This window comes from Sitodiplosis mosellana, unplaced genomic scaffold (genome assembly GCF_009176505.1).
Source record: "Sitodiplosis mosellana isolate CC-2019 unplaced genomic scaffold, AAFC_SMos_1.0 Smas_scaffold_6226, whole genome shotgun sequence".
Classification (NCBI taxonomy): Eukaryota; Metazoa; Arthropoda; class Insecta; order Diptera; family Cecidomyiidae; genus Sitodiplosis; species Sitodiplosis mosellana.
In genome coordinates, this window is record NW_022601467.1 from 8,948,272 (window position 1) to 9,018,917 (window position 70,646).

The 70,646-nt window shown below is 36.6% G+C and overlaps 8 protein-coding genes across 11 annotated transcripts in view; 3 read left to right on the forward strand and 5 right to left on the reverse strand.

The window, feature by feature from the left end:
* The first annotated feature begins 8,180 nt into the window (after positions 1-8,180).
* Positions 8,181-10,521, forward strand: LOC129579147 (uncharacterized). Its single transcript, XM_055468825.1, has 3 exons — positions 8,181-8,629; positions 8,696-8,768; positions 8,857-10,521. The coding sequence occupies exons 1-3, from the start codon at positions 8,232-8,234 to the stop codon at positions 9,019-9,021; spliced, it is 636 nt and encodes a 211-aa protein (XP_055324800.1). The 5' UTR covers positions 8,181-8,231; the 3' UTR covers positions 9,022-10,521.
* Positions 9,087-11,380, reverse strand: LOC129579144 (uncharacterized). The gene is made up of 7 exons (XM_055468822.1): positions 10,810-11,380; positions 10,591-10,721; positions 10,360-10,486; positions 9,953-10,240; positions 9,691-9,858; positions 9,277-9,614; positions 9,087-9,203 (listed from the first exon to the last, which is right to left on the reverse strand). Exons 1-7 carry the CDS (start codon positions 10,960-10,962, stop codon positions 9,137-9,139), a joined length of 1,272 nt encoding a protein of 423 aa, XP_055324797.1. The 5' UTR covers positions 10,963-11,380; the 3' UTR covers positions 9,087-9,136.
* Positions 11,381-13,059: 1,679 nt separating this feature from the next.
* On the forward strand, positions 13,060-19,517 carry LOC129579145 (uncharacterized). Its single transcript, XM_055468823.1, has 8 exons — positions 13,060-13,200; positions 13,287-13,936; positions 14,013-14,108; positions 14,184-14,218; positions 14,403-14,526; positions 14,595-14,858; positions 14,949-15,448; positions 15,549-19,517. The coding sequence occupies exons 2-8, from the start codon at positions 13,778-13,780 to the stop codon at positions 15,604-15,606; spliced, it is 1,236 nt and encodes a 411-aa protein (XP_055324798.1). The 5' UTR covers positions 13,060-13,200; positions 13,287-13,777; the 3' UTR covers positions 15,607-19,517.
* On the reverse strand, positions 15,512-20,043 carry LOC129579143 (heat shock 70 kDa protein cognate 2-like). Of its 2 annotated transcripts, none has more exons than XM_055468821.1 (4): positions 19,922-20,043; positions 19,331-19,517; positions 16,691-17,623; positions 15,512-16,607 (listed from the first exon to the last, which is right to left on the reverse strand). In XM_055468821.1, the coding sequence occupies exons 2-4, from the start codon at positions 19,496-19,498 to the stop codon at positions 15,786-15,788; spliced, it is 1,923 nt and encodes a 640-aa protein (XP_055324796.1). In that variant the 5' UTR covers positions 19,499-19,517; positions 19,922-20,043; the 3' UTR covers positions 15,512-15,785. The 2 variants fall into 2 exon arrangements, with proteins under 2 accessions (XP_055324796.1, XP_055324794.1); XM_055468819.1 differs by having other exon boundaries at positions 19,853-20,013.
* On the reverse strand, positions 19,853-20,936 carry LOC129579148 (small lysine-rich protein 1). The gene is made up of 3 exons (XM_055468826.1): positions 20,594-20,936; positions 20,450-20,490; positions 19,853-20,348 (listed from the first exon to the last, which is right to left on the reverse strand). The coding sequence occupies exons 1-3, from the start codon at positions 20,742-20,744 to the stop codon at positions 20,283-20,285; spliced, it is 258 nt and encodes an 85-aa protein (XP_055324801.1). The 5' UTR covers positions 20,745-20,936; the 3' UTR covers positions 19,853-20,282.
* Positions 20,937-20,951: 15 nt separating this feature from the next.
* LOC129579146 (carbonic anhydrase 1) lies at positions 20,952-32,450 on the reverse strand. Its single transcript, XM_055468824.1, has 6 exons — positions 30,995-32,450; positions 26,915-26,980; positions 25,626-25,784; positions 22,584-22,704; positions 22,320-22,437; positions 20,952-22,259 (listed from the first exon to the last, which is right to left on the reverse strand). Exons 1-6 carry the CDS (start codon positions 31,032-31,034, stop codon positions 21,834-21,836), a joined length of 930 nt encoding a protein of 309 aa, XP_055324799.1. The 5' UTR covers positions 31,035-32,450; the 3' UTR covers positions 20,952-21,833.
* Positions 32,451-32,569: 119 nt separating this feature from the next.
* On the forward strand, positions 32,570-41,785 carry LOC129579142 (fragile X messenger ribonucleoprotein 1 homolog). Of its 3 annotated transcripts, none has more exons than XM_055468817.1 (13): positions 32,973-33,168; positions 34,250-34,302; positions 34,596-34,746; positions 34,846-35,009; positions 35,112-35,277; positions 35,408-35,481; positions 36,129-36,185; positions 36,811-37,108; positions 37,191-37,233; positions 37,313-37,401; positions 37,490-37,754; positions 40,239-40,568; positions 40,668-41,785. In XM_055468817.1, the coding sequence occupies exons 1-13, from the start codon at positions 33,118-33,120 to the stop codon at positions 41,081-41,083; spliced, it is 2,157 nt and encodes a 718-aa protein (XP_055324792.1). In that variant the 5' UTR covers positions 32,973-33,117; the 3' UTR covers positions 41,084-41,785. The 3 variants fall into 3 exon arrangements, with proteins under 3 accessions (XP_055324793.1, XP_055324792.1, XP_055324791.1); XM_055468816.1 differs by having other exon boundaries at positions 33,035-33,168; positions 34,593-34,746; XM_055468818.1 differs by lacking the exon at positions 36,129-36,185 and having other exon boundaries at positions 32,570-33,168; positions 34,593-34,746.
* Positions 41,786-49,499: 7,714 nt separating this feature from the next.
* LOC129577809 (uncharacterized) overlaps positions 49,500-70,646 on the reverse strand; it is a 24,448-nt gene continuing 3,301 nt past the window's right edge. Inside the window, exons 2-5 of the mRNA XM_055465404.1 lie at positions 52,170-52,316; positions 51,572-51,855; positions 51,227-51,376; positions 49,500-50,948 (exon numbers count right to left, since the gene is read on the reverse strand). Of these exons, the coding sequence (XP_055321379.1) occupies positions 50,473-50,948; positions 51,227-51,376; positions 51,572-51,855; positions 52,170-52,316 (1,057 nt within the window). The 3' untranslated portion in view covers positions 49,500-50,472. The remainder of the gene's footprint in view (positions 50,949-51,226; positions 51,377-51,571; positions 51,856-52,169; positions 52,317-70,646) is intronic.

Here is a 70,646-nt window from a genome sequence, read left to right on the forward strand (position 1 = left end):
AAAAAACCACCCATCTTCTTATGTATGCGCATCATAATGGCAAACCATTCTTCTTTCTATCATACCTTTTTTATGCATTTTAAACTCTTTTGACTGCAAAGCCGTTGTTCGAGTGGAATGGCTGATGCCATTGAATGAAATGTTTCTTCAAATTGCAATTTAAAAAAAAATAGAACTAACGGAGAAAAACTAACTATACGGTAATGCTGTTCGTACGAACGTCGGTTATTTTTTCCTTGACTTGTTATGCTATGAATGTCTTTTTCATGTTCTGATGCCAAACGAATGGATATTCGTAATATTTCATGAGCCGTGTTTTTCGTCTTTTATCTACTATCCATTCTATTTTTTTTTCTCTTCTTTATCACTCACAGAATTTCCATCGAAAAATATTCGAGAATTTTTTAATATAAAAACATTTATTATTCTTATTAGTAAATTTATGGCATAACTTATACATTCATTTGTATGTCAGTCAAGGTTTTGGTTGTAGTCTAAAGCGCACGAAAAAAATAGTCCAATTAGGAGCTGTACATTCAAAAACCAACGTTTTACAGAAGAAGAAAAATAACTCGGCAACACAGAAAAATGCTTAAGTGCAGAAGAAGATTTGCGTTTGCAAACAACATTTTAAACATTTCATTTCTTGTTCCTTCACTTTGTTCTCTCTCATTCTTTTGCTTGATTTCACTCACTCTCTCCCTTTTACGCTCGCTTTCACACACGCTCGCCTTCCATTTTCACTCGGTCGCCGCCGGTTTGATTTGTTTTTGTTGATCGAAAAACACTCGAAGACATCCACTATCATCTGCAGTCACTCATTCCCCCGCGTGAAATGAAACGCATCTTATGTACATTGTACAAGCAATATTGTTTTTACGCGATGGTGAAAAGTAGAAGAAAGGCGGTGCAAAAGCAATAAAAACAATAGAGAACTTAAAATTAAAACAAATTTGCATGAATCCGGTATTTTACTTAAGAATCTTTTGCCGCGACCATCACCACCACCATGGCCACCGCTATACATTTTTCTATCTCGAGACACCGGGAGAGGGGGAGGGAGGTATGCAGATAGAGAAAGAGAAAAACATTAAAGACCACTTCCGTTACAAAGTGAGTTTCAAGTGTACTTATTATGTGTTTGATTCACAACACATAGCATTTCGTTCGGAATTTCGTTTATTCGCCATTTGTCTATGGAATATATTATTCGGAAATGTTATAAATTGCGTTAAGTTTGTATATATTTTGCATTTTATACCGAAGCAAATGTAACCAATGGTAAAATCTCTGATTTTAATTGCAAATAAATACAATTTTCGCCGTAATGAATTGTTTGCTCGAGGTTAGAAAACGGACGAATACATAAATAGGTGACGCTGAGAGAAAAGGAGACGACACACGGGAAGCGAGAAAGGAAAAGAGAGTGGGAGAAAGAGAGAGAGAGAGAGAGAGAGAGAGAGAGAAAAAAGAAAGAGCGGGCTGTGTGTTCAGTGCGTGGATTGTGTCGTGATTGTGCCGCTTAAGTAAATACGGTTACGGTGTGGTATAAAATATGCATATTTTGAACGCGCTCAAGAAATGACATCCACACACATACACCCAACGTGAACGGTAACAATGGAAAGCATTTAATTTTTATCGCTATCGAATGGGGCGGGTCATGTTATAACACCGGAGCTGAGTTGAGTCGAGTTGAGCCAAGCCGAGTCGCGTTGAGTCGAACAAATAAATTCAGCATGAATTATGTCCCGTTTAAAAAAGCATTCTACTTTGTCTCTATGGATCCGGTTAGCATACCGTCATTTACCACTTTGCTCAATGATTTATTGGATGGAAATCTTTACTTGAAATTAGGGCGATACGCTTTCAACGCAATTTGTTTATTTGCTTGGAGTCTTGCTGCATTTGTTTGTTTTCACTTCATTTACTTATGCGTTGCTTTCATTTGATTCTAAATCATCATTTTTTAGCTAGCTTATTCATTTTCAAATGCAAACATTCATAAGTCTTGTTGAATTTCAAGAAGATCCCATCTCGCCATCACTCCACTCAAAAGCATCTCTGACTGTTATTACCATATCGATTTATTTGCGTTTAATTAGTAAATTGGGCATTATTTTCCCCATCCATACACAAATACAATAATATGAATAAATGATAGAAATGATTGGCTTGAATTTTTAGAAATGACTTGGAGTGAAAAACTTCTTATGCACACGATCTTTTCATCAGAACTGAATTCTCACTCATTTCGATTATATTATACGTACACGTTTTAGTATATATGGGTATATGCTTGAAGCGAATCCAACATGTTATTTAAAGCGACACGTGATCAAAGCGTTGCATTTAATCTCTTTACTCAAAAGCAGTTCGGATATGAAAAACCTATTACAGCAACCATATTGAAGATGGATGAAAGAGCATTGAGTTCGACACGCACATAAGATTTTAGTATGATTTTGATTGCAAGGCAGAATTCCAGAATACCATACGGTTTCCATTATGAAATTGTGCTACACATATGAGCAGTGAGTATTCACTGGCACACATACACACGCGCTCGCCAAAAGCAACACTGTTGAAAACATAACCATTTTTAAAGAGCGATAGAGAGTGAGAGAATGATGAAATTCACTTGAAATTGCCTCATATAAATCGAATAGTGGTGAAAATGCACACCACTTACGACCAAACAAGAGAATTATAATACAAAATTTCTTTTACATGTAATGTGTGATTTTATTTTGTTGCACTTCTGAAATTGTATGCACATTGTACGGAAGGGAGCTTGAGAGCGTGTGTGTGAGAGAGAGAGAGACCAAATGTAGAGTGGTGCAGAAAGCTCGAAACGATGTTGCATCCGATGCAGTTTGCAATTTAATTTGAAGACGCGTGCAACGGCTTTCTTTCATCAAAGTTAATTAATAATAAAGTTTACAGATCGTAATCCATGTGTTGGTGCGGTTTGGATATGCATGCAATGCCGTCGTTTGATACAACGAGCACTGCAATTTTCGATGCACAAACGAAACCTTTTCCGATCTTTTTGAGGGATGCGAACGAGATAGAGATTCATTCTAGTACTTTTGGGATTGGTGTCACTTAAAGCGCGCACACACACACACCCATACAAACACTCAGTTTTACACATTGTACAACGAAAATGGCGAACAAAGGAACAAAGTAAATGACGATAATGCCATGCATTTGTGAATAAATGGGAACGAATATACATACATTGATGGTAAGAAGTTTAAATTGCTGCTTCAGCGTGTTTTGAGGCGGGCGATGATGATTTTGCACTTTACATATGTGCAAATTGATTGTTCTCAATGCATCTCATTGTGATTTGAATTTAATTTTCTTGCAAAACCGTCAACTTTTCAAACTATTCATTCGAGCCATGATCCCAAGATTTGGTTAGCCGCCAGGGGACATATTGCGACCTAATCAGACGTTGATGAATTGATTCAATTTCATTTTTTTTTAACAAAACAAAAATGTTGAATAGAATTTTAAATTCGAAATAACAATATCTTCGCACACTGAACGGGTTGGATTGGGTTGAGTAAATATGGATTCCATTCTTCAATTTCATAAAGACTATAGATAGATATACAATTTCACAATGTTCGACACATTCGCTGTATGAATGAATGCCATATCCAGTGTATATTTTTGAATGAACAAATGATTATATTCCCCTGGGTTGACACATTGTGGCATCATAATCATGCTTGAATTTGCAATCGAATCGTTGACATAAAATGTGAATCAAAGTGAGCACATTCAACCAAAAATAAAACTGAAATCGCCTCACTGATGGATATTTGATGTTGATGAAGAGTTTACCAACGATATTCATAAATAAGAAATTATCGCATAAAAATAACGCATCAAATGTGCTCTCGCCGATGCATTTATAATGGTGGTACTTAGTCCAAACAACGAAGCCCAAAACTTTTTCATTACAATATGCATTGTATGGCATTTGCATCCACTCAATTGTGACTATTATTTTTGTTATTCTACAAATCATGTGGGTCTTTCTCTCTCTCTCTCTCTCTCTCTCTCTCTCTCCCTCTCTCTCTCTATCTTTCTGACTTGAATATGTCTTTTTCTGTTTAACTCAGAGAACACCACACTGTGCGCTAGCTAGTCGACTAGTCTATGTATACCATACACCCATAAAATGGGAAAATGAATTTAAATGTTTATTTATTGTGAAATTCCAACATACAATTGACTTTATAATACAAAAGTCATTCGACTATGCTATCAGCAACCAAAGCTCTAGCAACACAACGAAATGGCAAATACAATTGAAAGTCTTCATATATTTGCTGCACGAATCCATGTATTTGCCCTTTGATTTGAGTGTGTGTGTGTGTGTGTGTGTGTGTGTGTGTGTGTGTCTGAGACATCCATTGGAACTGCGGCGTAAGAGTGAGAGAAAGGAATAAAGGAAGAAAAGAAGAGAGTGTCTAATAGGTGAGCTTTGAAAATCGAATAAGGCACCAAGGAATACGATATGGTCGTGTGTCGAAATACACACATACAATGCCATTTAGCAGGCAAATCGCATCGACTGAACATTCTATGCAATTTTTGCTGAACAAACGTCGCTTTGGCACACATCCGATGGTGTTTGCACTAGACGTCAACCGACAGCATTGAAGTGGTGTGAAGTGCTTACTGAAGAATGGCTCTGAATTGTGTACGCTCAGCACAATTACATGTATATCGGATTCATTTAAGTGAAAAATAAAGGATAAAGGCAGTTCTGTGTGTTATGTAAATGGATGTTTGTTTCACTTTCAACAACAATAACAATAACACCTCTGAATATGTATATATTCATGTATGCATTTAAAAAGCCAAGCAATATTATGTCAAAGGCCACCAACACACACAAATTACTCAGCATGAATCAAAATCACAAACAAAATGAGAACAGCATGTCTTTCATTTTGATGAAGGGAATCTGAGTATTAAATGAAAAAAAAAAACCAAAAAATGACAATTTCTCCAAACATTTCAAACACACCCTTCTTTGAAGAAAAAAATCCAACTAAAAATGCACAAAGTTGAACTAAATCTATAATTATGAACTCCAACTGGAATCGCAATTAAATGGCACATTATAATTAGTGCGGTAGTGTCATGGAAAAACGGGAACAAACCGAACTTTGAAGCCATCATTTAAAATTGTTTGTGGGATGGAGTGCCATTTTGCTGAGGTTTTTGGTTGCACCATTGATTTTCATGTATGGCATAAATGAAACGTGGACACTGGAAACGGGGGGAAGAGAGAGAGAGGGAAACACATGAAAACAAACACCTTAGCTATCATGTGGCAACGCATTCGCACATAGCAACTACACTCTGCAAAAGTCAATTATGAAGTGTATCGATGTATTCTATTTGTTTCGAGTTGGTTCACTTCGAATGTTTGGCACATCGAATCGATTCCCATAATATGGGTTAGCAAAATGGAGTCAACGGAAAAGTTTTCCGTTCAATGAATGAATTGTTGTAGGTGTAGGTGTGACACCAGTTCTTCGATTATTTGTCCATATACATAAACGTTTGTTGAGGATTTGCGATAAAAGGCTTTTCGATTATCGTATAATCGAGCACAATTTGAGAGTGAGATAGAGAGTGAACGAGGTGGCTCAACGCAAAAGAAGCGACATTCGAAGCGTAAGCGAGACAGGACATCCGTACGACCGAATTTCAAATCAGGTACAAAAAATGGTAACTTTCGTCCAAGCAATGGCGATGTGCAGAAACTGATATGGAAAAAGGAGATTAAGTCAATAAAATTGCTGTTTTATTCAAATTTTTCTCCGGCCGTATTTTGCATTTGGTATTGTGTATTGCAGATCCCATCGAAGTCTATCTCGATGTGAGTCGCTTCCCGAAAGGTGCACACACACACACACACCCTTACACATACACACATACAATGAATCCAATACAATTCCGGCGCAATGAACAAACGTTATTTAAATGCAAATTAACATCGGCTTACGGAGAAAGCAAATAATAATAATAATATAACAACAAAGTCTCGCATTAATTACAACTCATCCCATAATGCGTTGGAGAGACACTGCTTTTTTTCTACTTTCGATTGAGCTTGGTTGAGGTTGGTTGGTTGGTTGGTTGGGGGCTGTGTTGCGAGCACCGTCGCAAACTGCATTAATTCCGATGTGAAAATCGATTGCGAATTTCCAATCAATTCATCGATGATTCGCATCTCAAAATGCCAAAATGTCTACTTATCCGGCAAAGTAGAATGAAGACGCGCGCGCAAACACACAAGCATAGGATCAATAAAATGGTATTTGCACAATATTCCCAGAGTTGATGGGTAAGACAAGGATTTTCAATTAAACTCACTGGGTGAATCACAGGGCGCACCTCGACGCAATCCAATTTCTTTCATGTTGACGATATTCATTCTCGATATCAAATGGATAGGAACCGTTATAACCGTTCGCTGAATATGAGGTGAAGAGGTGGATAGTCGCAAAACATCAAATAACGGATCAGATTGGATTGGATCGGATCGAATCGACAATACAACGCACACAGGAAATCACATTTTAATAAATAATTCAGATGGGATTCTTCATTTATGTATTATTTATAAGAGTTCTTAAATGCGTGTGCATATGAGCATGTACTGGTTACTGGTGCTGGTGCTTGCATCGAAATCCGAAAAGAAATTGCGACAAATCTCGACAACAAATATTCGATGTGAAATAAAGAGCAAGAACAAAAAAGAGTCCATTTGTACAGCGACCCTCTTCTCATTTTCGCCAGGTACATCGAAATCCATTTCGGAAAATTTATGGCAAACTTACTTAGCAACACGGGCGTAACAACAAATAAATAAAGATTGCGTGAAGAAGTCATTCATGATGGGAAAAAAAAACACACACGCAGTCAAAATCACGGAAATGAAGAAAAATGTCACGCATTCCGGATCTAAATATATGTATGTGACTGGCAATTTGTTTGAATAGTTTTCTTTGCGCTTGACTCTGTATAAGACCGGCTTATCACCAAAATCCTTCGCATTACCTTGCCCTATTTGCCCATGAATCCAACCAAGTCGCTCAAGATGCTACAATGTTAAACAACCGGTGTTCGGCACGTGATCGTGATATATGGTAAATGTCCGAAGAGATTTTTCACCGTTCACAATGGATTTATGGGAAGGAGGTGCTAAAGATTGAACATTGCAACAAGATTGAAATCAACTTTTTGTACAATTGACATTGAAATATGTCGAATTTACATACACGTCCATCATAATGCAACTCATTTCATCATCTTACACACAGAATTATTATGGTTTCATCATGAAAAATTGTAGATAAGCAGAAACTGTTTGTCCAAAAGTTATGATAAAAGGTGGGATGGAAATGATACATTCAAAAATTAAATGGGTATAGTATTGATTTACATTCTAACGAGGAATGAAAAATGCGTTTACAAAAACATGTATACCATGCGTTGGATGTTACAAAAATATCCAACAGATTGATACATTGTTGGAATTATAAATAAAAAATGTAACCTAATTTCTGGTCAATTCACAAGGATAATAACAAATGGAACCAAAAAAAGCGATCGAATATCAAATACTGATTCCCGAATAAAAAAACGAATTCAATAATTGTTGCCTGCAGGAAATATGCTATTTGTCGTTTGAATTTCATGAAATCGTGATACGTATCAATATCAGTGTCATATATTCCACTTTCTCTCATGTTAGCAGTACCAATATTTGCGCTTTTATTTTCCATTCAATAAAAAGGATTGCTTTTATTTCGATTTAAACCAAATGCATGTATCTAATGCCATCTTATGCCCTCAATCGAAAGCTAATTTTCGAAAAATTTTGCCATGAGCTTGAAATCCATATGTAAAAATTAATTCTTGAGCATTGGCTAAAATGTTTTTGACGAAAATAAACGGAATTTTCCCATTTCCCATAGAAAATGTGTTACAAGTGTTATTTACCGCATACAATCGGTACAAAACGGTTGTGCCATCGAATATTTTCCACGAAATCGGTTTGTGACTTTGCTATAGCTTTCGGTTTATAAGTCGACGAGATGACGTTTAAAATGTCAAAACACAATTCCAATTGTCAGAATCGTCTCGGTTTCGAGGTTACGTATTGTAAAATCAAAATAAAGAGAAAAAAAATGATGACTTCGTTAACTGGGCGAATTTTTGTCAATAGTGCCAGCATTTTAAATGGTTTATACAAATCACAGTCATTTACAAAATGCATTCGACAAATGCATTTATTAACAAATCAACCGCCTATGGTTATATCACGCGTAGCAACACTTACATCAATACAAAATCCATGTTCTGCACTGAGTCCAATTGTTTACAATCCCGTACGATTTAAAAAGAACAAACGCAGCAGCAATCGAGATGAGGAGGAAAAAGATGAGGACAGTGATGCAGAAGACGGTGATGGGGATCTTAGCGAATTTAAAGAGGGTGACAAATCAGATAGACATCTTGCTCAAGTCAAAGTACAAACGTTACGACTAGACACTGTGGTCAAAGCCGGTCTTGGACTACCCAAAAGGTAAGACGACCAATGTTGTTAATTAAATGGCCAAACCTTAGCTAAAAGCACTCTCTTCTTTTCCAGGAAAATTGAGAAATTATTCTACGAGAGCAAAATTCGAATCAATGGCAAAAAAGTTGCCAAAAAATCGATGGATGTATTATGCATCGTTTCATTTTAATTATTTGTTTCCTTGAACATGAATGAAATATTCTATAAATTTTCCCTGTTTTATTTTCATTCAGATTCTAAAAGAGTGTGAAATTGACGTAATCAAAGGACCCAGCCCCGAAAATCCGGACTTTTTGTTAGTTAGTCGCATCGAAATTCTTCAAGTGAAAGCGGAGGGATTAAACTTCGTCCTAACGATTCGTCGTAACAAAAACCTCACAATCGAAAACTATGAATAGTCATTAATTTAAAGAAAAATGTGTACAATTTAAACATTGATTTGAAATTCGATATCGAAATAAATGCGTGATATTTTTTTATTGGCGCAAATTTTTGGTTAAAAAAAAACCATACCTATAGTATGAATTGCGGTGTTAAACCAAACAAAAGCTCATGATACTTGGTGACAATGGCAGCGTCTCTGTTGAAAATAGACGAAAAGAAAATTATGACTTGAATCAATTGTTAAGAAATGATAATAATTGTATCAGTACTTATAATTTGTTGACAAATGCATTAGCTTCTTGAGAATTGGTGGTGCCAGCCATGGATTGAACGCACGAATGTGTGTAACATACCCGAAAACGATCGGAAATACAATATGAATAATTTTGATTTTGTCCAATGGGATCCATGTCACAAATGATTTGATTTGTTCGTAGTAGAGCTTCCAATAAATTTCAATGATGGTAATGGCCGTATGAGAGAAAATCGATTGATCGGGATACAAATAGAAAACAAGACCGCACAGCAATGAAGCCAGCTTATTATCTTTCTTCGAAACCTCTTCACTCAAATAGATGTTACGACGACTCAACCAACAATTTAAAAACTGAAATCGATATTGATTAGATAGAAATTGAAAATAATGATAAAAATTTTCTTTCCGATAGTAATCTAGAGCATACTCTGTAAATTCCCACGTAACCAACTAAAAACAGCACCAAATTCCAGTTTAACCGTTTAAAAAAGACTTCGAAAAATTTTAACGGATTCTTCAATATTAAGCTATAGTTGTAAATGATATTCCGGGCAATCTCCAAACCAAGACCAAACTTGAAGAACTTTTTTATACCCTTGGACAATGACAATGGCAATTGAATTGAAATGTTAACGAATATTGATTGAGATATTTTTGTTTTGTTTTTTAAGAATTAGTATGAAACTCACTTCATAAATGTAAGAGTCACAATTCATTTCATGTGCACAGCATTTGATTTGTGAGCGAACAATGGGCGATAGTTTATCCATGTATTGACTCTCTTCGTAGAATTCATGATAGTCGGTCTTTGGTTTTAGCGGTTGGGTCAACCAATAAAATCGACCGCTTCGATTCTCTCTCAATCCATGCATCAGCGTTGCATTCAACAGCATGAATGCAATTGTAATTGCCCAACGGGAATTACGCAAAATTCGAAAAATATAAAAATCACCACGCAAAAGTGAAACTTGGAACGCCTAGATTTAATGAAATTCAGTGGATGAAAACCGATCATAAGATGCTTGTTGAAAATTAAATCGAAAAATGTAAGAAAATAAATAAATATGACAAGAAAGGAGAGTAAGATATCACTTACAACTGTTGACAGACCATGAGCATAATGGTAATTGGCGCGTTCAGCTAATACCCAACTGCTAATAAATGCACCCAAACCAGATGGAACGGCCAAAACAGTCGGATAGTAGAAGCATCCAAATAATTTTCTTCAAAAAATAAAACACAACGGTTTTTTATCTGATTTTTGATCGTTTTTTTTCTATTTTTCAGCAAATAAAAGCGAATTTTTAAAATTTTCAGTTCAAATTACCTGAATAAGCAAATGTTTGATAAACCCAAACCACTCACCAGCCAAGCACCCAAAAAAAAGTCGACAAACATACGGAAACTTTGCCGAAACACATCCTTATTTAGATGACGGATTTTCATAATAATTGGAATCTGATTCGATGAGAATAATTTTGGTTAATTTTTTTTATGATTGCAACTTGATTGAATTTGATATGTGTGTTTGTGTATGTGAATTTACCAGGGCCAATGGCAGCACAAACTTTGTACAACTTGCAATGGTTCCTGTGAAATTCCAGACGGTTGATTGCCAGCACGTTTCTCCCACATGAATCACTTCATCACAAGCAAGTTGTCTCGCGGCTTGTTGAAAATATTTAGAAAAAGTTGTCATTTTTTTGGGTTGAAACTTGTTTTCTCACACTCAACTCCAAAACAGTTCTATGTCATTTCGGGGAAAATTTTACCAATGCATTGCAACACATTCAATTGAATTGCAAATTTGGTGCTGAGACAAAGATGAAAATATGTTTTATGCAACACGAGTCGATTGTATTGTTTCCCCGTATGCAATATTGCTTCAAATTGAATGCATTTCCAATGAAAGTGAATTTAATTATCGTGCATAACTGATTGCAACGTATTCTCTTTGTTGGCTCAGCTTAAATATGCAAAATCAGTTGTTTTTTTCCCCTTTGTTGTTTATACGCTGCATTGCACTGACGCTCTGTTTTTTTTTGTGAATTTTAATTTTAAAATTTCTGTTATTCCATGAATCGACCTTTTTTTAACAATGCTATCGTGTATTTGCACTGCACGCAATGTTTTTTGTCGCCGAGACTTTTGGAACCGACTGTCTGATTTATAATTCATATATTTCGTCGGTTCGATTGATCAAGGGTCAAGTTTGTGTGTTTTGTATCGCGAACCAATTTAGACGTTGGCGAGAGAAGAGTGAATACAGTACCGGACCGTGTGTGTGACATAAAGATCTTTCGTACAAAATGAGTGTTTTTAGTAAATTTTTCAACGAGGCATTGGCACCTGCAACATGCCGAGATATTGTGCACCCACATACAGATAGCTGCTTCAAAGCGGCACTCGGATACTTTTTTAAGCCCATCTTTACAACGACACAATTTTTCATACCACTCTTCATGGTAAGCATTCATTATCTCACTTCTGAAGTGCTTGGATTTACTTTGTATAATCAAAAATCTTTCGCGACACACAAGATTTCGATAGCAGCACGAAAAAATAAGATCGATCAAGAAGCATTTGCTGAAATGCTGAGAAGTTTTGTGGGTGCCGTTTCAGCCAGCTTACTGACCGGCTCCATCGGAACATGTTTCATGTGCATTCTTTAGTAAGCGCATTTTTTCATCCGGATTTTTGAATAAATGAAAAGAAAAAAATTGAATTGTATCTTTTTCTGTAGTAAAATTTTTGGCCGGTTCTTTTGCTATACAATTGTTGGATTTCCTGGGTTTTTAGGTGCATTAAGTATTTTTACTGTTCCCAATAAAATCGCAATCATGTTCACTCACAGTGCTCTTGTTATGGTGAGTTGGGAAATTTTGGTAAAGACATCTTAGTCATTACTAATCTGAAATATCGTTGATAGGTGACTGAAACATTGATCAGACGACGCGGCAGCATATTCTTCAAATTATTGGATCGTGTGATTTGGTTCCGTACTTTGGTCTTTATGCTATTGAGTGCGATTACTTTGGATAGTTTACGAAAAGTGAAGCCGGATATTTCTTGGTAAATATGGCTAGAGCTACTTAAATGAGTCGATCTAATGTAATTAGCAAATTTTTTTCAGGTTTATTCAGCCAGTAAGAAGACGATCAAAACGTCGGTATGAAAACTATGATGAGAGTCCGTTATTTGATTCAATCTTCCCAGTCACTGGGAATGTCTGCAGCCATAAACTGGGATGTGACGAGTTTATATTAAATGTAGGCATCATTCTTAGAATTACACTTGTATCGCATGAATTGTAAACGAATATTTTCTTTTCGTAGGAACTCAAAAAATACTCCGAAATCGGTGTTGCCATCGCATTGCTTCAGAGCATCTTTAGGAACTTTGGTCATTTGAAACGTAACATATTCGGAGGCATTTGGACTATAATCAAGGGATTCAATCTAAAATTCATTGTGTTTGCTATTGGCTACCCGAGCGTATATCGAGTAAGACTTATTTTGAATTTCGTACAAGAAAAAAACGATTCTTCTAATTTGAAGCTTAACTTCAAATTTCCTAGAAAACATCCATTTCCTAATTCATATGATCACTTTCAGATTCTCACCTGTTTTTTCAACCGATACAATGGGTATGAGTCGAAGTTTGCCAATTACACTGCTGCATTTTTGGCCGGTGGTTTTTTCTATTTTTATCCGCAGCTGTCATTTTTAGCGTATGGCATTGCATGCACAATTGAAATATTGTGGCAACGTCTTCGTCGACATCGAAAATTCGCCATCATATGCAATGTGGATGAATTGCCATTGGCACGAATTTTCTATCCAATTTTGATGGGATTTTTATTTCATATGCGTTCATTTTTTCCATGGCAAACTCCAACACTCATCCATAAAGCGATGAAATTTGTGAAATGCCGACAGTAAGTTGATTAACAGTTGAACAAATCAATTCATTTTAAATCAACAATTTGATTGAATTTCGTTTCATTTTCCATTCAAAACGTAGCGATGAACAAATGTTGATGAATTGCTATTCATTCTTAATTCCATCACATGCTTAATTGGAAAATATCGGGTACTGTATGTTGTGACGTTGAAACTACGCTGGACTTTATTTCGTTAAAAACAAAGTAAAATGAAACTAGAACCGAATATTTAGTTATTTTGTTATTTGTTTGTCGATTTATTCTAATTTCATATATATATATGTGTATGTGCGTGTGTACGAATGCGTGCGCGCGCCATTTGAGTAACCAATGTTCATATTGAGTTCTTTGAATAAATATACTTGTTTATTGAATTTGCATATAAAATGTAGACATTTGTTAATTTCCTTACTTTGTTTCATTACGTTGGCTGTACGGCCATATGGGTAGTGCGGCTTAAATAGCAAGTAACAGCACTTAGTGTGTCAGTGCTCTTTGTACTGAAACCGAAGAGATTTGTTTGTCGTCGTGTGTTTACACTGGAAAAGTGAGTTGAAAAAAGACGAGCGCAATGGCGGCCTTGAGTAAATATTATAGTGAAATTATGCGAAATCATAATGTAACGTGTGCATATGTGCTGCATCCCAACGAGTCATGCTCGTGGTTTTTAATCAAAACTCTGCCCATCACTATATTTCGAGTGTCTCAGTTTTTTGTTCCATTATATTTTGTGAGTGCTATTTGGTTTAGAGGAGGAAAAATCGTTGATTAAAAATGGGTCAAATTTGATTTGATTGAATTTTCAGTTGCCGTTGCTTGCTAATTCAAAAAAACTCAACAAGGAAAAAGTGTACGAAGTTCTTGAGGTGTTTGTGAGCTCAGTAGTCGGCGGGAGTTTCACGGTGAGAGGAGAATTTTCGAAAGAACAAGTGAAAAAAAAACTGAATCTGAACAACAAAAAAACATCTTTTTTATAGGTCTATATAGCTTTTTTGACCATTTGCCTTTTATCGTGAGTCAATTTGAAATTCAATTTAATGAACTGCGATAGATAATTGAATCGTACGTTTTTTGGTCGCAATTTATTTTTCTTTGAATCGCCTTCATTTAACAAAACAAATTATTCGACACAATTTTGTTCAAGGACAATTTTACTAATCTATTCAAAAATCACTGATAATTTGCATGTAATTAAGGAACATCTTCGGCCGCTCATCGTTTTGGACTCTGATACCAATCCCAGCAATGACTGGTGGTCTGGCCATCTTCTTTATCAACGATAAGATCCGGAGTTTCTTCAGTCATGCCTGCTCGATTGTCGTATGTTAAAGTTTTAAGCATACGTAGGAATGTGCTACGTTTTGACGTTTTTTTTTTTTTATTTGCAGGTTTTCGATATATTGATGCGCGACGGTTCATTGTGGCCAATGCGAATGTTGAAAACACATCGATCGCTTCGAACGTTACTGTTCATGGTTCTTAGTGGTGTCATTGTGGATTCGATGTACCTAAATAGTGATTCAGTGTTTTGGCTATTTAAACCATTAAAAAAATACCAAAAACCAATCGAAAAAGTTCCGAGTGAATCGAAGCCCATTGATCGACATCACATTTGCCATCATAAAAACAGCTGTGACTCGCATATCTTACACGTACGACAAATACTAACATTTTTTTCCCATATTTTCGATTCATTTTATTAGAATCAAAATAAAGGCTGAAAAATTCCCTCAATTTTTCAGGTTTTCAAAACGTACCTAATGCTTGGAATGGCATTGGAAGTTCTCAAGGCATTCTTTGGCAATTTTGGATTATTTGTACGGAATCCTTTAAGTGGTTTCATTCACGTGATCAAGCATATAAAGCCAAATTACTTACTATTTATCGGTGGCTATCCAACACTTACCCGTCTAACAAATTGCATACTAAATAACTGGCTACAAAAGTCGACGCGTTTAAATCAGGATATATCTGCGGTCATCGGCGGTCTTCCATTCTATTTCTGTGCAAATGAAACGCCAATTCTGGCACACACATTTGCCACGGGCATAGAATCGATTTGGCATCGATACAAAAAATACTCAGATCCAGAAACAAAGACCTATCAATGGTTAACCAAAATTCCATTCATCCCATTGGTGTACATCTTTGGAGGGAGTCTAATGTATACGTCGAGACTTTTCTTTCCGTGGCTTGCTCCAAAGTTTTTGCAACGATTAATGATGCTCATCACAAATTGCAAGTGAGTAAATGTTCTGACCCAATTTTCAGCGAAAAACAAGTGAAAAAAAAACAACATTTCACATAATTTGATCGTGTTATCGTTGATTTTATATTTATAGATTTGATATCATCGGTGAAAGAGTACATTCATTTTGGATACCCGAAGTGATAATTTAAGCACGAATCAATTCGAGTCACCATTAAAGCTGTAATTATGTAATTGTTAATAGGATAAAGAATGTTACATTGAATTTTTGAATGAGGCTAGGGAACAAACCAAACAAAAAAAAAGAGAAATACTAAATGTTATAAGGAATATGAAATATTCAGTGTTTTTGTTTGTTTAGTCGACTTCTTCAATCGACCTCCTCGACAGTTGGGCCTCTTTGTGGGCCAGGACGATGATGAGACGACGACTGCGATGATTGATCGCCACCACCACCACCGGCGCCATGCAATTTTGACATAATTGGTCCGCATACTTGTTGCAATTCTTTCAATTGATGCTCGAATTCCTCTTTTTCGGCCAAATTATTTGCATCCAGCCATGACATTGCCGACGAGCATTTATCTTTAACGGTTTGTTTATCGGAATCGCTGAGTCGATCAGATGGAGCATCTTCAACGGCTTGTTTGCAACCGAAAATGTAAGTTTCCAATTGATTGCGCGCGACAATCTTTTCCTTTTGACGGTCGTCTTCTTCACGGTATTTTTCTGCATCGGATAACATACGATCGATTTCGGCCTTTGACAAACGGCCTTTGTCGTTGGTAATTGTGATCTTCTCTTGACGACCGGTGCTGTTATCCTTGGCCGATACATTCAAAATACCGTCAGCATTCAAATCGAATGTGACCTCGATTTTTGGAACACCCCGTGGCGCGGGTGGGATGCCGTTCAAATTGAATGTGCCCAAAAGGTTATTGTCTTTGGTCATGGCACGTTCACCCTCGTACACTTGAATGGTAACGGCATTTTGATTGTCGCTGTAAGTGGTGAACGTTTGTTGTTGTTTGCATGGAATGCGAGCATTGCGTTCGATGAGTTTGGTCATTACTCCACCAGCCGTTTCGATACCCAACGACAATGGTGTAACATCAACTAGAAGAACATCTTGAATCTTTGAACTGCCTTCGCCACTCAAGATAGCTGCTTGCACTGCGGCACCATAAGCAACCTATACATTATTATTTTTTTGGAAATAATAAATTTTTAAACACAATTTCTTCAAGGAGAATTAAATGTGAGCAAGATACTTACCGCTTCATCTGGGTTGATCGAAAGGTTTAATGCTTTGCCGCAGAAGAAATCTTGAAGCATTTTTTGGATTTTCGGAATGCGAATTGAGCCACCGACCAGAACGACTTCATCGATTTTTCCCTTGTCCAATTTGGCATCGGTCAACGCTTTCTCGACCGGTTGCAATGTTGAGCGGAACAAATCCATGTTCAATTCTTCGAAACGAGCTCGAGTGATTTTGGCATAGAAATCAACGCCTTCATGCAATGCATCAATTTCCAATGAAGCTTCTGTGCTCGATGAAAGTGTTCGCTTAGCCCGTTCACAAGCCGTACGCAAACGGCGCAAAGCACGTGCATTTCCAGTCAAATCTTTCTTATATTTGCGTTTGAATTCCTCCACAAAATGATTGACCAGACGATTGTCAAAATCTTCACCACCCAAATGGGTGTCACCAGCTGTGCTCTTTACTTCAAACAATGAACCCTCGTCAATCGACAGAATTGACACATCAAAAGTACCACCACCCAAATCGAAAATCAACACATTCTTCTCACCCTTCAAGTTTTTATCAAGACCATAGGCCAAAGCGGCAGCCGTTGGTTCGTTGATGATACGCAATACATTTAGCCCAGCAATTGAACCAGCATCTTTTGTCGCTTGACGTTGCGAATCGTTGAAATAAGCAGGCACCGTGATTACGGCATCTTTAATTTTACTGCCCAAAAATACTTCGGCAATTTCGCGCATTTTCGTCAAAACCATCGAGCTAATCTCTTCCGGTGCGAAAACTTTACGTTCGCCCTTGAATTCCACTTGGATTTTCGGTTTTCCACAATCATTGATTACGGTAAACGGCCAGTGTTTGATGTCATCTTGAATTTTCGGATCGTCAAATTTACGGCCAATCAAACGCTTCGCATCGAATACCGAATTTTTTGGATTCATAGCGACCTGTAAAAAAATCACAGAGAGAAAACAAAAAAATTATGACAAAACGAACGAACGAATTATGTCATTTACGGCGTACACATAGTAAATAAAACATGAACCGACGGATTCTCTATTATACAAAAACAGTATAATGCCATAAACGAACGCGCGCGCGATTCGTAGCATGTTTCGAAATTTGATGTCATTGTGAGTAGGCGCTCGCCGATTTGCGTTGCTGTTGCTGTTGCTGCTCTACCTGTGTCACAATGTCAAATTTAGAATCGCCAATTTCATCGCATCGAACACAATCCAATATCAAATATATAATGTTTAGATTAGGTGAACATGGTTCGAATATGCTTATGCGTATATTTGATTTTTAGGAGAAGAAAAAAAAGACACACGCACTGGATGATACTCCCGAAAATTTAGCGGTTACGTGGAACCAAATTGAAAGCTATTTTTAAAAGATTATGTTGTTGCATGTAAATCGTGGGTGTTGCTCATATTGCGCGAGTGCTACTTTGAATTTTCCTCATTGAATTCATGCTAGAGAGAGAGAGAGAGAGAGAGAGAGCGAGAGAGAGCGAGAGAGAGAGAGAGAGAGAGAGAGAAATGAAGCGCCGAAAATATATGTATATATATCCATCGAAATATATGAATAAATATATCAACAAATTACGAAAATAGAATCGGTTTACTCATCCATTGAAACTGTGCGTCATGTTATGTTAGGCTTTTTTTTCGCTTCATACTTCTACATTCGAGAAATTTCGCGTCCGTTCACAGATCACACGCGAAATTCAAAACAAACAGCAAACAATCTCATATATGATTTTATATAAAATTGTCTATATACAATTGTTCAGGTTCATTTGTCGTCCGTACTTTTATGATTGGTTGCGTTATTTTACGGAAATTCAATTCGAAGTGCCCATAAAAATTCGTTTGTGATCTCCGCTCAATCGATACCATATGGACTATGTACATGATGTGCTATGCGTATAACATTTCATTGACAATATCATCGCATAAACAGCGAGAAAACAATCAGCAAACGTTGTGTTTCAATCAAGATAAAGATGAAAAAACACACTGTGCACATCGTGATGAGTGGATGTATGGACTCTAAGAATAAATTGTTAATTAGAACATTTTGCGGTTTTTGCTTAACATACGTCATAGTAACAATTAATAATTCATTAATTGTTTGGCCAAATTCTAGCAGCAGCTACAATAAAACGAACCGAAAAAAGACGTGGCCTGTAAATTGTGCTCTCTCTCTCTCTCTCTCTGTGTGTGTGTGTGTGTGTGTGTGCGTATATTTCGGATTGACCATGTATACCAGCACACTAATGGCTTATTTATTGTTCTGAATAATGCATTAGTATCAATCTCATTGGCGAAAATGCAGCACCAAAAATGGTCAAGTACACGAAAACCTCGATTGTCATCAACAGTGCGACAAACATCAATTTCATGCTCAACATATGCTGCTGCATTATTCACGAAGCATCGCTAAGGGCATTTGTGTGCGCATATCATCAAATGCTTTTCTCGAAAATCAAATACAGCGCAAACAACAACATCAACATTGAGAGAAAAAACACCTAAAAATGCATCGTGCATTTTGATCCAGCGCGCTCGCACTCGCGCTCGTGTTGTTCATGACACACTAAAAAAAACATAACAAATATTTCCATTTCGATTGGGTTTCGTGTCGCTTACCTGATTTTTTGCGGCATCACCAATTAAACGTTCGGTATCATTGAATGCCACATACGATGGTGTTGTCCGGTTTCCTTGGTCGTTTGCAATGATCTCGACTTTTCCATGTTGCCAAACTCCCACGCACGAGTATGTCGTTCCCAAATCAATACCGATTGCCTTTGCCATTCTGTTCGCTTAATTTGTTCTACAAATGAAGAAAAAAGCCACACAATTTTTGTGATAAAGAGTCCGACCCAAAATAAAATGTTAACACATTTTAATTTAATTGTTAAATGAACGGCGAATTTTCATGAAATTGCCAATTTCAAATTGGACTTTTTTTCCATTGAAATATCTGCTCTCTTCAATTTGAAATTTCGATGGACTTTTTTTTAGGAAGAAAATGAAATTTTCAACGAGAAAAAAAACGCAGGAAAACACGGAAAAAAATTTCTTCACAACAAAAAACACTTAATTTGAATTGAATAAATATTTTAATTATAATTTTAATCTTATCATCACCAAAATGTTGATGCTCACACAAAATGCTTGAATAAATTCCAAATGTGTTACGTTCGGAATAGTCAACGTTTACTATGTGGCGCGCACCTTGTATTCACCGGCAAAATCGTAATGAAACTAATCGAAAAGCGTCAGTCAACCGAGCATTTAAATTGCAGCGATCCGTTCGAATGGAGTATGGAATATTTTTGTTTCGTCAAATATTTTTGCGTCTAAAAATAAAATGGATGAGCAGCATCGTCTCGTCGCAGAAATTGCTAGAAGCAAAAAGAAACGCCCAAAACTATGCAAACAGAAATAAACGCAATCAAAACAGCTGTGTTGTTTGTTCTTAATTCTTTGAATACGTTGTTGTGTTATTTATTCAAATTGGTTGCGAGCGTACAATTTTTTATTCCATAATCAAAAATGTTTTTAATTAGATTGAATGAGTCGACCACACGGTGATTTACTTTCGCTTTCCTTTCTTCTTCTTTGCTTCGGGCCATGGGAACCCGCGTGCCTTCAAAACGTCCTGCAAAAAAAAACGTTCAGCACATTTTGCAATTGTAAACAAATAATGATTTTGTGATAGTGAAATTTTGGTGTTGAACAAAAAAAAATGAGTAACCTAACCTGCACATTGTGACAAATTAGATAAGCATTTTCCATAGCACCTACCATGTTCGAACAAAAGAAGAAGAGAATTATGGACTGTCACGTTTCTTCTTTTTTTTTCTTATTTTCACTAAAAATTCATTCAAAATATAGATTTTTCACCTTCACTGAATATATCGCCCTGGATTTTCGATGATTTAGCCGATGATCCACCGGTAGAACGTCCATTTTTCTTTTTGCCGCCTTTTTTCTTCTCTTTGCTACCCGTTGTTGAATCTTTGCTATTACGTTTTTTTGCCCCTTTTCCAGCCATTCCATCCAAACTGGATGCACGAATTTAATTGAAACCAAAGTATTGTTTCAATCGAAATAATGGGCTATCGATTAAACAAGCAGCCAAACGTTGCATAGTAACCATTGGTTGCACTTTACCCATATGAATAAATCAATTCAAATGAATACAGATTTCATAATACGAGAGCAAAAACAATGTTGGAAGAATTGAATAATAACGAGCCACTTTTTTTTTTTATTTTCAGTTGAAATTTATTCAAAATATAGATTTTTGGTTTTTGTACACAAAATATATTGATATATAGTTCAATTGAGGCAAACTTAAATAAAAGCGTAATTTAATTTCACTCTGATTCTATTTGTATATGCAATTATATAACGTTCTTTGTTTTTTTTTTGTTCTATTTTTTGATTATTCTTCTGCTATTTTTGTTTCTTTTCATGCTCTTTCTCAAACTTTCACCTACATTTAATTAACACTGAACAATTACTTTACATAAACATAAACATAATTGATCAATAAAAGATGTGAAATATTTGGCAAATGACTAGCTGAATATTACTATTATGTATTTGTTTCAAATATCTCTTTTTTTTTTGCTATCTCACCGATTCGTGGCTTCGTAGGATTTGTAGTTGTTTTGTTTTTTTTTTTCATTTTTATTTTTCTAATCTTTTTGTTTTGGTTTTTATGTGTCGTAGAAGGAAAAATAAAAAATGTCATGTGTATTTGTGAAGCCACGTGGAAATAGGCTGAAAATGTGTTCAAAAAGAAGTCGTATCATATAGAGAGAAAATAGTCAGAGAGTAAAAAAAATAGGAGTCAATGGCACGGATGCAGAATATTTCCATTAGATACAAGCTACACGACGTTCACTTCTAAATTAATTGGACAAAATATCAAATTGTGTACACATTTTGCTGCTAATAAAATAATCTACGTAGAATGAATGAATGTTAAAAATTGTTCAAGTCATTAAAAAAAAGACACAGTAAACACGTTGGACAAAACGAACAACAATAACAAGAGCAACTAAGAAAAATGCGTCGTACAATCGTTTCCTTGAGGATATGCGATGTGTATAGTATATAGATATGATTGCATCATTTAAACGTAGACACGTAACATTTGAACTGCGATAACCGTGGCCACTGTTGCAAGTGAAATGCGTATCGGTTGCGACGATGACGCTTGTCCATTGAGAAAATCGTCACGCACATAAACGAGTGTCCGTGAATTGAGGCGTTGAAGTTGACGGAAATTGTGTGTCAACAAAGCACCGTCCGCATCTTTCACCTGCTTAAATCGTTCGATCTGTGTTATTGCGAATGGTACGGTGTTATCGAGTATGGTCCAAATAACGGCCTCATCACATGAAGGTGTCGTCAACGAACCCTCGTAACGGAAATACGATGAACGATTCTTCGGCAACAGTTGGAGCGGTGAAAATGAGGCATTTATCTCATTCGATTGGCCAGCTTCATCTTTAACCGATTCAGCGCTGTCCAGAATATTTTTCAGCAATGGATTCACCTGATCGAAAACGGTTCTATTAATTATCATAAATTAATATAAATTTTGATTATATAATACCTGATCGGAAATATGGAACAGTACAGCCAATACAGAAACACCTTGCTTATTTTGAACGGCTTCCGAGAAATTTTTGTAACGTTGATTGTGCGACACAATGTGCAATTCCAAACCGAATCTGAAAAACCATAGACAATAACAGCACACACAAAAAAAACACCGTTAAAATGGCATCCGACATTCAATGGGGGAAAAAACATTCAGATATTGAGATATAATCATCGCGTAATTGATGAAGCTGCAATTAAATAACGATTTAATTACCGTTTGCTATCGAGCGTATGCTCCGAAGCCCAGTGAAAATGCATTTGATCCATTTTATAGATGCCGGGTAATCCGCCGCCAGTAATTAAATACTCTTGATTATTTGGAATATCGATTTGTACTGCTCAAAAGAAAAAAAAACGAATGAACAAAAGCAAACAAACAAAATGAACAAAAATCAATATTGACAATGTCAAAATCGTATGTAATTGAGATACTTAATTAAAATTCAAAAATTCCTAAGACGCTGAAACTCGTTTATCTTTGAGCGCACAGCCTCATGTAAATGATTCTAATGTCTAATTGCTATGATTATTTTTGAAATCGTTGTGTCATTTGACTGAATCTCAATACGATTTGGTTTTAAATGTAATCTATATGTTCAAGCAGCAGCAACAACAACACAACTTGCTACGTTCACCCAAGTGACACATGCAATTGCTGTCATTGTTGCATGGACGGGCAGACTTTCATGTATTCCAAACCAGAAGCAAATCAAGATTTTGTTGCACTCAACGCATATTAATATATCAATTGTTTCTTCTTTTTTTGCTTCTGATTTGTTGGTCATTCATTTTAAATGGACGTTAATCGTATTTTTACTGCCGCCATTTATCGTACTTATTTAAAGCTCAGTTGCACTTTTTTTTTCATACATTTGTTCCGTCTACATGTAATATGCTAAATTTAAGACGTAAGATTAAGTGTAAATTATCTGGTAACAATAATAAATCAAATATGTACGGCTTAGAAAACAGTGTCTAAGTGTTTAAATTAATAATGAGCTAATAAGTAGATTCGACTGGTGGCAATAAAGTGAAAAAAAAAAAATGATTTATAATTTCTTTTGTGTGTTTGACGAATTGAAAATTTCCACTTAGATTCTGTACAGTAATTGTCGGAATATACAGTTGAACTATAGTCATATTGTTGAGCTCATTAAATAAATTATGTTGCTTGGGCCCGTTTTAGTCAATCGAATAGAATGCTAAAATAAGAGAGAACAAGAACTCGGAATGTGAACTACTAATTTCCAAACTTGGCAAGCATATATTGCACTTGATAAAATCGCAATCGTTTTGCCGAATACAAATCGACATGTGCAATCGCTGTACGTGTATAGTCGAATCTAATGCAACGGTTCAAGTATATATGCGGCCCATGTTATTCACAAATATGTTCACATGAGCAACAACAACCACAATGCTCGTCTATCGTAGCTGTATATCAAAAAACAATGCGAGAAGATTGAATACCGATTGTAAATCATATCGAAAACAGATCATCAGATTGCACTCTTTTTTTTCACTCCTACCATAGAACGTGCCATGTTTGCGTAAAACGGCATGGCTTAAGAATGCTGAGAATGACATGAAAAGCATCTGAACCGAATATTCGAGTTGAATGAATGAGCAAACAAACGAACAAAACGAAAAGAAAAATTGGCTTTGCTTTTTGAAGTGTACGAAGCATTTAGTACGTAACATATGTGCTTGTGTATGTGCTGGTCGGCTGTGAAGTGAGTGAATAAAGCAAAATGCTGCTCGGTCAAGGTCATTTACATTCAAGAACAAGTAAAACATAAGTACATGAAATAAATTTCGTGTTTGGCTCTGAAAACATGTGATGCATTCCATGTTGTAAATAGCGGCTAACTTATTGTTGTTGTTGTTGTTGTTGTTGTTGTTGTTGTTGTTGTATTTTCAGTGCGTGTGATATGCTATACTTCACATTTGGTCGATTCAATCGAGATATTATGTGTCTCTGTCTCTCAGTCTCTGCCTCTCTGTCTATCGAATATGCCGATTGCGATGCGTGCTTGATGATCATTCGATACGGATAAGATAATAAGTTGGAAAATTTTCACTTTTGGTATTCCGCAAATTGCAAATTGTTGTTATGGCACGTGAAAAGGGCTTGATTACTTCGTGCATAGTACGCAAATCAAAAACAAACGCACAAAAACAAAACAAATGCGAATGAAATGGAAATATAAAATGATGGAAAAGTTCAAGCGGTAAAATGTAATTCGACACTGTCGAAGCAGTTATAAAATTACATTAGTGCCCAATAAATCAATTTTGTCGAGATACTCGAGTCAACAAAGTAGTTGATTCCATCAAAGATCTGTTTCGAATAGAGAGAAATATTCGGACGAAAATCAGGTGTCTTGCCGTGTACAATCACACAGCAATCAGATGAAACAAATAGGCAAACAAACAACGAAGAGAGAGAGAGAGAGAGAGAGAGAGAGAGAGAGAAAGAGAGAAAGAGAGAGAGAGAGAGAGAGAATCAACAACAGAAGAGTGTACACAGAGACTCATTAGTTTATCAAATGATGTGCTAACAACGTTCAAGCAAACAACGTTTGTTGAAATTAAAGCGTTTTCTACCTAGCCTTAGCTCTCTTTCTCTTTCTCTTTCTCTTTCTCTCTCTCTCTCTCTCTCTCTTTCTCTCCACGTGTGTGTATGACACACTGTATGTGCAAGTGCATCAAGAACTGTCTGTCCAACTGTGTGTGCCATATCAAAATGAACGTGTTCTTTTGACAATGAGCTGCGAACGGAGGATACATAAATTAATATAAAATGAATTAATATTCATATGGAATTTGTGTGTGTGTGATTGTTCTGTCTTGTGTCGTTCTTGGGGCTATTCTTTCGTCGTGTTGGACACGGTTGAATAACTTCATTAAACTTGTTAGAACTTGATTGATAAATGTGTGTGCATTGTGTATGAAGCCAGGGTTAGGACCAGTGCAAAAATAGTACGTTAGATTCAATTTTATTTTTTTGCACAGAGATCGTTTCATATTTTGTTTTTGGCATATCAAAGTCATAGCAGCATAGCACACGCTCAGATATGATTACATCTAAATGGACTTAATGCTCAGATTATTTTCAGTGGCTTTTATTAGCGTTCACCACCAATATAGATTAATTCGCTTGATTCGAATGCATTGTGCACACATCGTGGAATTGGGATAGAACGTAAAAACAAAATTATAATCAAAGTGAAGATAAAAATAACGTCCGACTTACATGAGTGGCCGGTATTCCGAATTTTGCCCTTTTCCAGTGAATTTTCATAGTTCCGGAAGTAGAGAGATGGATATGTTCCCGTAACTGCTGCACCCTTTGCCAAATCAATTGGACTTTGACGTCGACCATTCCGACATTGGCCACCCCATTGTTCTTCTCCTGAAATACACACATGCATCATTAGTACAGTTTTATTTTTCCGCAGTCACATACATCAAACAGCTGATTTTGTGTCTTGTGATATATCGAAATATTTCCCATTGATATACGGAAAATAGCACATTAATAATAACTTGATAATTCCATTGTGTTTTTTTTTTGCTCTTCTGTCTTACGTGCAATTTTGCCGAAACTATCGCAGCGGAAATCGCGCGTTCAGATATACATATGTATATTGAACACAGCAGCAACAATGAAGAAGAGAAAAAATAGAAACAAATAGGAATCACTGCATCAAAATCAATCGACAATAAACTGATTATCGCGGCGTTTGTTTATAACATATTTTTCTTTGTTTCTGCTACAAAGCAATTGTATTGCGTTGTTCGAATTCATTTCAATGTTTGAAAGTGGGTTACGATCGTTAAAATCGCCTGAGTACACTTCACTTAACTCCAAATTTCACTGACGTAACGCCACCGACAGAGATGTATGTGCTTTTTTTCTCAAATTTTTATTGCGCTTTCTATGATGTGAACATTTTTCAATTTACGAAAAAATGGTTGAGTGAAGGACCAATGAAAATATAACTTGAAAAATCGTATGTGTTGCTATTGTCGTTGTTACAACGATGACATTGTCTCCATGCGAAAATTTATGACTTTTTTTTTGTTAGGCAGCACTTATATTTTAAATTCAGGAAGCGTCCGAACACAATGTGTCGATTTCAACGAATTCCATTTTGAAACAATATTTGTATATATTCTAGTTCTAATCATCAAAATCAAAATGGATATTGATTGAAAAAAAAATGATACATTAAAAATTCGTTAATCGCGTGTCTGTCGACGGGCTTTGCGCTTTGAGTGCGAAATGAAAGATTCGAAAGTATTCATAAAACCAAACGAACAGCAAATTTCTGAGGCGTTTAAATACGCGTAGAAGATACAAATCGATACAGCGTTTATAAATCGAGTAATTTTTCTAGTTACACTTAAACTATTTTTCTTGTTTTTCTCATCCTTTGGTTCGATTCGCATTCGGAAATGCCGTTAAAACCGTTGATCGTCGATCGTTGAAACACAATTTGTTTTGTATTTTAAGAAACGATTTTTTTAGAGTTACTTTACCCTTGACTACACCATTGGCTTGTTCTGGTAGATAGCCCCAGTGATCGGCTGTCACAGACACCGCACCTAGAATGATTCAAACGGTTGTGTGAATTAATTGTGATGCTCCACATTGAAGTATGAAATGCATGAATAGGTAATTGTCAGTGCCTTATGGTTGCAAGAATATCCCCTTTTTGAGAGCTATCTTGGCATTCTCGTAGAAATTCAGACATTAGTCTAAAAGTCCCCATTTTCAATTGTTAAAAAAAATTACGAATAACTTTTTGGGAAAAATGGGAAAATACCAGATGATTATTAAAATGAAATTCGTAGAAAGCAGACAACCCAATGTGAACTATGTACCTTTTTTTCATTCGTATTATTTCAATACTCCAATGAAACTCCATTTTTTTTTTCATTCATTGCTTTTCTCTTGATATTGCAATGTGAGTCAGTAATTATTCATTTTTGTGTGTAAATTCAACATTCTCCATTCAATAATTAAAGCAGTTGCAAAAAATCCCCTCTAATAAACATAAATTTATGTTTTAATCATTAAAAGTAAGCATCGCAGGCAGTTCTTTCTCAAAAGTAAATAAATAAACGACGATAATGGGAATGAATCACTTTGAAATATCAAAATTCAGTTTATTCAATTCCATGCTATAATGATGACTGGACTGATGACAAAAGTCAACTGAAGTGAATGGAAACTTTGATTTGCTGAATTGCAAATGAATTATATTTACAGAATGAATCAAAATCAGCAAAGAGTTAGTGTTCCACGAATCAATATTGGCAGAACTGGGATTGCTAAGAAAATTCAAATCGAGCGATAAATTTCGTTCAAATCGAGCGATAAATTTCGTTCAAATATCGGAAGAATGTCCTCATTTTCTGCAAGAAAAATCTGTGCACCTTAACGGTAGAAGTGCGTCGTTAGTTGATGGAGGAATAATGAAATCTGACACACTTTCTCCTTCTTCGCAAACAAGTGTCACTGACAACAAAGTGTTCTGAGAGCAAATGCTAGTTTCATATTGTTTCTTGCTTGCTCCAAATTCAAAAGAGAGTAAAGTAACCTAAAGCATTCTTTTTAAATGGAAACATACATTTCTTGGATAATCGCATAGAAAAGGCTGCATTGAGCCAAGAAATCGCTACAAAGGTACAATGAGCACGATTCCTTTGCACTTTTGTTCAAAAGGTTAAAAATAACAGGGACATATATGTTTCATATATGAGATAGTACTCTATAGACAAAGAAGAGATAAACCATGGTACAAAGTTGGTATTTTTAGATTTAAAACTCAAAAAGAAATGGTGAAGAAAAACGGTGGCTATGATAACGGATGTCAGTTCAATAAGATTTATTAATGTGTTTGAGAAAATGAGTTATTTATATGCACAATAACCTTGGTTGACCATTTCCACTCTCTGTCTACAGAGACATGCCAAGAGAGAGTGTACAATAGAATCTCAATTGCAAATACCGAAAATTATTCACACGCCCCAATTGATATCGTACATTTCTCCCGCTGAAAACTGCCAATTCATTAGGTAATATGATAAGGTTAATTTGCCTATAAAATTCTGTTTGACGCATTCATTGCGGTTACGTTGTAATAGACCAACCTGACGATCTAAAAATGGTATAGAGAGCTCTCTATTTGTGCAGACTGTGCTTCTTTTATAACTTTATTCATTTATGGTATGGTGGGTCATGGAATGGTAAAGGAGTAAATTCAGAATTTACGTTTTGAATTAATTGAATTGTAAACAGGTTATACGATGCGCCAGAGATTTACGGGTTGTAAACCGTTGAATTTTTGCATTAATAGACGATGAGTTGTCAATTCCATGTGGGTTTCCTAATAGAATAACATCAATGAACTACGTCAGCAGACCACACTCCAGTCTCAAAGAATTTCACATCGTTTATCAACGTTCATCAATGTGGCGCAGCTGACAGCGTTGCAATTATTATCATAGTCAAATATAGGAAGCATATCAATAAAATGAACGGGTGTCCTTTAGCCGCATAATGGCAGAGAATGAAGAGCTGCTAACAACAACATCATCATCATCATCATCATCATCATCTTTGCATCATTGTTTCAAACTTGAACGGGTAATTATCTCTAGTTTAGCATAATTTTTTACAATTGCCTCTTTATCATAGTGTGTTTGCTCAAGATTAATTTACCCGTAGTGTTTCATCCGTTTCGGAATGAATTCACAAGGAATGTCAAGCGAATGAGAACAATTTGGTTTTTAATGAATTTTTGTTATTTCCCATTTTTCTTTACAGTTTTTCGTTTTTATTGCTATTTTTCTTGTCTGTATATTTGTCTATCGTCTTCGCTGCTTGTAATTTGATTTCAGCGTAACGACGCTGAATGATAGTTCGATACACAGCAATAGATAACTGATAACCGTTCACACACGATGTGTACGGATGTACACATGAACCGTTGTATACGGATTCAAAATAATCAGTTTTATCACAATGATACCCGTCGTCGTCGTCGTCGTTCAATCATTTTCTTTATATCAATTTTAGTAAGACTTTATTTTAATTGGACTTCCGATTCTTGATAGAAATCATTTCTCTCTAATTGAAATCCTGAAGAGATGGAATTTTCCTTCGCCAAATGTGCCGGTGCCAATTATAAATGATAAACATTGATAAAAAGGGAGCGTAACGTGAGCACAGCTCATGTTCAACGGAATAAATAAGACGAATCGAATGAACGCAATTCTTGCTGATTTTGATCATCTATTTGATTCGATAGAATCAACATTTTTGGCACACTTCCACAGACAACAATGAATTGTTGTTGACCTTTGACAACGACACCGTCGCGTCTAGTCGCTCTCGCTCACACGCTCCCTTTTTCATTTTATGTCATTCTTATCATACTTATTGTTTTTATTCATATAAACATTGGCGGCAACCGTATAAATTAATAAACAAATTTCGACAATAAATTAAATCCCATTCAGTAGAGAATTAATCGAAAAGATAGAGAGAAAAAAAATAATTGGCCCGTATATAGATGACGCATATACGCACCACACGTCTTCGCCACTAAGGGTAATAAATTATTGTGTGGCATTTTTGATTATTTTACACCATAACATAATTGATTGATTGAGGGTAAATGTGAGTCCGTATTTTGGACATAACAAAGGCTAAACAAAGATTGTTTTTATTCTAAAAACTGAAACACTGTGTTTGTGTTTCATTCCAATAACATTTGTTTTGAATTTTTCACTATGAAGAACTATGTTTCGTTTTGAGAAAGAAAAAAAATTATAGTGATTTCTATCCATCTTTATCTGTATCTATCCATTTGATTTTTGCAGTGTATGATAATCATCATGATGAATAAAAACAGAATTTTTTTTAAAATTTTGTTGTAAAATAAAACATTTTTTTTGTTATGAATCATTCTAAATCAACTTTAGAGAAATGGAACATACATGGTATGGTTGACTGTCTGAAAAAAATTCTGCACTTTTACAAAAAAAATTCTCCTTGTTTGATCTTCATATACTGTCCGAGGATATATGTCACTCATCCGTTCCATTCTATGATGGGAAGTCCTGTCTTTACGTCCACGCATAAAATATGAATTTCAGGTTTTTAACTACACCATCGAACCCGTATTTGTGACCACATCCTCTTGTCATTTCGATTCATTTCATCTGATTTAATTTTATTTATTACACGTGACACATGAGACAAACAAAAACAATTTTTTTTTTCATTCAAACTTGATAAATCGCAATTTCGGCAATTTTATTAATTCTTGTTTTTGCACAATGAATCGTACAAAATGTGTGCCTAGTCTGGGTTCAAGGCGAGTGAGATACGAGAACTTAACGAATGGAATTCAAATATCCAAACGATTTTCATCGTGATAAATGTCGAAAGAAAAAAAAAATAAAATCAAGCGTTGATAATATCAAGCAATTGAAAGTGTCAAAATGAATTGAAAATGGAACGATTGCGGTTGGTAATTTGATGACCAATTTGGGGGGGGGGGAGTAATTTGATAAAGATTTAACGAATATTTCACTTAATCTACTTACAGTTGGCTACTAAAATTGAAAATAGCACAATGAAATACATCGTTGTATTTTTGTTTTTGCTACCACACTTTTGTCACCCTCACTCGACCAACGAGAAACCAGAATCACGTTCAATCGATTCGTTGATGTGTGTTTTCTATTCGGAAATGCTAACTGCAGGCAGTTTCACCACCAGTGCGACTTGACCTAGGCTCACAAAATTCGGTGAAAGCCCCTTTTCACTACTCTCGATGCTGGCTACTGGTATGATTTGAAAACACTTTGCTCGAAATACTCAAGAGGACCTGTGTCGCTTGCAGAAACTTGACATTGGAACACAACAAAACAATGCACAGAAGGCCACACACTCACAAAATATTTAGGGTTGTTTCGAACGAAATAATTTTTTACAGCGATATTTGAAAATTGTCCATTGAAATCGAATGTAACAGTTATTTGTTTTGATTTTTTTTGTTGTTGTTAATGTTCGGTTTTCGTTTCTATTCAAAATGCGAAAATTGAATATTAACCGTAAACTGAACTACCCGTTTGTATAGTGCTGCCTTTATATACGAACTGCTTCGAATCGGTCCCGGTCACCGTACATCAAGCTTACGCGGTAGCAAATAATTCACCGCCAGCGAAAAAACGCAAATACATGTTATATGTAACGCCGCCATACATGCAGCGTGTTCTACACAGGCAGCAGCAGCGGCAACGGCAATAGCAGAGAGTTGAAAAGAGAGCGAAAGTCATAAACAAGAGCAATAGCACGTTCGTTTTATCGTTCTGCTTCTCTTCGCTTTGTGCATTTATCTCTCCCTTCGTGTGTTAGCTAGTGTAGTCGGTTCGGTTTACACATCTTCGGCGCTCACTTGAAATCAGCATTTTCATCACAGTGAGCTCGTGTCTTCTGCCCATGTTTTAGGTCAGTTTTTTTCAGAGCGGCGTACCAAGCAGTCGTGTGTGTCTCTTCACATGGATAGGCCTCTGCATATTGATTGTACAATTGCTACCAAACACAAAGAGTCAAACGATGTTTGGATCGCATCTTATGCCGACTTTTCTCTGTCACTATGCAATCGCTCCTGTCATTCATCTCACATTGAACTCCGTAAAAGACAACATCGCACTCAGTAGGCTCAATCACAATGCAATGCTACGTCAATATCATTAAGTGGCTTGGAACACAGTTTTGATTTCAATTCTGCAAAATTCTTCTTAATGATTCATGCTCTTGGCTCTAGTTGATAAAATATTCCGATTTTCCATCCTTTCGTCCCACTTTGATATGAGAAATTCTGCTTCAGTAGCTAGCGGTATTGCAGGAAAATTTTCGCTTTTCTGTCATTCCCTTCGTTCAAACCGAAATTTGTCGCCTTTTTTCGTCCAGTGTACCGCAAACAAATGATACAAATCACAAATTGCAAACCCATGCGAATTAGTGAATAAACATGGAGAATGGCATTCGATGGATTTGTTCTATTTCTGTTCAACACTTTGAAAATTCAAACCGACCGAAAATGCTGGTATTCTTTCGTATTTTACAAGTCAACACCAATTCGATCAAATTGACAGCGCGAACGAATGTGCATCAAGTGCAAATGCAAAAACTTCAGACGATTCGATGAATATTCGGAGAGAGCGAAGAAAAAACCGATTTACAATCAGCAAAAGAGTTTTCAAAAAAAAAAATTGTGTGCAAAGTCAAGTGTACTGCACTGCACAAACCGAAAGAAAATTTATCAAAATAAATTCAATGTTAGAAAATTGAGCAAAATTCCGGCGTTTCGATAGAAAACTGAGCAACAAACAAACAACAACCGAAACACACACATAAACACACATATATACAAGCACCCAACCTAACCTCACAAAGCTCGGTTCTGAACCGATTTTTGTTTTGCTCACAGCACAGCAGCGCTGCGTTCACACGGTTCAGTAGATTTTTCGTGCAGTCATTCCATGCGTTCCAATCGAAGTTCTATGGCGTACAAGAACCGAGAAATGTCACCGAACTTATAACTTTTTTACACACAGAACGTAAAACTACATCTTGCAAGGCATCAAATAGTAAAAAATTGTTCCTTTTACGAGATACTCAAATTATATTTGTCTGTAAAGTAAAAAAAAAACGCGTCAAAATGGACGATATTACGGTAGAGGTGTGCGGCGAAAATGGTGCTTGGTATAAGGTTTGTACAAAACAATTTCATTTCACCAAATACACAACACAAAAATTTCAATCGATTAGAAAAATAAAATACAATAAAAAAAAGGAAGAAGAAGTGCAATTCGTAATGATGCCGAACAAATTTTCCTACCGCAACTTTTTTTTTCTCGTTCGTTCATTGTATGTGCATTGTTTTGCAAATCGAAGCAAAATCCAATTGTCCGGCAATTGAAACAAGAGAATAATATTCTCTCTCGCTCGCTCGCTTGCTCGCTTGCTCTGCATACACATAACATGCATACATATTTATTTTTCTTGTTCGTTCCCTCTACATCAATTGTATGTTAAAAGTGCGGCTGACGCCATGATTTATCTTACATATCTTATATGACACCAGGGCGTGATGTAAAATTCGCAATTTATCCCCAAAATAAAATGCTACATTCGAAAATAATGTGCATGCTTTACCTGAACGATGACCAAATTTCGATTCGATTCTATGTCACAAACGGAAAATTGCGTCTTATGCGATCGTGTTTTGTGTGCGCGACACTGCACAAAATGCACTTATACCAAAAAGGAAATTCACCTTTCGATTCGTGTTTGCGGTTGTTGTGAATGCATTTTATTCGTATTCTCAATCTCATTTGTTCGTTCAACACATTTTTTTCTGTATTCGTCCTAATTACTTTTGGTGAGCGCGAATTACAGCCGAAAAACAATTGAAAATGACCACAAAATGGTCACCGAAAATGGCACTTAGCAAATGAAAATGAAGGAAATGAAGAGAAAAAAAACGGTGGAAAACTGTTGCGTGCAAAGCACCACTAAAGGAAGAGGGGAATGAAAAAAAATATACACACAAAAAAGAATGTCGTTGATTTTCGGCTTTTCGTATAGAATGCCAGCAGTTTGTGTGGCATTTTTGTCCCAAATTTGGGGTTCGATCTCATTGGAATTCTTTGCAATCAGTAGCGCCATCGAAGTCAAGAAAAAAGAAGAGAGAGGAGAAAAAGCAACAACAACAAGTGAAACGACAAAAAATCCTCCGATGAATCAATGAATATTACTAACGTTTTGAGTTGTCCTTTTTTAACCTATAGGCAGTTGTCACAGATCTGTTCGACGATGGAATTATGGTGGCTTTTGAAAATGAGTAAGTATAAATGGGTAAACCGTTGTGTTAGTGCTCCGAATTGAACTGTTTTCATTTTCTTTTCGATTTGTTGTGATTTTTTCCTCTCATTTGATACTCAAAGTAAACAAAAGTGCAATTAAAATGTGTGGTTGAAGTGTTGAATTGGTTATGTTTTATATCAGAAATGGCCTTCAGCCATCGATAAGTGTAATGCTCAATAAAAGAGAAATTAGATTGATGTTAAAATGGATTTTCTGTGTGAAATTGATGGTGTTTTCGATTTGGTTTGTTTTCCGTTTCACTTTCAGCTGGCAAAAGGAATCAAAGTTTCTGTTCAGTCAAGTTCGCCTGCCGCCAGATGAACCAACGGTCGCACCAATATTCTCCGAAGGCATGGAAGTTGAAGTGTATTCCCGTTCGAATGACCGTGAGGCATGCGGATGGTGGTGTGCGGATATCAAGGTTTGTTTTGACCAAGTTTGAACGGTGCTGTTGAAAGAAAACAAAAATCCAATATTTTTGTGCATCAATAATTTGTGTGTGTGATGTTTGTGTTTTCAGATGATCAAAGGCGAATTCTTAGTTGTTGAGTATTTGGGCTGGGAACATAGTTACAGGGAAATTGTGGCCGCCGAACGACTGCGTTTAAAAAATATAAATCCGCCAATAACTGCTACGACATTTCACAAATTCGAAGTTGAAGTACCCGAGGAACTGCGAGTTTAGTAAGTGAAGAAAACCTGAAATATGTCCGCCGTTGTTATCATACCAACTGGTCCATATCTAGATAATAATGTATTTGCTTGTTGTCATTGTCATCTGAACAGTGCCAAAGTTGATGGTGTTCACAAGGAATTTCAAAAGGCAGTACGGGCTGGCGTGTGTCGCTTCATTCCCGAAACTGGTCACTTATTGATGATATCCACTGAAGAATCAGCACCGAAGAAGGCCCGCATGATTCAAGAGATGCATTTTCGGAATTTAAGTCAAAAGGTAAACACCGAACCGCCAAAGTGGCTCTTTCAATTAGTCGAATACTAACGTATGTGTGTATGTTTTCTCATTTGTTGTTGTTTCTGTGGTAAAATCGATACAAATCGACAACGAACACAACGAATCATAGGTTTTACTTGTCAAACGTACTGAAGAAGCGGCTCGTCAATTGGAATCGACAAAACTTCACACAACCTCCGGAGGGTGAGTACACAAAAATTCATGATCGTGGTTTTTTCTTTACGTTAAAGCAAAACAAAAAGAGACATGAAACACATTTATTACACATCCACATATCTCTCATTATCGTTTCGTTGAATACCAATGATTCAGATTCAGATTCAAATAGATTCTCGGCATATCATTTGAAATGTTCCATTGACAAATCACTTATGTTTCACTCAATATTTATCCTCGTTATTTTTTTTATTCTTTTGGCAATTGTCAATGACCGTATCGATACTAACACTGATCCTCCTTGCCATTCTGTTTCGGTTGAGACAACCGATTCCCGCATTGTTTGATACCAATACAAAAAAACAAACAACAAAAATACAAACACATGCACAACGTGTCCCAAATTCATTTTGAATACAAATTTATTTTTTGGTTTGCAATACACACACACACACACACACATACATACATTCCAAAACGCAGACATCAAATCAAATACATCCATTGTGAGAGAGTCGTTCCTCTGTACTCTCTATTGACACATTTTGATTTCAATTTTCTGTTTAAAACTACAATAAAAACGGTACTTGATTTTGAAAACAAAACCAAACCAAACCAAACAAACAAAAAACGAGTAGTTGTGTAAATCTAAAACCTAATCAAAACTATTACAGCAAAAAAATGAATCATCGACACAGTAACAATTTTGACGGGATGTTTTCACTTGGAAGGTATTTTACAGATTCTTTTTTCTTTGTCTCTCTTCTCACTGCTTTCTCAATAAAAGTCATTTAATGGCCGTCTAGTTATATGCTTTGCTAATTGAACAAAACAAAAATCAAAATACCAACAAAAAAAAACCAAATCTTGATTGATTTCGAGTACCATTTAAAGCTTTTTTATCCATTCAGCAAGGGTTTTTATTGTAAAGCAGACACGTATTTATTTAGTTTAGCTTGATACAATTTTCGGCAAGTGCAATCCTTGGGAAATTTATCTTATTTTTTTTCCATTCATTCGATTTACTATAAATAGTAACAGTTCGAAATTACACAATACACACACATATACACGTGCAATACGCAAGTGTTTTGATTCTGATTATTGAAGCTAAAAATGCAACAAGAACAAAACAGAAAAAAACTTGTTATCATTTGGATCTGTAAAATAAAAACGACAAAAAGAAAATAATCACATAAAAAGTCATACACATAAAATTTTGTTTTTAGATGTGTGTCCGTTGACACACTTTTTCATATGATTATTAATTGTATTTCATAAATGGTCAATTTTTTTTTGCGTTGAATACGTGAACACTGAGTAATCATTTGTCGAATGGTTCTGTTTGTTTTGCAGTTTTTCAGACGAATTTCGAGTGCGTGAAGATCTGATGGGTTTGGCGATTGGTGCGCACGGAATTAACATACAAACAGCCCGAAAACTGGACGGTGTAACACAAATTGAACTAGAGGAACACACGTGTACTTTTAAAATATTTGGTGAGACTGAAGAGGCCGTTCGAAAGGCACGCTCAATGCTTGAATACAGTGAAGAGTCCATCCAAGTACCACGGAACCTAGTCGGTAAGGTGATCGGTAAAAATGGACGAACTATTCAGGAAATTGTTGACAAAAGTGGCGTCGTTCGGGTTAAGGTACATACTTGAATAAAATGATCAACCACATCGATTGAGTTTTAACATTTGTTTTTCTTTTTTTCCACCGAATAATAAACAGATCGAAGGTGATAATGAGCCACAACCAAGCATACCACATGAAGGTACATACTTGTAATAAGGTGCCTTCATTGTACCACAGAACTGACTCAATTCGTTTCCCTTTTTTTGTCTCTTTTAAAGATGGTCAAGTTCCTTTCATATTTATTGGCACCATTGAAAGTATTTCAAACGCGAAAGTTTTACTCGAATATCATTTAGTGCATTTAAAGGTAAAACGAGCAACACCAAAATACCAATCGAATTCTAACTACGATTTACTAATAATAATTTTCTTGTTTGGGTTCGTTGATATTACAGGAAGTTGAACTGTTACGACAGGAGAAGCTAGAAATCGATCAGCAGCTGCGCGCTATTCAGGGCAACACATCAATGAGTTCAATGCAAAATTTTACCGTTCAACGACGATCCGATCGTGGCTATAGCAGTGATGTTGATACAATGCGACCAAACCGTGGATCAGGTGCGGGCGCATCACATCAAGGGAACACATCAAATACCAGTGGCACTGGTATTCGGGGACGGGGCGGACGCGGCCGAGCGAACAATACACGCTATCATCCCGGTAACAATTTACATAAAACCAACGAAACACAAACTAATTATAATAACAGCCCTGATCAAACGTTATCACGTCCAAAAACTAACAATAGCCACACGTTTAACCGTGGCAGACGAACAGCATCGTTCAGTCACGGCAAACAAAATCAAACCAAAACAGACACAACATATCCAAGCAATCCTTAAATACAGATTCGAATACAGTGGATAATGATTCTCTTGTTTTTGGTTTTGACAAACGAACCAAGCAAAATCTAATTAGACTCACTATATGCTTATATCCAATTTGCATTATTCTCATTTAAATTCGAATCGTTGTCTGAGCATTTGATTAGGTTGAAAATATCAGCATTAAACCAGATCAAATTTCCAATGTGTTCTTTTTACGTATACCGATAGATTTATTATGCCCAATTTGTAATTCTGAAATTGTTTGTTTTTGGCCTGAGGGCTAAGTCCACTGCCCACACAATTCGGTAGATGTTTTGGTTTTCAGAATTAAGCATTTAACATTTGTTCCCATTGTATTAAGATGATTTTGACCAAGAACCACACAAACGCCTTTCAATCGTTGAAATATTCGGAAGAAATTTCATTGCCTACAAATATGCATTTCTATCGATTTCCATCATTTGTACTAATGTTGAATCCATGTTTATAGTTTTATATGACTTACCATGGTTTGAAGATATCACTAGAATATATTTATACTTTGAAATAGACCATGGATAACACAATGACAAGAATGAATTGATGTTGGAAGTTATATAAAAAAAATGTCCAAACAAAATCCATAAACAATGAGAAATCTTCTACGAGTGGATATTTTCCAATTGACATGATACACAGAAGAAATGCACAGAGAGGATAGATTGATCAAAATGAATGCAACAGTCTTCTATCTTAGCCTTTATGTGGATTAGAACACATTTACAGTCTGTTTGTTTTGTTTGTTGAATGTTGTTGAATGGCAAAACATAAGCGACCATCTTCTGCAACCACATCGATTGTTCTAACACAACACACTCTTATATTCCTTTAATTAGTTATAATACGAAAAATTAACAAGAGTAGTTTAATGTAAGCTTTAGTCGATTTTAAAAACAAACCCAACCTAATTCATTTAATTTTTTCATAAACATTAGTGTTGGTCCGTTTTAAATGTAAATTGTTTGTTGGTCGATCTGATTTAAAGATTTCGTGATGTAATCACGACATAGTAGTTTACGAACAATTTCAACTTCCAATCGACACGGAGTATAATTATCTCGTATATCGGTCTTGATTTACATTGTTAACAATAAGAAACGCACATAAATCAAATCGTGAGAGTAGGTAACCGTGTCACAGATGTTTGTGTTCATCAAAATTTTATATACTTTCGATCGATAATAACTCGAAAATCAAATCATATGCATCGGTAGTCAATGCAAGAAGGATTTTCATCGATGCGTTATTGATTCAATTTGATGCCATAAGCCGAGGGAGAGGGAGAGGGAGGGTGAGGGAGTAATTGGATTACATTATGGATTAAACACAAATGTTGTGGTGACAAATTCTCTGTTCTTATTAATTCAACCAATTAGCATATTATGCGCACTGTTTTAGTTGATTAATTTTTTTGCTATTGACACTGAATCGAATCGTTCAAACTTACCTTACAAATGAATATCCATGATTTTCAATTGTCATTGCAATTTTTATGCAACATTTTCTTTTTGGACAATATTCTATACGTTTTTAGATAAGGATGCAGGAATTGATGCATTTAAAAAAAATTGTGATTGTACTAGCGTTTCCTTTCAAAAAATTTTTTATTATGTTTATGCATTTAATTGAGACTCGTAGAATTTAAACGATAAACACGACTGGGCTATCAATGAGCTCAAAGAAACAAATGTGATTGATTTGTTCATACATCAGCTCTATTTAGTTTTTCGATTTCAGCCAATTCAATATACATACATCACACAATATACATTTTGACCCTAAGTTCCCTTCGGTTGTTTTATTATGAGCATGGAAGAAATCGTTTTTATTTTGGATTCATTTCCAATAGAAAAAAAATTGGAATAGACAAAAAAAATCGAAGAAGATCAACTGTTCATTAACTGGCTTGCCATTGCTTAAATTATGCGGCAAATCGATACTGGGCTGTTTTTATTTGTATATCGCGAGACGCAAAAAAATTATTTTATCGGAATTTGTTTTTATGACAATCACTCACTTACCCTGTTATCTAGCTGACGATATAATTCATAGGGTTTTGTAACAAAACGTTTGTCTCTACGGAGAGAACAATGAATGTAATAACATAAAACTATAGATTCCACATTGAGTAGAGAATTGCCTCAGGGTCCGAAAAATGTTTGATAAAACTATCCTAAAGTCTAACCCATATTTCGATTTGGGAATTTTGAATTAAAATTGCGACGATTGCTAATGTGAATTTATTGATTAAATTTTTTTTGCTAATATTTCGTTCTAGATGTGCAACGCCAAGGCAGTACAAATGATGATTTCTCTGGTCGAAATGGTCATGTGCCGCCAAAGTCATACAATGATCGATCGGGTGGATACAACGGTGGCAAATGGTACAATGAGAAGAGAGGCAACAATCGTCGATCGGAGGATCTTCGATCGAAATCCGATTTCAATTATCGCGAGCAGTCGGGCGGACGAGGCGGCGCCGGTAGCAACAAGCAGCGCGCTGAACGTGATGTTGTGAGTGTGGATCGTGAAAGTAACTCATCTGTGGAGAATAACAATTCAAGACGACGACCAAAAGCAAAAAATACCCATAATCAAACAAATTCAGGTGAGAGCACAAGCACTTGACTTGATTTATTTATTTGAAGAAGAAGAAAATGATGAAGACGAAAGAATCCTAACATTTTATCCGTCTAAAATTCGGCAGTGGGAAATACAAATGGTGCATCGGCGAGTGAATCAAAGCAAAACGCATCTAGTTCCAGCAAATTCGAACAAAAGCAACAGCCGCAACAGAGTCGCCGTTCAAATAATGACACTTCACAAAAATCGGCCAACAATTCGAACACACAGCAAAACCATAACAATTACAATGGAAACAATCGTGAAAATGGCAAACCGCGTCGCTATGGCAACCAAACCAATGGCGGCAACAGTGGCAGCAGCGGTGGTGGCGGAGGCAGCGGTGGAAGCGGTGGCAATGCCGGTAACAGTAGCGCCGCATCAAAGGCATCGAAGGCTGTCAATGAAATTAATGCGGGCAACAACAAAGAAGTCCTCACCAACAATAATAACAATAATAACCTAGAAAACAAGGAAATTCTAATCAAAGAATCGACATAGAAATTTCGCTGCTCCGTTTTTCGTTTCACACAAGATGAAGAAGAAAGAGAAAAAAATGCAAGAAAAAAACAACAACCGTACATTTTCCTCATTATTTTGCTATTTGATACCGCTGAATTATTTGATTAAAAAGAACATATAGGAATGATTTATGAAGCCAATACGTTTCAGAGACATGAGTTTATAATAAGTGAATGTTGATGAGACAGGGAAAAAAAGTCAAAACGAATAGAATGTACGAGATGATGAGAAAAAACAAATAACACACAATCACACACACGCGCGCGCAGAGAACAAATAATTCAAATTTAATTGAGAAAAATCACAAATAATAGTAACACATAGGAAATTACAGCACCTAAGTATCGGTATTCTCTCAGTTTGTACTTTTTTTTCGTAATAAAAATCGAATTGTTTTACTTTCAAGTCAACCAAAAAAAAGAATACATAGAAATGGGCAGAGAGCCAATATGTCTCTCTCGCCTCTGACAATTTCCTGACAGTTAATTTAGACATAAGAACCAATCAGGCGCATCATTTTGGCTTCAATGGAGCTCACAATCCCAAATTCTCTCACTTCCATTTCCAAAATGAACAATTCATTATGATTTATCAAGCATATCCGAGTGTTAATTTAGAACTTGTTCAGAACAAAGCGATTAACAAAAAAAATTACAAAATAATCGATTAGCAAAACAAAAATAATTAAAGAGGGAAGGAACACGAAAAATCGTAACATAACAATTCAAAAAAATAAAAAAATAAAATAAAACAGAAAACAACAGAAAATTTACAGCAATTGCAAAACTGAGACAAGAAAATTCACATTACTGATCACCATTTTCAATTGTATTCTAGCGATCGCTTGAAAAATAAATTGATTAAGCATAATACAAACAATCAATTTTTTTTTATTTTGAAATGAAAAGAAATGAAATCAATAAGATTGCGATTCATAAAGTTTCTAAACTTAGATGACTCTTTTTTGAGTGGAATTTCGATTTTCTGCTGTTTTCACATGAAAAAGCTGAATTTCAACCAACTTTTTCGCATTGTTTTGCTGCCAAAATTCTTCATTCAAGTTTTTTTCAATCGCTATTTTGCTCTTGTCTGCTATAAACACCGAAACTACATGTTGTATATACTTGTGGTGACTTATCATCGAATACGCACGTCATCGTTCAGAAGAACGTTCAAAAGAAGAATAAACCAATCCATGAACAACAACATCAACATCATCCGGTGTAATGTAATTAAGAAAGTTTCACGAGATGGCGATAGTCGTATGATAAAAAAATACCAATTTTGCCGCTTCTCAATCTTGTGTAAGTCTATAGTACATCACAATCTCGCATACACACAGTGTAAATTGGAAGCATTTCTCGAATAATTTCGTTTTTATTTATCGTAAGTACACTTATGCTAGTAAATTACTAATAGTAAGCTATGACTGAATGTGAATAATGTGTGAGAAAAAGAGAAACCAGTATGCCAGATGTGTAATAACGTGCAAAAGATTGAACGCACCTATAAAATCCAGTTTGATACTTTCTAGTTTTGACGTTATATTATACAAGCTCTATCAAATCCATCTTTAAAGACGTTATTTATCTCGAAAAAATCCATTCGAAGGGTTCTGAGAAAAAGAATCCAATATCAAACTGAACATTCGAACTGATGTATGTATCAAGTATTTTGGCGGCTTATGTTCCTGTCGTCTATTTTATTCGATTGATAAATATCTCACACAGTCCGAACTTTGTTTGAATTTCCGGCCTCTATTAGGTGGATATATGTATGCAACTGCGGGTGATGGTTAACCCTCTAATGCATTAATTTTTTCCTGGGCTGGGATTACTGGTACTCGATTGATTTTTGGCCATAGATAATTAAAAAAATATTCATAATCCTAGATTCCTCATGGTTTAGTCAGAAAATGCGATTGACATAAACCAGAGAACAATCAAATCCATTGTTTAAGAGTGTCAAAAATTTGTCTAATTTCGAGTTTGAATAATTTATTTTGTCAAATTTATGTTTTTGCACACATTTTTGTTTATAACTTTACAATAACTACATAGATAAATATTGCCAAAGACAAAAATGAAGAGAGAACATTGACGAATAAAAATTTCCTTCAAAGCAATGTGATCCGATACACGGTTTACGTTCTACAGGCGTTCAAATGTTCTAGACGGGCAAGAGGCGGTTGTATGCATTAGAGGGTTAAATTGGCTTCGAGAAGCTGGAATAAGACTTTGATTGAAATGATTTTCCATTTGGAAACAGTAAAAAAAAGCCGTTGATTTCTCGATTTTCAATCGATGCTTGATTAAAATGCCAATTTTTTTCAGCGCTCCCATGATGGAAAATTAATTAATTTTACTCCATCATCAACGCAATATAATTGTGCTATAAGTTTTAAACAGTGAACCATCCATGCTATGCACGTACCTATGAATGAAAGGCAATTTGCACGTCAACAACGGAAGACGGAAAGAAATCACGATTTTCATTCAAGCTTCCACACCTCTTGCGTGCCAATACACCAATAAACAACCGGCAATGCAAGTCGTCAGCAAGAATTTATTAGTTCAATTTACAGGTTGTTTTTCATCTTCGTTTTGTCCGCACATTTGTTATTTTTATTGAGGTGCGGCGGGCGCGCAAAAGTGAGGAAAAGACCAACAGGGTATGAGCAATGTGCACAATGAGTCATTGGCATTAATAATGATTGGAAAAAAAAGGTGATGTCCGTAAAAGTGCCAATATAAAAGTAGAGTCATAAACATTTTCAATGGCCGCCAACGGCCAATGTATTTGAAAATTGTTTCGCATGCGACAACAACAACGACAATAATGACGGCGACATTGATTTCGGTGCACTGATCCCTTTTACACCGTACCGTGCCGCATTTACTGCGGAATTCACTAAATGTGCTATATACGAAATGACAAAAAGCGCTGCTGATAATAATTGCCAAAAATACTCTCTTATTTTTAGCCAATAATGCGACGGATATTGACGCATTCCTCAAATCACTTATGTGTGCTGCTGCGGCGCAACACAAAATTTATGTTACAACATATTGTATCCGCTGGCCAAAATGGAATATGTTACGCTGTCAGAGCATTGATCGATATTGAGCACTGGCGGCTATTATGCTGGTCGAAAATCACATTTTGTGCAATTGTTCATGATATTCGAGAACAGGGGCCGAACAGTCGAACACAACTTTCTAATATGTAAGGAATAGCGATTTTGAGATGGAATCTTTCAAGGGTCTAATTTATTTCGATTGCTTCAGAAAAGTTACACGCAGTATAGGAAAAAAACCAGCACAATCCAAGTAACTGAAATCTTGCGTTTGTACACGTGCTGTTGCTTTCAAGATACAAACGAATACCTTCGAAGAAAAAAAAAAACTTTCAAGCTCCAAACTGGATGAGCAAAACCACTTTATGTAATGCGGACGCATTACCAATATCTTTTACCTTGCCAAATCATGCCAAATCATGCCAAAAATGGATTGGAGCGAGCTACATGGGATAAATGGATTTTCTGCATTTGTCATCTTTTTGAAATTTATCGGTGAACGAAATCCAAAATGGCTTGCATTGTGATTTAATAGCAACTGAAAGGGCTGTAAAAATAATAAGCGAACGAACGATTCGATTATATTTTAAACCCCAATTGTTTGGATAAATTTGCACATAAATTTGTCATTGTTGTTGTTGTTTCTCGTCGTCGTTCGATAGCAAGTTTTTGTTTCGACATTGAAAAATCGCTTTTCCACCAGATTATCCGATTATTATAATTTTCAAGATAATGCTCGGTATTTTACAAATTGTTTCCATCAAATCAACCTATTTTCCCATTCGGCACATTTACATTGCCCCAAAATGTGATGGACTCAACGCTAAAAATATGGAACGCGAGCGCGTTGACAAGTTTAAACTTTTTTTCCCGCGTCTGTTCCGTTATTTCGTTAAATTTTAATTGATTCATTCCACTGCTATACCCGATTCGATACATATCAGATATGCTTTACAACGATACAGATTCAGATACAGATGCAGAGATATCGTCTCGTGATAATACCATTGATTTATAGAAAATTTAACATTTTGTTCATTTGTCGCTCCAACACTTGCACACTCTGTCTCTCCTTGTCACTATTCCCAATACGTATTTTCAATTCGATTCGGAGCGCAGACTAAAGTTTTGAAACAAAAAAAATTTCTGTGTGGAGAATACGTCAAATAAATTAGTTGAACCAATTATCCTGAGTTATGTTCAATAACAACTTTAACCATTTTTGCACATAGTTCTCAACAACTGATGGCACTGCACTTGATTGTATTGCATTGTCTTCACTGGCACTCGTGTGCTGCTCGATATAAATACAAAGTAACACAAAGAGCGAGTGAAGAGAGAGAAAAAAAGGAGAAAAAGAAGTAGTTGAGAAGTTTAGAGGATAAGGTTACAACTGCCAAGATTATGAGATGAGCAGAGATCGCACATTGAACAAAACTAAAACTCATTGTTAGCAGCATCTTATTCCGCTGTACAATGTGCCATGATGAGATAGAGTGACAATGTGAGTGTGAGTGTGAGTGTGAGTGTGTGTGTGTGTGTGTTTGGATGTGTATCAGCATGACTTATTCTCTGTTCTTGTGGGAAAAATCAAGTGAATTGCAATTGAAAAATGCGCACACCAACACACAGCATACGTATATAAAAGCAAAGAGCAAACGTTACGGTGAAATAGATTCCATGCAAATGAACTATGACACTTCCGATTTCTTGGTCGGTTTTCTTCTTGCTCTCTCTCCGTCTTACACTTGACACCAAATTGGCTGACGCTTATCAACGTTTTGCGCGTCTTTTTCGTCCCATTTTTATTTTGTATCTTTCTCCATTACTACATGTATTCTCTTATCATGCTCATATTTTGTATCGTGCATCGCATCGCATCATGTTTGGATCCGTTTTTGAAAAATTAAGTCAAGAATTTCTCTTACAAAAAACTGAAGTAAAGCATCTTGAAATTGGCATACTCTCAGCGACTGTCATCGGCGTGTCAACATGCACACAGTGACACAAACAAACCCTTCGACTAGTGATTTTCTACTCTTCCTTTTCTCATGTCCTCCGTACATTCTTTTCTTTTCCTTACTTCTCGCCCTCTCTCAGTGCAATTCGATGAGGGCCCTTGTAAAATCGTATATAGAGAAAACTATTTCATCTATTCAGACATAAAATTCATTTTTGCCTATACCACAATGCCGCCGACCAACTCCTTACTTCTCTCTTTCCATCTCCCACTCGACAAACAGCAACAACAGCAACGACGGCAACACAACAATGGTGGAAAATTGTATCCATTTAGTAGCAGCAAAGTGTTTTATCACAAAGCATTTTCTCTATCTGTCTTACATTCTTATGCAGCCATTTGTTATGATTGAAGGATCTGATTCTAGAATGGGAAAAAGGCGAAACCGAGTAAATATATGCAAATGAGAGCGAAAGCGAACAGAGAAAGAATGCAAATGAAAATAGAAATACAAGTAAATCGTAATTTTCCTGTCATTTTTCATGACAAACATACCATCGTCTTCCCACTGCTTTGTCTTGTTGGGTTTCTACCACCGCAGTCACGCGCAACATTTTGTTTGCCACTTTTATTCGGATGGCATGTAGATATATTTTTTAATAGCTGCCGTTTGGAACAATAACAATTTTAATAAATCATACAGGAATTTAGCGTCGCTGTCGCTTTTGTGCACGTTCACTTTGTGCGCTATAACATGCACGTACGTACGTGTGTGTTCTGTGTTTTTTTTTCGAGAAGAAAGAGTTAGTGGATATATGGGCTAGTCTCCTCTAGCGCAAGTAACATATTTTATGAACGCGCGCGCGCGCGGGGTTTTCTGAAATTGAAAGATTTACTCATTTCATTTATCTGTTCGATGGGAAAGAAGAAGAAGACGACAACGACGACGACGAAAAAAATGGAACAAACGAAAATTCGGTGGAACGTGCGAAAGGATTTTGTGACAGCTGTGCGAGCGCAGAAACAAATGATGCACATTCTGAATGCTGCTGTTCGCATTAATTTTTATGGCTCTGACTAAGGGAAAGGGTTCGATCAAAGCGACACGGAACACTCCTACCATTCTCCCCACCGTACTAATATGTGAAACGGGTAGTAAGTAGTAGTATGTATTATACAGACACACACATTCGGCGTGTAAATCAAATGATAGAACACGCGTACAACATCCAATTTATTGTCTCGATGTGTGTGGAGTTTTATGAAATATTGGATAATTTTATTAAAATTGCACACACTTTTTTTGTTCTTGCTCCACTCGGTTTGGTTCCATAGTCAAACATCGCGTTCATGATACACCGTTGTTGTTGTTGATGTTGTGTTTGTTCATGCCAGGTTTGTCACCGGGAATGTGCTATATCAAAATTCCAGATGCGAATTATTTCATCTTCCATGCAGACATCACTCTTGCTTCGCCGAATTTTGATTGACAACTTTGTTGTTTCTGCTGATAATTTGCGCGAACATCTTCAAAAAGTTTCTGTTTCGGTTTATGACATCGCAACAATGTTTGTGTTTATTTGTAAACGAAGCCGATTCCATTCTTTGTTTAGCAGCAGACAAACTTGTGTCTTTGTTTCTCGCTATCGCTCGTTCTCTGTGTACGACATTTCTTCACATCGAAATAAGTTTCCGAACCTTTTTCAACTTGATTATCTGCCATAACAGTCCATTTTTTTAGAAGATGGCCGATTTTTTCCCCGTTTCCTCCTTGTTTCGAAGATGTATCTTTTATACCATTTTCCGTACTCTCTTGAAGTTAAAAGGCACAAATTCCAAACGGCATTGAGTTGTGTATTTGTGTCCATTGATGTGTGCTGAACTAACAGTTCTTTTGCTCCATGGGGGCACATAGCTTTACTCAAGTTGCTCTCTTTGTCGCTTCATGTTTCTGTTTGATTTTTTCTTCTTCTTCCTTCATTCCACATCGAACTCGTTACCTTTTTTTTCCATACGTATAGATATTTGCCAAAGTTGTAGCGGAGTCCTAATTGACGTGTAAATAATAAATTATCTTATCACAAAAATGAAGTAGTTTATTTCCTTTGGGAAACGGGGTAGGGGAGCAGACGGCAGAGGAAAGATTGGTTTCCCTTATGATCGATCAAAATGACGGTAAGTTCGTTTTTGTGGCCGCGTACATCAACATCTTTTGCGTTGAAAAGTTTTTTTTTTGCTCGTTATTTTATCAATTCGGGTCGATTCGTAGGACAGCAAACGCAAAACAGATGAGGGAAATCAAATACTCTTATTTACTTACAAATTGTGGTAAATATTGATCTAGTTTATTTGCCCGTTATCAATCAAAAAACAAAATTCTTCCTACTTTCCCTTTAACTTATACATTCTTTGTTGTTCTTGTTGTTGTTGTGGGAAATTTTCTTTTCTTTTTCTCATTCGCCTAAAGAAAAAAACTATTTTTCTGTTTAAATATTAACGTAACATTTTGATAAGTGTACGATATTCAAATCATTGACTTGTAGCAACAAGCAAATATTTTCATTTAAATAGAAGAGGAAAAAAACGAATAGCTGTAAACCTTTTTTTTTCAGTTGGACAGACTATAACGCGAAATGGAGACGCTATGAAATATCTACCCCAGATTAATTGAATATTTTCAACGAAAATATTTATCACTTCACACTCCGTGTATTTATTTATGTTAAAAATGTGTACTCACCTCACCATATATATCGCCATACTTTGTTTTAATACACGTGAATGAGAGAAAAAAATGCTGAGAAAAAAAAATGAGCCGTCAAACAATTCAATTGCTGAAATTTTTGTCACTTAGTTGATAATCACCGACAAAAGTGCTAAACGTTTCGTTTTGTTTCATTTAACTTTAACAATATTTAGCAAATTCTCACCAAATTGATGGCAGTCTGAAAAATGTTTGTTTAAATCAAATGAGGAAAAAAAGAGAAAAAAAACAGACAATCGACTCAAAAATCCAGTCATCACATACACACCATATTATCACATGTATCGCATTTTCGGAGCTGTCGAGGAAAGAAGAAATTCTCGTCTTACACCGTCTGCGAGACTTTCTGCCTCTTTGTCTCTCATTCCCCCGTCTGCCGACTGAAAGTGGTAACAAGATGCTTAGCAAAAGTTTAAGTGTACTCATCCATCGAGTGGCATCGATTTCCCCAGTTTCCGTTGCAAATGCTTCGCATGACAGCAAGTGTATTTGAAACGACAGTTTGAAAACTTACCAATAATAATGTCACATATCGACTACCGCAATCGAATTCATGAGCCTGAAAAACGATGCAATGCAATTCGAATTTTGTGTGTTTTTTTTAGAAAATCAAAAGAAAAACATATTTTATTCATCATAAGCTTTTGTTACAGAAGGCAAACAAACCTAATCAATACTTCATTCATAAAATTTGTTGTTTTTTTGTGACAGATTCCTTTTCTCTTGTCGAATGAACATTATAATCTTTTTGGTGTGGAAAAAAAACTCGTTTGTATGTGGTTGGTATGTAATTGGTTTTCGGCTTTACAAAGAGCTCGAGGCAACAGAGAGAGAGAGAGAGAAAAAAAAGAAAATATTGCGATAAATTTTCCAAGACATTTTTTTTTCAACTTCTAAAATATATCCATTCATTTTCAATTCATCATATTTTATGTTTGTGTCTTCTTTTCATTCTCGTTTACTTCAGTGCGGTACAAAATTGCTTTTTTTCTTTTAAACATTATTGATTGTTCTTGTGTTTTATCATTAAAATAGTTCTACAGCTAAAACAGATAAACGGCTAAAGGAACGGCGTGCAAAAAAATTGATTACGACGCGTAATTGTGATAAATAATGAAGATGCCAATGGGACTTCGAAAATATTGTTGTTTTTTTTTTGTTTTCCTGCGAGACTTAAACATTTAAACTAAAAATAATAACTTTTAATTAATTATTCATGGAGGAGATGCATTTTTCAAATATCTTTTTAAAGAGATTATTGCAAAGGTTCACCTTTTCTTATTACATTTTTTTGGCATTAACTGAGGAGCATAGCAAAAAAAAACCAGTTGAATGTCACTGATTGTGTGTACAACAAAGGTGATGGTTCAAAATGGGAAAATAATGACGATAACACTGGGATTTAAACTTGAAATGGTCATAAATTTGTGTGGCCACTGCATGCATTTGGGGCAAGGGGATGGTAGGAGTGTGGAACGCAGCCAAATTCTTAAAAGGTATTTGTTTGTGTGTGCGGTGTGGTAATTGTATCATTCAGTAGCGCGATGTCACTTAAACTATAGCCTGAATCAGCAGTTGTTGTAGTGCATATAGCCATTTTGCACGCAAAGGTTACGGCTCGCATCCGTAACACCCGAACCAATATCGAATTTCTTTTCGCTGTCAAAGTATGTGGAATGTTCACCGCTGTATTTGTGCGCATCGAAACCATTGTAACCGTTGACATTGTAGACATTGCTGGGCATTTCCATTGCTGGTAATTCATTGCCGAACTCTGTGCTCTGGCCACAACTGTAACCATTATACAAATCATTGTAGATATCAACGGCGGTCGTCTGGTGGCCAGTATACGCGTTGGACGTATACATCGGTGAAACCTTTTCGTTGACAAAATCATTGGCAGTGGCTCCGCGATACATGCTGCTTTGTGTGTTGTACAAATGTGCTGGCAAACCGTTGCCCACATTCATCGCCGACAAATCGGAATTGATTGGTGTCGATGGTGGTGTGAGGACGCATGGCGTTCGACGATGACCCGCATTCACTGGAATTTTTAAATTGATTAACATATTATAGGCGAATCGAAAGGAGGGAGGGTTGAACGAGAAAAAAAAATCGAAAAAAAGTCTTTCGGAATTCAAAACAACAATTTTGAATGGAATCCCATTTTCCGATCTCAAGTTTTGCGGAGCACGCAAAAAAAACAGAAAGTCATTTCAAGCATCAAGTTGAAAAACTTCAAAACAACATAAAATTGAAGGGGGAAAAAACTTTTTTTTCTGCTCGTGTTGTTACGAATGGAAGTAGGAAAAAATGACTTACCGATTCCCGTTGCGACCGTATTGTTCACGTGAATGCTGTTGTTGTGATTGTGATTGGTGCTGTTGTTGTTGTTTCCGTATGCGTTGCAGTGATAGTCAAAGGGCATGTTGTCCGGCAGCTGATAACCAAAGTTTGGCTGCAGTGATGATGCTACACAACATAGGAAATAACATGAAATTTGTTTTTAGTTTTCAATTTCTTGGTAAGAGAGAAATGTTCAGAAGCAACTGCGGAAAAAATAGCTCAAATCCCAAAAAAGCCCTAATTTTCGTAGGAAATTATTTGGAAAAAATGAATAAATGTAAATTTTCGACAAATAGACACAATATTTTGATTGATTCAAACCTTGATCTGATACTGGCGACACTGATTCATCAATGTACAGTTCGTTGCCTGAGTTGTTTGGCGATGCTGATGATTCGGACAAGCGGCTGTATTCTTTCAATTTAGTGGCTTTTTTGCTGGTCGTTGAGCGTACCGGTTTGTCAGCAATTGACGACGATGCTGCTGACACTTTGGACTTTTTGCGTCGCGGCTGATACTTGTACTGTGGATGGTCTTTTTTATGCTTGGCACGTAGCTCTTCCGCTTTTCGCTTGAACATCGCTTTCTTTTCCTCCGTGAAATTTCTATGAAAATATGCAAATGGCACACGGGAACAGAAACGATCGAAAACAAAAGGCATTTAGCATTAAAATGGGAGCGTTAACGAAGAGGAAATGAGCGCATTGGGCACGCGTTTATTCTTTCAATGAGTTGAACAAGTTTCATTCAAAATTCCATCGCTACGTTTTTTGTTTTTATAAATATTTGACACGACACATTTTGTTCGAGTACTTGAGCGAAATTGCTTGAGCGATTTTCGATAAAATGTAAAAATTGTGGACGAAAAATGTGCCATGGACAGAAGAATCTTGGTAAAAAGAACACAATCAATACTTACTTCCATGTGGAGCCCAGAAATTTGCTCAGATCAGAGTTTTTCAGGTTGGGATTTTTCTTGGCGATCATTTTTCGGGCCTGATGCGAAAACACCATGAAAGCATTCATTGGACGCTTAATCCGCTCTTCTTTTTGTTCAGTCGTCGCTCTGCAAAGAAGAGATGAAAAAAAGCGAATGAGAAACAAAATATAAAAAAAAAATTCAATTAACATCGAATGTGTCTACATCACAGTTCAGTATCAAAGAGTGAGAGAAAGAGAATGTGTGTAGTGAAAAAACGCACATCTATACACACACACACACACACACACACACACACACACACGGTTCGAGCCACAGTATTCGCAGTAGGGCAAAATTGAAATTAAATTGTGAGCTGGGTTTATTTTTATGGGCGGGACTTATGTGTGTGCTTATATAAATTGGCCGAGAAAAAAAAACTATGAGTCGCTTCAAAAGCGTCGGACACCCAATCGAAACATTTTCTTAATAGCGAAATTCCATTACAGTAAATGTGTGTTCCAGTGCACGTTTGCCGAATCGGTCTCATCCACTCTCTATTCGTTGATCGGAATGAGTAGGCAGATGATGTGTGCAGTGCATGCGATAATCCAAGCTCGGCAACACCAAAACTTGACAACAAGATTGAAAGAAGACAACGACGTCGACGACGACGATAACGGTGAAGAGAAGAATTGAAACGATCCCAAAACCTGTCCAAAACTTTTGACAGTTTCTAAAATGACCAGAAACTTTTTTACTGCAATTAAATCACATCGTTTGCGTTACAATCGAACCATTATTACGGTTGAGGCGAAACAAGAAAAAAAAATTGAGCATAAAACAATGCAAAACCATATTTTCCACTTGTCTTGAATCTGAATCAGTTCGGGATTTTGATGAGTGTGTGTGCGTTCTTGAATTGGGGCACAAAATTTAACCCTTTATCACATTTCGGTTCCTAAAGTAACCAGATAAGCCAGACGCTATAGCTATGAAACCACTGAATATTTTTACATTCTTGTTTGGGAACAAATGTAGGGAAATGAACTAGCTTTCATTTGATACTTTACAGGCTACAATCGGCTGGCTGAATGGAAAGTTTTTTCTGTTCATGTACTGCTGTAAAAAAAATGCGAAATTATAGCAGAATTCCAAATTTTTCCTCCTCTTATCTTGTGGGTTTGTACATTCTTTTCAATTGTCAAATTAGGACTCGTAGGATCAAAACACATCAATTTAACTTTCTGCATCATTAGTTTTATGAAATTTAATTTTTTCAAGCTTTTATAGTGATTTGACACTTTTAACTCTTTTCCGATTTTCTCGACAAATACGCAATTTTTCAAAAATCTAAGTATGAGGTCTTTCTCTTTTTATCGTGGCACAAAAAATATATCAAAATGATTCAAAAACAAAAAAATTGTGCATCAAAGGGTTAATGTGTCACCAAAAGATGATTCCAATTATTATCGTTTTTTGTTGTTGTTCTCCTCTTCAAAAAAAAAAATGGTTGCGGATTCTGATAAAGGCTGCAAGAGACATCATGTGTCTGCCACTTTGACGGCAATCTGTTGCTAGACCCTTGATTATTGAAAATGTTCAGCGAAAATATGATATCGAAGCAACGGGAGAAACAAAACGAGAACATTATGTAAATGTCTTTGGCATATTTTGGTTCAGTTTTGCTGCAAAAAATTCCTAGAACATTGAATAAAAACCGACCAATTTATATGAACGGTAGCAACCGATTTCGTTTTTTTTTTCAACTTGGCTTTGAAATGAATTGTTACCAGGACTCATGATTGTAATGTGGTGTGACGGCGACAGCAATACTCTGTTGGATGGCAAATATTTGTTAAAGCAGAAAAATATAACGTGATATGTAATGCACCGCAACCACCAGCTGAATCCACTGGCAATATTTGTCTCTCATACATGGAATAGTACATACGGAATCGTATTAAATGGAGCGCACACATCGAACAAAATATACAGAGAGAGAGAGAGAGAGAGAGAGAGAGAGAGAGAGAGAGAGATGCCAACCATTTGATTTTAACGATGCAACACGATGCACTTTAGTTTTGTTTTGATACGATTCAAACACATGGCATCGACAGGCTGAACGGTGAATTGCACATTCAACGCGTGTGTCGCGCGCGCGCGAGCGAACGAGCGACCGAGCGAGCAATAAATCGGGCGGTCGGGTAGAGGAGCATATTCTCTCTGCTTTTTCATCGTGCACACGAGATGCAGATTTTTATATAAATATATTTGCCATTCAAACGGCTTATTAATGATTGATGAATCAGGAACAGATCTTAATCATTTAATTAAAAATGAATTTTACGTATGCTCATAATTCATTCTGCGCATTACACACAAATGTAGCGCATCGGTGATACTACAAAATGGTGAAAAAAAAAGTTGTTTGAATTGAATAACATATACGAAACACACTTAAAAGTCAGTGTGGGAGAGAGCAAGCGAACAGAAGAAGAAGAAAAAAACGAACGCATCATGATGTTTTCTCCCACCCGACTGCCATACGAAATCTATTAAACAAGTTGTCCGATCTTGCAAATCCATCACATATATCTCACTCTTCTAGATGAAGTATCCCATGAGCGTTTTGAATGTTCTAATTAAAACGGGAAATCTATTTCATTTTTAATTAATGGTGTTTCGTTTTGTGCTCCGCATATTTGTATTGGACGAAGCGCATTGAATATATATTGCATGCGAGCGCGCGTGCTCTCACTATCTCCCAACTCATTTGATATGTGGCAAGGGGTTCCGTGTTGAAAAATGTTGTTTGCCAAATTCTCTGTGCAACGTTTGCAAAATTTAATACAGCCGTTAAAACATGTACCTGCTGAATTCCAAAACATACTCTCGACCTGCTTTTTGAAGGTGATGTACCGACTGTACATCGATTCTGGCATTTCGGACGATTGTTGACCACCAGACGATGATGTGTCTGCTCTTGCTCTCCTCATTTTTGTTCAATTAAATAATTAATATGAATGATTCAGACTGCAAACTTTGGCCAAACACAAAAACCCACACACAAACAGGTAGACGGAAATACGGTTAGAAACCAGCAATGATAAGGATATTTAAATGTATTCGACCAAACGTCATTTGTTACAATTCAAATTGAATGTTCAACTTTTTAAAGTGAATGCTTTGGATTTCAGCTGTATTCGTTCGGTCACCCTCTTTTTTTTTCTCTCTGGTCCATTGATTCGTTCATGTATAGAATTTTAATAGGTTTTACGACACAGACACATTTTCGGTTAGAAAGAAAAATCGAAAATAAAATCACCTAATTAAATGGCAATCTTTTAGCATGTCGTTCGCTTTCTCTTTTTTCGGGTGAATCCACCGAAGAGTATTCATTTCATGGGAACATTTGCATTTTGTATGTGCTGTGGTCAATGCATGGTCATTTTGCGAAAGTAAAAATGAAATACGTCAGAGAAAACCTATCCATTTGCTTTCAATGTGATATATTTAACTCGCTGGCAGGGAAAAAACGAGCATGGATGGAGAGTGAGTGAAAGAACAGAGAAGAGAGAAAAAAAAATCATGCACAGTAAACACAATGATTCTAGCAATGTTGAGATTTGACACTTAACTTCCTAGTGGCGAAGCGTTACGAGTACGCGTAGTACTACGTTCACTAATTCCCTAAACGTAGTGGTTCGTAATGGTACGCGTCGTAACGCTTCGCCACTATGCTTAACTTCGTTTTAGTACCATTTTCTCTAAAAAAAAAGTTCAAATTTTCTATAATAAATACATATGAAGCTTTGATTTGTGATCTTATAGTACCTTTTGGACTTTTTTTTAGTACAAATGGTACTTAAATGGATTTTAGTGCCAAATTTCATATTGCGGTTCTAAAGTTAGAACCAACGTGTTTGGTGTGTGACCATGTAACGATAGATGTTTGTGAAACGATTTCTTTTTTCTCGAGCCCCAATCAAATTAATGTGAAACAAGAAAAACCGTAAATTTGTTGGAAGCGTTTTTGTTTCCATTGTTCGACCTACGGTTTGGTTGTTATAATACGTCTTCTCATAAGACAAAATAAATAACTTAAGAGCCTATTGATGGCTCACTGAACCGGGGAAATTCTAGGAAAAAAAAATCCACATGTTGGGGCACGGTTCATGTACTTTGTACCACGTGTACACTATTTTCCGAAGACCATACGAGAGATAAACGCACTAAAAACGACAACAGAAGTGGACAAAGCAGCAGCCAGCAGCATCATTTTCATCATGGTGATTTCCCTTCTCACTCGCTCTCTCGCTCTCTCTTTTTCTCTTTCTCCACATATAGTGCATTGAAATGGCCACAACCATCAAGTAAGAACCAGATATACAAAGCAAAAATGCAAACACCCCAAAATAATGGCCATACTCGCACATCAATTTAAGACAATATGAATAAAACATGCACCTAAATTCGCCGTGAACATTCGCATGGCTTTACACCGAAATGAGCGAGATCAGTGCTCTGGATCGTTCTATCTCGCTCTTGCTCTCCTTTCCTCTGATTATTTATTGCTGATACCGCTTTTGTGTGGCATGGCTCACTGTTGTGAACGAGTATTCTATTAAGCCGTGTGTCTTTGAGCCATGATGAGTGTTTAGTCAGTACAGAGATCATTTCATGTATTGTGTGGTGGCAAGCAGCAACGCAAATAGGCGCTATGATTTACTGCTGATAATTAAGACATTGTCTCAGGCATACCAGTTCATCGAAATTTCCATCAGTGAAAATGTATGAAAATCGCACAAACTCCGGGAATTTTCATTTTCCGGCTCCTCTTGTGTGCGAAATGCTTAATGTGAATTTGTGTTCATTTAGCTCCGCTTGATGGCCAACAGACCATCAAATCCAAGAATTCCGCACTCAGAGCAAAGACGATGGGCGCAATCCAATAGCACCCATACCTAGGCGCTCATTTGACTAACTGAAATGTCTGGTGTGTTCACACATTTTCCAAAGATGATTTCTCATTGGATGCAAGAAGCGGGGCAAATTTCAATGAAATAATAAACCAGCCAAGATTACAAGAAAAACAAACGACTCTAAATGACAACGACACCGAGCAAAAGCGAGGGGAGAGAGAGAGAGAGAGAGAGAGAGAGAGAGAGAGGGAGAGTAAAAAATGGGAGGAAAAACGACACTGATACACAGAGATATGCATTAAACAAGTGGTTTTATATTTGGATCACAAAAATCCCAATTTTTTTCTTCTTCTTTTCCTTCAACTGCTGCTTGCTTTTGTTGTCGTTTTATTTTGCCTTAACTTCCAACTTATATTTTCATTAACTAAATACACGACAGACAACGACTACCGAACTCTTTTGGGCTCGAGCGCAGCGAATATAAATGAGTATGAAGCTAAAAGAGCCGTAAAGTATTTCATACTTTATAAATGATGATGAGAATGATGGCGATGATGAGCAACGATTTCGAGTTAATACGAACATTCGGCAGTTAAGTTATTCCATTTAAAAAGTTTTTTGCTTTCTTCAGTTGCCGATGTTTTCTATTTCGTTTTCTGTTCTTTTCTTGCTCTGTTTTTGGTTTCTTTCTCTATCTCTCTCTCTCTCTCTCTCTCGTTCGCTCGTCGTCCCGTTGTTCTTCTGCTCGATTTTCATTGAAATATTCGCTCGCCATGCAGAACACTGCAAATGCGCCTTTTCCCCTTTTTCTCTGTTGCTCTTTCTTGCTGTCGACATGATAAGATCATTGGAATTTCCTTTAGCAGATTTTCTTAATGCGTGCAACTTGTGCGTGAGCATATAGTCATCAGAAGTTGTAAATTATATTTTGGCGTTGGTTGGTTTTGTTATGAAATTGTGTTTTCATTCTCTTTCTAATTTTGTAGTGATGAGTTGATATGGATGGCAATCACTCTATTTCTGGGCAACGCAAAACAAAAAATCCAGTCAACACGATATGAAGGAGGAGAGGGAAATCCGCATCGAATTAGTTTATCTGTCGATTTATTTAATCTGGCCATTCTTAATGTGCACGCGCTCACTGAGTAATGCTTGCAATTATCTTTCTATTTGGTTCTCTCGAGCAATGTGAATCGATTCCGAAGTGACTAAATGCATGAAAAACGATATCACGCCGCGGCGACAAAGACTCAAAATGGTTGTGTCAGTTTTTATTCTGTACATTTCCGCTATTATCCATTACGACAACTGAAATTACACCGATTTTTCTTTTCCATTCTATTCGGAGACTTTTTATTTGAATGGATCTATTCGCGTAGAAGTGGAAAATTATGAAAACATTGACTACAATGACAATTTACCAACCACTATCGCTTCTCATTCCGAAATTATTGGGCGAGACAAAAGGCGACAGCGACAGAAAAATAGAGTGAGATGGAGTTGTGCGAAGATGGAGCAAGAGAGCAAAAGCGAGGCAACGGAATGGAAGTAGAAAAAATTGCAATTAAGACACGAATAAATGAATATCAGACGAATTAAATTGATGGATATCGGTGAGCGGATAAATGTAACCGAATATGCGTGCAGTGTATAGTAATGAGTCGTGCGCGAGCATTTCACAAAAGTATTCCAAATATGACAATTATCTTCACTTCGAAAACTCCGTAAACAAACTCAGCGCAACAACAAAAACTCAACCTCATTAGCAGAATGTGATTTCAATTAATGCGCCTCGTCATGGTTTTATTCAATGCACATTTTTTCTCTTCTCTTTACTCTCTCTCCCTCCCTCATTCTCTCTCTCTCTCTCTCTCTCTCTCTCTCTCTCTCTCGGTGTTCCTCGCCCGCTCGCTCTGAATCTCTTTTCACTCCTTTTTGTATTCTGCCGCTTCATCATTCCGGACTTTATGGTTAGCTAACGCGAATGACAACCGCACAGCAAAGCGGATAAATTCCCACGAACAATATGCTTTTGAGAGACTGTGGCTTTTGCCGTTAAAATATTTTCGAAGAGATCCGCTCATTTCGGGGCGACCGGCATGTGCAAACGATGTGTGGCTGGTGTGTGTGTGTTCGACAGTTGGAATGAAAGGAAAGCATCGCGGTGACATGGCAAAAATCAAATGTTTGGTTTTAGAAATGTTCGGTGTGTGTGTGTGTTTTCTTTTTTCAATATTACGGACGTCTTTTTGTGGTCTAATTGATTAGAATTGACGTAATCACGTAAATCATTTTCTTAATTTGGTGTATTATTTGAAAGTAGCATGGAGATGTGTCAAACGATTTGGTGCGGTGGTCAATCAACAAACCGTTTTCGAAGAAGGTAAACAATGGCAAATTCTCGTTTGAATGACTCGGAAACACTGAATGTCATTGAATCATACCGTTTTTTTCTTCTTTTTCTCTTACTGTTTTCACCCTGAACCAACACCGCTCGTCATGCTGTGGATTATTATTTTTCTCTTTTTTTTTCCATTTCGTGATGCAGAAAAGCAAACAGTTCGAGGCGAGCATTACGATGCTCAGTTATGGTGTGTCGTGAACTTTTGATCGATTGAAATTAGTCATTTAAAAGAGGCTAATCAGTTCATGATTCAGAGTGCCTCGTGAATTTTCTATTTTATCCGGCTTTATCTGCGTTTCAATCATAATTCATCTGTCTGCCATTACCTTCTTCGTTGGACTCTCAATGCGTAATCGCACAATCGCATTTACAAGAAACGTAGATACTTTGTTTTCATCGTCGCGCTTTTCATTCACACAGCACACACACAATCCATGCCATTCGCCTCAAATATTTTCTTATTCAATTTTTCCCTAACGATACTGTTTACGATGGTTTTATTTATTCAAAAATTGCTCGGCAACGCGTAGTAGACGCATTATGAATATGAATGCCGTCTTCTTGCTCTTCTTCAAAAAATAATTAACGAAGCAATAATTTCCTATTTTTTATATCCACTCACTGTCACTTAAGTGCATCGTAATACCATACAGTATTTACATTGTTGAACTGCAATGAAATAGTGTAAAATAATGGTAGAAGTGGTGATGGCAGTGGTGAGAGACTGTGTGCAGCTAGTCTCTGTGTTGATTCTTGTTAACGATGCGACGACACATTCGATTAGTTTTGAATAAAAATTCCAATAAAAATACTGCATTCGAAATTCATATCTGTGTAGCGAGTCTAGAATCAACACGCTACGTTGCGTTGACATTTCGTCAAGTGGTACTTGAATGTCTTGTGAAAACATCATTAACAGGACGTTTGTTTTTCTTCTATTCATCATTCCAATTTATAGAGTGTGTGTCCCGTTCTGAAATTTTTCAGTGTGCGGTTATTTGAGGTTGACAAATGCCTTCGTCACTTATAACCATTTATTTTCTCAGTCGACTCGACTTGAGAGGGAGTGAAAGAGAGCGTGAGCGCGGGAGGAAAACCCGAATTTTCAATTTTCTCTCATAATGATCATGTTTTTTGTTTGAATTTTGTCTCTGGCATTGCACACACTCTCGGTGCTGGTGAATCTCCACTATTATTTTCACTTATCGGCCGAAAATGGTGAACGACTTTAGAGCGTAGAGATCGCATTCCATTTCAACATATGTCGTATTGTTGTTGCCGTTCATTTCGTTTTTTTTTATTATAATAAGAGGATCGATGCCGACGAGACTAGTATTGCCAGTGCTATTGTCATGCGGGGGCGGCAGCAGCTTGCAATTATGCTGCTGTTCTTTTGAGTATGCTTCAGATACACAGAGAGAATTTGAGAGATTGAATGAGACAGAGAGACAGAGCGATGAAGCACTCCTTGCGTCACGACTTGTATTTTCCGTGTGAAAATTCAAGAACATCGAATAATATTACGTGTAATTCAAAATTTGAAAGCAATTTCGTGTTCAACTCATTTTATTAATGCGATTTTTGTTTTCCACATGTAATCGAATATATATCGAACTGTACGGTACGGTACGGAAAGAAGCAGAACCCAATCGAACCGCACACAATTGCGAATGAAAGTTTTGCTTTCGCTAAAATCCAATTTTCATTTGTTGACGTTGCTCAGGATTCAGCAATCGGTAAGAAAATGACTTTTTTGCAATTTTGCAACTTGAAACAACAATAACAACAAGGATAATCACAATTCCATTCGTTCATTTTGCCAGCAAAATCATTTCAATCCAGAGGTTTGTTTGGCTCGGATTGTTCGCTTGCTATCGATCTAAAATCGATTTATTGATGATTCGTTGTGCGATGCGCTCTTGATTTCAAATATATATATTATGAAAGTGGAATGGTGCGGCTCATGTATCATCTTTCAATTACAGTTTGATTGGTTTTTTTCGCTCTTGTTGCCTTCCATATTGTCATTGCTTCTTGTACGTCTTTTGGGGGAATTGCCTATTTCACCTTCATAGAAGGACAATACACGTCGGAAAACCGAGCATAATGAAATATTGCTTGGATTATTGGAATTGACGAAAAAAAACAGAAGAAAGAATTTCAAATGAACAACGACATGGCATAGAGAATAACGACAAAAAAATTGTATAAAATTCTCAGGTTTTGATGCCAAAGTGATTGACAGTCGAAACAGCACGTATAACCTGTATTATCGAACTGAAAGCTATTTCAGTATCAAACAATTCGTCTATGTTTTGCTTTTTCTGCGTCCAAAAAGTACAACGCATGTACTGACTCATGACGTCAATCAACAATTTTCAAACAGAAAAATACGCAACGCAAAGCACACCACAATCACTATTTTCCCAATGCAATTGCCATGAAGGCGAAAACCTCGTTGAAACACACTTGGATTGGTTCAAAGCGTGTGTGTGCGCGAGAGAGAAATGCTTGCGAAAAAATCCGAGTCGCAAATATTGTTAAAGGTCACACAATTTGGTGGCAAATGATATGAGCCGTTTCCTTCATCAGAAATGAATGTTAGTTTTTAGTGTCGCTCACTGTCGGTGTGTATGACTGTTTTTTTTCTTCCTCCAATTTTCACATGTCAATTTATGTTATTGAAATGAGTCAGAATGTATGGTGACATTATTGAAACACAATTTCATGTCATAAATGGCACTAAACTACTAAGTGATTGCCATTATGAGTCGAAGAGTGTGTGAGTTGTCTCTGCATTTGCTCTTACTTCGTTTCGATTGTTGCGTCGTCGGCATCACAATCAGTGGCAACAGTGAAAATCATCGAATGTCATAATACGTTAATGCACATTCACTTGCCAAGTTCCTGTGGTTACTATTTTCACAGGTACACTGTCTCCATCTTTCTTTCTTTTCTCTTTAAGAGAGTGAAAGAGCGAGAGAGTGAGAGAGGAACACTTTTTCTGAAAAGTCGAATGCAATTCTCGTAATCGTCGAAACCAAAAATTAGCATATTTACTATTCCATCGACACACGGCCAACGTAATACTTCTTCTGAGTTTTTTTTTCTCTTCGTCCGCCTCTTTTCTTCCATACTTCAAATTATCAACTTTTTTAAGTATCTCTCTGGATATTTGCTCATTTTAACTTTTTGGGTCCAGCAGTCAAAGTGGTTTCTCTTCGAATGTGTCTTGTTAGTTTTTTTCTGTTATTGTTGTTGTTATTGTTATTACTGTTGTTCATCAAGTAATTAGCACATCACAATACATGTGTATATCAGTATGGTGAACAGAGTGGAAAAAAAAGAATAACCGTTTCGTCGTTGAATGCCAGCCATATGCATTTAGTCAATTAAATATGAGTACAATATTAAGAAGAACGAGGAGCAAAGCAACAAGCCGAGTCGGACGAGACAGTGCGACAAAAGAAGTGTACGCCAATACGTTCCAAAGATGAAGAAGAAGAAGAAGAAGAAGAAGAAGAAGAAGAAGAAGAAGAAGAAGAAGAAGAAGAAAGATCGTCAATAAATAGACACAGAAAAAAAAGCATGAAATTAGTTGGTCAAGAAACGTAATAGTCCAAATTAATATAATTTTTATTGTAAAATACACAAAAATTGATGGCCAAACATCAAGCGCCAAAAAACGCGTTTTGTTTTGTGCACACACAAAAAGTACGTGTATTTGATGTGGCGGTCGGGCATCATACACTCTTGATGCGATCGAGGTGAATGCTGCTGTATTTTACGTTCGTTTGTTTAAGCAAACAGAATTATTGACGGCAACGTACAACGCCAAAAGTGCTGGCAGCCGCAGAAGCAGCAGCAGCAGTTATTAAACTTGAGAAAAGTCTTATTTGTCAATGGGTTTAAGCGTCTTTTTGCTGTTGTTTCCCACACTTATTTACTATTTGTTTGCATATATTATTTTCGATCGATATCTGTCAAATGGTTAACTCGTATAAACGTTTGCGTTTGCTTTTTGGTGTTCGTGTGTATGCGTTTTTTATTCTCTCCTCCATCGAACTTTGTCTTTCATATTTCAAACCTCGATGTGTGCCTTGTTGTGTTTTTTTTTTCTTCTCTCGCTCCAAAAGGGTTTATTTTTTCTTTATCTTTTTGTACACAAGCAGCAAACACGTTTATTTGCGGTGTACATGCGTTTTTCGCCGCTCTCTGTCATTCGTTCGTTTCGATTAGTGTGTTTATTTTAGCGCCCGTACGTTTCGCTTTGTTAATCGCACGGTGTTATACAAATAATGCCGATATGTCAAAATGGATATAATATTCAAATATATTTGTTTTCAAACACAGCGGAACCAAAAAACCACTAAAAAATGCCAAACTAAATATGAGAAAGAAGGCAACAGCAACAACAACAGCGCAAGAAAAAAAACAGATACACGAGACAGAAACAGTCATCAGCACGCATATGCGCATTTACATCGGTCGTTTAATTGCAATTGGATATGGCTGGAAATTTGGTTAGAAATTTGTGTGTGTGTTTTTCTCTCTTCCTTCTCGTTGTTGTAATTTATGCGTCATCACTGACACTTTGCATACCACTCACTCTGCTCTTTTTTAAGCCCATTTTAACACATAAAACCACATCACAGAACCCATTCAGCACACGTTCGCCTCTGTTCTTCTTTTATTTTTTATTTGCACGTCTATTTGAGTTGAATCACATTGATGGCTTAAATGAAGTTAATTTAGGCGTGCAAAAAAAAAAAACAGAATATGAACCCAACCATGAACACATAACATTGCCCAAAAAAAAATTATCTTCCATTCTCCCAAAAGTATTTTACACCATTCACATGAAATGGGTCTACTTTTATTTGACTTATTGGCGCCCGATCGATGTCCAGCCTTTGTGACTTTATGGCCATATATTTTTACAACGCGTCTTTATGACACTGTCAGCAGTGTGTCACACCGTGAAAGAGGATTTTTCACTCTTTTGTTTGTTTAGAAAATAGAAAAGGGAAGAAGAAATTTGAAAAATTTTCATGGATACCCAAATGAGCATACATTCGATTTTATGATCGTTCTTGAGAATATACTGCTGAAGTGTTATTGAAGTGTGGAAAAATGGTTTCATTACTTTGACCCGAATCAATCATCTAACGGTTATAAATGAATGGAAAATGTGAAATGTAGCCGAAAATCCATGCTATTATTTGCTTAATTTTATTTTATCGATTCAAGTCACATCCGAATTCATACTGGCGCTATATCGATTCTCTTGTTCCTATACCGCTATTCAAAGTTTATGGTCATTCATAGTCTCTCAGGAAGTGATTCGGGACCTCTTGACAGGCGGACACTTGAGATGACACATGATATCATTATGAAAATGCGTTTTTGAAGTGGTGTGTGCTGCAACGCTCTGTCGGCGAGACAAACAACTCCAAAAATTGAAAACAAAATACAACAATCGCAAATATAAACAAAGCCAAATGATAAACACATTTAAATCCAAGCGACCATTTCGTGTTGCATATTTATCCCGATCCGTTATATTTGTTGTGATTCTGTGTTTCGTCGTTGCCGAAAGCCAATTCCCGTGGCAGTTCACCACTATAATTGGTCGTTGTATGAAAACGAAAGGCCAAGGCTCAGAACAAGCAAACGAACCAACACCCAAAATGAATGTGGACACCAAAAACTGGACTACATTTAAATTGTAAATTGTGTATCGGCTGCCACAAGAACTGTGTACACAACGAAACAGCCACATTAAGACATCATCAGACAACACAACAATGTGCATCATTTGCATCTCAATATTAAATACAAATACAACGAATCCGCTGCAACTCGCACGGCTCTTCATTTCAAAACAATATTCTCGGTGTTGAAACGAAGCTGGATGGCATTATAAAATAACGATATATTATACCATACATATCGAACGCTATGGCAAAGCATGTACGTTTACCATACAAAAAAAAATGTAAACAAACAATTACATACAAGAATAACACAAAATACGTTAATGAGACGCACAATTTCGGTTGGTCGTGATTAAAATGTTGAAAATTGTTTCAAACTTATGGCATTGACAAGTGAATGAGACATGAGTTGTATCGTTTTCGGCCAGATATGACGAGCACATCCCTCGAACAGAAACAAACCGAGTGGCATCAGAGTACATGTTTCACGTTGTGGTGATATTTTGACTGAAACCAAAATCACTAGCCACAATAACATTATCTGCTCATGCAATTGCACGGATTATGGAATTTAATATCGCTTGAGTGTGTGTGTGTATGTTGAAGTTGTTCTCGGCACAAGAATGTTGCACACGATATTGTCGTTTAACATATTCACATCATATACATATGGGTGTATGGTTTTATAGCTTCGAATTGCTTGCATAGTCGACGTCGTTTAGAGTGTGTCATGAAGAAGTGCATTTAACTTTTGCTTTCTCTAATTACCACACTGTAATTGAGTCATGAAATTTATGGCTTAATATATTAAAATTGTGCTGCGATGCAAAGTGCAGACACTTGACTATTTTCATATTTCACTTTTTAAATGAATTTAATAATTATATTGAAGCATTTTTCGATAGAGACGAGAGCTTGGTAGAAGAGAGAAAGAGAGAGACGGAGAGAGAAAGAGAGAGCCAGAGAGCACAAAGGAGAGTAAAAACAAAAACGTGAATCAAAAACGACGACATTCGGTTTTTCCTGTTATTCAGTTGCATAAGCAAAGCAGAAATGGAATGGCATAAAAGTCAGAAGGTTTTTTTTCTAACACCGTCACACACATTTCAATCATTCCGAGCGACTGCCTCCATGAATGCTTCGACATCAAAGACTGAAGCAAATTCTCCAGTGAATATTGAGGATTTTTTCCTTCACTTTTTTTTCTATCAACCGACTGTGACTGGGTCTGTGTGGAATTGTTCACTTCAAACTCGATATCAGACTGCCTGGTTTTTTTTGTTATCAATATGTTTGTTTGTATTTGTGCAAAAATCATTTTATCACAACAATTTTAGTGCAACGAACGAAAGAAAAAACAGAAAAATGTTGGAAAAAGCGAATATTGCTGACGTTTATTAATTGCGATATCAAGCATATTGAAAATTAAAATTGATAAACTTAATTTTTGCATAAAATGTTCCATGAATAAAAGCATAAAACGTAAATGTGACGATGCACTTTTTTTCGTTCTCAGCTCGAGTCATGCATAATGTGTGTTTGTGTTTGCTGGTTATAAGTAATTGGAAAATTATGCACAAAAAATAGAAGCAGTTGCAAGCCAGGCCAGCAGAGCAGCGAAAAAAAAACTACATAGAGCCATTTCGTGCAATGCACACAGCATCATTGCTCACTTATATAAGTATGGTTGGTATTTTTTTTTTCGAAGTTCTTTCAACTATAGCTTTGGCGACTTTTTTTTCGTTCTCAGCTTCGTTAGAACTGTTCACGCGGGCATTTTTACAGCCAACACGTGCACTTGTGTATCATTCAGGAAAGTTCATATTGAAAGAGAGCGGACGATGGCAACGCAACAAAAAAGCGAAGAAGACGGAGAAAAAAAACTTGTGGACGAAAGAGAAAAAAACAGCAAGAAAATAATACCGAAAAAATTCACCATGATTCGCTTTTCGGGAGGGAACATTTATTCTACATCTTCATGCAACAAAGCACGGCTAAGTGCCTATGACTTTCTGTTTGCTTAAATTATTTTCATCTTTTCAGCATCAAGTGAGGCGAGCACTCAATGTATGTTTATGTTTGAATGATTTATGACGAAAGGGAGCCATTGGCAAATGCTAGAGCGATTCTCGTTTGTAACCTGGTACAAACACTCTGGGAACACTCCGCAATTTCCAACCGCATCAAGCACACAAATATATTCGTCGCCGACGCTGTCGCGCGCTCTTCTTCTCTATTCTTCTCATATCTGTCTCTCTTTCTCTCTCGATGTCACTATGTGAGTCGGTGGTTCTGACTTCGAATTTTTCTTTGTTCAGCTTAGCAACACATACACTCCTGTGAAATGGGTGCTCGTCGCATACTTTGCTTCTTCTTCTTCCCTTTTTAAATCAGCACCGACTCTGTCTCTATCTCTCACTCTCTTCGGATCGTTCACCGTTATTTCATATTTTGTGCAAGAGATTTGAAAGACATATTCAAAAGGATGTCAACGCTTTTTCTAATAATATGTGTATGTATGTGTCTGCACCGAAAATTTCCATTGGATTTTGTTGGCCATTGACATCCTGAGTGCAAAGACATGGTGCGTGTTTTAATACCCGGGTAAACCGCACACACACTCTCACACAATACGAATTTAGGAAATAAAAATATTCCACGACGCTCGAATATTATTTCGCTTAGCTAGCGAAACAACCAAATAATCGTTCATTATGCTGAAGTAATAAGAAGATAGACGAACTTTTGTCGAAAATAGAATGCGGTGTCATTCACTCTGGCGCTCTTAACTTTTAGCCGCACATTGTGCCAAACGAGGAGCAAACACCTATCCGCCCATCTTTACATAAGCCCAAACGATGGCTTAATAGCAATAATTTTTTCCCTTCCTGTTAGCTGAACAAAACTGATGTGTGTGTGTGTGTTTTCAGTCAAAGACTTTGTGCTCGGCGTCGTGGGCTTAATTGATTTTTGCTGTGGTTTTCCGCAAATAATTTTACATATCATATATTTGAACGCTGGTTGTCAGTCCACATTGTGTGGCTTGTTCGGTGCACGTGTTTCACATTCATGTGTTAAAGGCATTTTTGAGTTTTGAATTTTTAGGAAAATTTTCCAATGGAATGAAGAGAGAAGAAAAGAAAGATGGGTTATCATAACAAAAACTATGGCTTAACTTAGTTCGCTGAATTCCATGTTTAAGTTTACTATGTCACCTCCATCAACCATGAAATGAATCTCGAATGGCTGCACCAGAGAAGAGCAGAATAATATATTCTGCACACGAACAAGTTGAAGGTTTTTTCTTTTTATTTTTGAAGTTTGTAGTTAAATTAAAAGTTAAGTTAAGATAGCAAAGATAGCTAGCTCATGTAAACATAATGCGAACCGTTGCAGTTGTTACCGTAGCTGCTGTTGCTGCTGCCTTTGGTGATAGTACTGTTGTTGTCGCTGTTGACTTCGCCAGTTGCCAGCGCCATAGCCAGAAAAAAAATTGGAGGATGCAAAATCGAAATTTTTCTTTTGTTGCACCTTTGAAACCCGATTTTGCACCCGATTTTGTTGCACCTTTGAAATTTTTGGAGGGTGCAATGCACCCATTGCGCCGGCCTGGCTACGGCGCTGCCAGTTGCCGAAATCTGTTCAGTGCAAGCTAGTTTAAACCTGTACTGGATTTTAACTTCGCACTCGTGTTTGCATACCGCTTTCGATTTTCACAAACGAAATACAAACAGTGCCGATTGTTTACACTCTCTCGCTCTGGCTTCTTCGCCATATTTTCTCAAGGAGCGACATTGATGGTGAAAAAAGACGCATAAAAGAAAAAATATATAAGCAACAGCGACAGCAACAACATCAACGTAGCGATAAGGACTTTCGCTATTTGTTTTCACTTCGTTTCATGTTTGTGTTTTACTTCTCTCTCTCTCTCTCTCTCTCTCCACTTTTCCACTTTGGCGTGCGTTTTGATGTTTCGCTTCCGACAAATGCCATCTTTTATTAGCATGATTTCATTTCGACGAAGTGTACGAAAAAGGCACGTCAACAGTGTGAGTGAGTACATACTGATGGATGGTTGTCTCTAAAAATAGTTTCCCTTTTCTGTCCCATTTCAACAATTATCAATTCCACCATTCACTCAGTTACCGGCCACACTCTCTTAAAGCGCCAACAAGAACGGCGACTTTCTTCTTATGCAAAAAAAGATCTGCCCACAACACAAAATCCGTTAGGGGTGGCTCAATGTTTAATCATCACGGCCTATCGCGAATGCGATGTATAGAAGAAGAAAGCAAATAAAACAAATTGTGTGCTCATACTTTGTTCCGGGTTTCTTCTTCCGCTAAGCATTAATTTTAGAGTAAAAGTGAAATTTAAAGGGAAAAAAACGCCTTGATAGGTACAAATTTGTTTGAACACACAAAGGAAGTAGGGTGGAAATCAAGTAACTGAACGCTTACAAATGATAAGATAAATGCATATTCTTGGTAGCGTTGCTCATTCAGCGGTAAAAAAAGTAATATCAAAGAATTTAATTGTTTCAATATTTGGGAATTTCGTCAAGAAAGAAAAAAAAAATCTGCGAAATAAAACAACAACAACATCGGCTGGAGTGACAAGCAATTTAAACGTTTTCCCAAAACTGTTTACCAAAAGTGAGTGTGCGAGATGCGCTGAGCCAACGGTCGGAAGGAGAAAATAACCGTTTGTTCATCGCCTTTTCTCTTTTTTTTGCCTGCTGTTCTTTGTTCTCGCACACGGAAAACATTTATGCGGAACATCTCCTTAATAATGAATGAAGGACCTGTTCGGAAGCGGCACGCACAACAAACGATGACGAATCACACTGAAGACTTTGACTTGACGAATTATGCCTATCACTCGCCTTTCAGCCATTCATTTTTTCTTCTTTCTTTCATCATCACCGTTTTCTTCGGCTGATGCTACTGCTGTTGCCTTTTCATCTTTTCCCCATTGTCTTCGTAAATACCCCTGCGTGGCTCGTGACAGGATTTCACATCTTTTTTGAATTCCTCAACTTCCTCCTTCGTCACTTTTCGTTGACATTTCGTTGACTCATCACATTCACTTTCGCCGAAACTCGTGAATTACCATCTCAACGTTTTATGACTGCGGAATATGGGCCCCGATATGCAATTTCCTATTGCATACAAATTATTCATTAATCCGCACCGACAAACATTCGTTCAAAATGCCAACCGATTTGCACAAGTCCATTGAGCGAAACAATTTATCTTTTTCTCTCTCCCCCTCTCGTTCGCTCCATCTTCTGTTCATTCAATCGCATCGCGCTTGGCTCATGCATTTTCATTGTTGTTCAAATCAACGGCTCTAATCAATGTTAACTAGAAAACATTGCGCCTTTTTGTCCGTCTCTTAAAACAGTCACAAGGAAGAGACGACGAGAAAA

Bases quoted from the DNA above. Each gene is read 5' to 3' on its own strand.
- LOC129579146 (XM_055468824.1), bottom strand. From the start codon at position 31,034: ATGTATTTCATTGTGCTATTTTCAATTTTAGTAGCCAACT. The intron at 26,981-30,994 runs GTAAGTAGATTA...GAATCATTCTAG, and splicing joins TTCAATTTTAGTAGCCAACT to GTGCGGTGTCTGTGACAGCC. The intron at 22,438-22,583 runs GTAATTAAATCG...ATGGTTTTTCAG, and splicing joins CATACGCTCGATAGCAAACG to ATTCGGTTTGGAATTGCACA.
- LOC129579145 (XM_055468823.1), top strand. From the start codon at position 13,778: ATGGCGGCCTTGAGTAAATATTATAGTGAAATTATGCGAAATCATAAT. The intron at 14,219-14,402 runs GTGAGTCAATTT...CATGTAATTAAG, and splicing joins TTGACCATTTGCCTTTTATC to GAACATCTTCGGCCGCTCAT. The intron at 15,449-15,548 runs GTGAGTAAATGT...TTATATTTATAG, and splicing joins ATGCTCATCACAAATTGCAA to ATTTGATATCATCGGTGAAA.
- LOC129579144 (XM_055468822.1), bottom strand. From the start codon at position 10,962: ATGACAACTTTTTCTAAATATTTTCAACAAGCCGCGAGACAACTTGCT. The intron at 10,722-10,809 runs GTAAATTCACAT...TCATCGAATCAG, and splicing joins TTGTGCTGCCATTGGCCCTG to ATTCCAATTATTATGAAAAT. The intron at 9,615-9,690 runs GTATGCTCTAGA...TATCGATTTCAG, and splicing joins GTTACGTGGGAATTTACAGA to TTTTTAAATTGTTGGTTGAG.
- LOC129579142 (XM_055468816.1), top strand. From the start codon at position 33,118: ATGGACGATATTACGGTAGAGGTGTGCGGCGAAAATGGTGCTTGGTAT. The intron at 34,747-34,845 runs GTTTGTTTTGAC...TTGTGTTTTCAG, and splicing joins GGTGGTGTGCGGATATCAAG to ATGATCAAAGGCGAATTCTT. The intron at 35,010-35,111 runs GTAAGTGAAGAA...TCATCTGAACAG, and splicing joins CCCGAGGAACTGCGAGTTTA to TGCCAAAGTTGATGGTGTTC.
- LOC129579147 (XM_055468825.1), top strand. From the start codon at position 8,232: ATGATGACTTCGTTAACTGGGCGAATTTTTGTCAATAGTGCCAGCATT. The intron at 8,630-8,695 runs GTAAGACGACCA...CTTCTTTTCCAG, and splicing joins GGTCTTGGACTACCCAAAAG to GAAAATTGAGAAATTATTCT. The intron at 8,769-8,856 runs GTATTATGCATC...ATTTTCATTCAG, and splicing joins TTGCCAAAAAATCGATGGAT to ATTCTAAAAGAGTGTGAAAT.
- LOC129579143 (XM_055468821.1), bottom strand. From the start codon at position 19,498: ATGGCAAAGGCAATCGGTATTGATTTGGGAACGACATACTCGTGCGTG. The intron at 17,624-19,330 runs GTAAGCGACACG...ATTTTTTTACAG, and splicing joins GTGATGCCGCAAAAAATCAG to GTCGCTATGAATCCAAAAAA. The intron at 16,608-16,690 runs GTAAGTATCTTG...AATAATGTATAG, and splicing joins CGATCAACCCAGATGAAGCG to GTTGCTTATGGTGCCGCAGT.
- LOC129579148 (XM_055468826.1), bottom strand. From the start codon at position 20,744: ATGGCTGGAAAAGGGGCAAAAAAACGTAATAGCAAAGATTCAACAACG. The intron at 20,491-20,593 runs GTGAAAAATCTA...CGAACATGGTAG, and splicing joins GGGCGATATATTCAGTGAAG to GTGCTATGGAAAATGCTTAT. The intron at 20,349-20,449 runs GTTAGGTTACTC...TTTTTTTTGCAG, and splicing joins TAATTTGTCACAATGTGCAG to GACGTTTTGAAGGCACGCGG.